Source organism: Bidens hawaiensis, unplaced genomic scaffold, assembly GCF_021521415.1.
Source record: "Bidens hawaiensis isolate Kalapana, Puna unplaced genomic scaffold, B.hawaiensis_p1.1 tig00021404_1, whole genome shotgun sequence".
Taxonomy (NCBI): domain Eukaryota; kingdom Viridiplantae; phylum Streptophyta; class Magnoliopsida; order Asterales; family Asteraceae; genus Bidens; species Bidens hawaiensis.
Window position 1 is genome coordinate 274655 of NW_027493325.1, and position 72089 is coordinate 346743.

Below are 72089 nucleotides of genomic sequence, written 5' to 3' on the forward strand. Positions count from 1 at the left end.
GTTTTGTAAATTATGAAAATATGGTTGTTAATAATACAGTCAAAGTTTAAATGTATAAAACGTATTTTTGTATAATTATTATTACTCAATTATTTTTGTAAAGTTTAATATTAATATAAAAGGAATTACCATAATTAAAATGGTAGTAAGAAAGTACTATAAATATGTAAATGTTATTTAATATTTAAAACGATTTACCTTAATGAATGGTCAAAAACGATTTAATATAAATGGTCAAATAGTAAACGAGGTCGGAAATGTAGTTAATTTTTTCAATCGGTTTTATTTATAAAATAAGGAAAGTCAAAGTATATAAAATGTAATAATGGAATAATTAAACTATATAAATTACAATATATATGTAAATGTAATTTAAATTTAAAAACTTTGTAACATCCTGCTTTTAAAAATAATTAATCGTTTATTTTATAGTGTGTCATTTATCGGTTTAGATAAATAAACTAATAGAATGTGAGCTTGGACTTTAAAACATGGGATAAGAGATGGAATGAGCCTTAGGTCCATGGGCTTAAGGGAGTATAAATCTAAACCAATCCATTTTTATCCATCTCTACACCATAGCCTACACATTCCAAAACACACACACGAACACCATCCTATATCCCGAGCCAAGTTCCGAAGGTGAAAACCCGAACCCGTTGGTGCTAGAGCATCATGTTTAGCTTAATTGATAAAAATGAAGTTCCTGTGAGATGGTTAATGCATTTCGTGTGTCAAATTGTGCTCAAAATTGGTTATCTTAGTTTGGTTTAGGTTTGTGACGAAGATTAACTAAACTAACACGTTATGTACATTAAGAGATTAAATTGAACATTCAAACGATCAATTAAATTGTGCATTTGCTTCTGTTGAAACAAATATGCTAAAAACATGTAGTTATTGCTTTAATAAGTTGAAAACATTTATGATTCCTACTCAAATGATCTGTAGATATTGAGAGAGGGATTCCAAAAGGAATTTCCAACCTTACAGTTTCTGGAAGACGGATTAATATGGCTGGAAAGAAGAAAAATGTAAAGCATAATAATACCAAGATACATTTAGCATCCGAACAAGGGGATCTGGCATCTGTGAAGCATAGTCTTGAAGAAATCAGTTTACAAATGGCGGGAACGTTAAGTTGAGCTGATTTAGATGCTGAGGTGGCCAAAATCCGAGCGTCCGTGGTGAATGAAGTGAATGAATTAGGAGAAACCGCACTGTGTAAAGCTGCTGTAAAGGGACATCATGAGGTTGTAAAAGAGCTTTTGAGGTACTCGGATAAATAATCACTTACAAGAAGAAGCCATTTGGGGTGTGATACTTTGCATATAGCTGGTTGTCAAGGACATCATGGTAAATATTTTTTGTTTACTTACCTAATTTATTCTTTTAAAGTATTCCAATTTATTTTTATGACTATTATTGCATCCATAGTGTAACTACTACTTGACCATGATGTATCATTATGCCAAACAAGATCAGAAAACAATGCAACTCCACTTATATACTGCAATTTCAAAAGGACACACTGCTATTGTTAACGAGCTACTTTCAAAGGATCCTAGCTTATTAAATACTCCTAGACCCAATGACAAAAATGCATTGCATCTGGCAGCCAGACCGGGCCATAGTGAGACTGTGAAAAGTTTGCTTAAGAAGGACCCACAACTGGCTAGAAGGAGTGATAAAAAGGGTCAAACGACATTACACATGGCGATCAAAGGGGCTAGCATTGAGGTGGTTAACTTACTGCTAGAGACTGATGTTGTTGTTATGCTCCTAGATAACTACGGTCTTATTGCTTTGCATGTTGCCACAAAAAAATAAGAGAGTACAGGTACATTTTGAAACTAATAAAGATATTAGACATAACCCGCATGTTACGGCAGGGGTGTTGATATTATTTTGTGCTTTAAAAAAAATAAATAGTGAATAAAGGTATGCACGTCACAACGGCTAATTTTATAAAAATCTCGTTTTAAAAATTGTAACAGGAAAAAAACTATAAAAAAATCAAAATCTTGAAACAGCTTTGAGGGCTCGTACGTTGGTGCGTTGGTGTGTAACATCCTGATTTTGATAAGAATAATAAAATAAGTTTCGCTTATTTAATAGTGTGTCGTTTATCGGTTTAGAAATTATTAAAATATGAGTTATTATGAGTCGGGCTAATGTTGGGTTAAATAGATATGGGTTTGGACTTGGGTTAAAAAGGAAAGAAGAATAGACTATGGGCTTAATGTTAACCGATGAATATGGATGGTTTCTATTAATTTTGTATATTTATTGTTTGTACGTTTTTATCTCTTAGCTTTCCTTGTTAGGTTATATATACCTCTTGTATTCTTGTTTTTCATATATTGAAATATACAAAGTGTGTGGAGTAATCTTATCATGGTATCTAGAGCCTAGCCTTTCTCCCACCCTCCCCTCTTCCTTCGGTTTTCTTCTCCCTTCCACCCTGTCACCATGGCAGCATCCTCCTCTTCTGATTCTTCTCCTCTCTCAAATACCGTAGCCAATTTTGTTAACATCAAGTTGTCATCCACAACTTATCTACTATGGAAGAATCAAATTGAACCTCTCCTTTCCCTCCATGACCTAATCGGTCATGCTACTGGCTCCTCTCCGCCTCCAAACCCCACGGTTACCACTGGAGATAAGACCACCGATAATCCCCCTTTATTTGGCTTGGCTTGCCACTGATCTCCGCACCGTTGTTCTTATCAACGCCACTTTATCTGAAGAAGCCATGAGTGCGGTTGTTGGCCTCCAAACCGCACGTGAGATCTGGTCCACTCTTGAATCAACCTTTGGGAACACCTCTATTGAGCGTGTTCAAAGCATTAAGGACCGTCTTCAATCTCTCACCAAAGGACCCAAAACCGTTGCTAAATACGGCCGCCATATAAGGAGTTATGTGATCAATTGGCTGCTGTTGGCGATCCTTTATCTAGAACCGATCAAACACATGGTTTTCTCTACGGTCTCGGACCTACTTTCGAGAATTTTTCCACTCTGGTTCGTGGCACAAACCCTGATATTTTCGATCTCATTGCTAAATCCGATGGTCATGACCACTTTTATCGGACTCTTCATGGTTCCTCCTCTTCAACCGTTGCCTACTCGGTTACATCTGAACGTGGTCGGGACCACGGATCAAATACTCGTGGAAGGGGGTTCTACAACCGTGGCCGTGGTGGACGGTTCCGTGGAGGCCGTGGTTATAATCCCCCCCCCCCCCACACACACACACACTGTCAATTGTGGAGTCAAATGGGCCATTCAGCCTCATCATGCCCATCCTTGTCGACTTTTACTACTCGCAGTCCCCAAACCAATGAGTCAATTGCAAATGATTTCCTATTTGAGTGCAATCATTCAAACTCTAGCCCAGACTGGTTCGTTGATTCCGGAGCAACCGACCATATGACTTCCAACACCCAAAATGTCCAACATGTCTCGCCTTCCTCAGGGAAAAATCGGGTATTCATTGGAAATGGCACTTCATTACCAGTTACTCACACGGGTAATACGACCATTGCATCATCACTAAAGTTGCAAAATGTTCTTGTTGTGCCCCATTTGGCTCGTAACTTACTCTCTATTATTCGGTTAACCCAGGACAACCCGGTTGATGTTTTGTTATCTTACCCTTCATTCTATGTTTTGGATCGCAAAACAAGTCAAGTGCTAGCCCGCGGTGAATGTGCAGATGGGCTATATGTTTTGAAAGACCCGTTTCCTACGTGTTTTGTTTCATCATCTTTACCTTTGGCATCATATGAAATTTGGCACTCCCGTTTGGGACATGCCCATTTTGACTTAATAAATAAATTACGATGTCATGATTTACTCCATGTTTCCTCTATTTTACCAAAACCGTGGTTGTGTACTTCTTGTCAAATGTCCAAATGCACCCGCCTACCTTTTGACTTAAATATGGACCGTGCCATCTCACCTTTGGACATCGTCCATTGCGATCTTTGGGGACCCGCTCCCGTTTATACACATGATGACTACAGATATTATGCCATTTTTATTGATGATTATTCCTGCTTTTATTGGTTCTACCCACTACGGTTAAAATCGGATTTTTTAACCGTTTTGGACATTTTCTTGAAACTTGTTCAAAATCAATTTTCCACCAAAGTCAAAACGTTTCAAAGTGACGGAGGTGGTGAATTTGCTAATCACAAATTTAGACATATATTTGAACAATATGGCACTTACCATTGTTTTTCATGCCCCCACACTCCTCAACAAAACGATCATGCTGAACGCAAACATCGCCACGTAGTTGAAACCTGTTGGTGCATAAATGTCAGTAGTTCATAGTCTAGTGTCTGTAATCGAGTCTGTAATGATATTTATGTTTTTGTATAAGCGAAGTTGTCAGGCGAACTTGTTGAACAAGCGAAGTTATGGACAACTTCGCCTGAACATATCAGGCGAAGTTGTCGTGTATTTATATTGATAGGTTACGGCTGGTTTGGGTTAATCGTTGAATCAGTTAGCAGTTTTGGTTATCGAGTTTGTTCGGTAACGTGTGTTTTGTAACAGTGATATTTACATCACGTGAGTTCGGTTATAATATATAACGTGTTTCGTGTATTCGTGTGTTTGTGTTCTATACTCGTAACGATCTACGCAGGGATTCCGCACCTGAGTAGACCGCAATATCTCGTGCGATCCGTCCAGGGAACCTACAATTGGTATCAGAGCTTTTGCTCGATTGTGAGGTTCGGGATATTCACGTGGGTATAGATTTCGTCCCGTTTCGACTATTCGCGGGACGTGTTTTCGTGTTTCTAAGTCATCTTACCTACTACCACAGTATTCAAGCCTTTGCACCATCAAAAACCTTGTTAAATCCAGATTCCAGATCTTCAAAATCGTCTGTGTTCATCAGGCGAAGTTGCCGTCACTGTACGTAGGGTTTCGGCGAAGATATAAGGGTAAGCGAGGTTATCCACAACTTCGCCTACCTTTTCAAGTTCGCCTTCTCAAGCGAAGTTCTCTACAACTTCGCCTACCTCTTAAGTTCGCTTATCTCAGCGAAGTTAATCAGCGAAGTTCGTCAGCGAAGTTCTTCAGCGAAGTTCTCTACAACTTCGCCTACTTCAAGCGAAGTTATCCGTAACTTCGCCTTCGGTACTTAAAAAAAAAACTTTTAATTTTTCAGGTCTCTTACTTTTCGGGAAAGATGTCGTCGATCAATATCTCTGAGTTAGTGAAGATGGAAGTTGAGGCAGGGTCAGCTACCAAGGCCCCAAGATTGCTGAAGGGAACCGATTTCGTTGCATGGAAGGATCGGTTCATACAATACGTCAAATACCAGGATGCGAAGATGTGGGTATGCATCCAGGATGGGTATATTCCACCAATTATGGAGTATGAAGGTCGTGACCAAATCAAGAAGTATAGTAAAATGGAAGAAGAAGAGAAGAAGATGTATGAGGCTGAGAGCAAGGCTCATGCTGCTATTACCATGGCTCTTCCACAGGAGATCGTTCATACTTTTAGGAAGTACACTTCAGCAAGGGAGCTTTGGGAAGCCCTTGAGAGCAGATTTGAAGGAAATGTAGGAATCCGGGCTTCAAAAATAAAACTGCTCAAGACCCAGTTCTCAGTCTTCAAGTATTTGAATAATGAATCATTAGATGATATCATCACTCGATATTATCATCTGATGACTGAACTGAGCAACTATTCCATTTCTTACAGAGAAGAAGAGATAGTTGAGAAGCTTCTGGATGCTATCCCACCAAAATGGGAGATGTACACTGTGCTGATGAGGGAAGACAAGGACTTTCCCACTTATGATCTCGAAACGACAGTCAACAAGCTCAGGACCTTTGAGCTTAACATGGTAAGAAAGGAGACATCTATGGATCAGGTTCAAGATCCAAGTATGTATGGAGCTAAAGTCAACACTAGCTCAGGCTCAAAGACTGAATCGGCTGCTTACTACTCGAAGGGAGAGTTGGGCCCCAACTCATCACATGAGGGGCATGTGTCAGTTAACACAAATGGGGATGTTTGCTATGTAGCAGCTGGATCTAGTGGTTCTCAACCCCAGGCAAGCAAGAGTAGTTGCTCTTCAAGTGCTCCCAGCAACAACTACTCCAAGATGCCTATGAGTGTCAAGTCTGCTGAAGAGCAGTTTGGCCTCTATGCTTCTTTCATTGCTTCCTATGAGAACTATATTCAAGGGAAGATTGTTGATCCAGCTATGTTGGATGAAGATTACGATCAGATTGATGCTGACGATATGGAAGTAATGGATCTACAATGGCAGATGGCCATGATTGTAAGGAGGGTGAAGAGGTTTATGAATAAGACCGGTAGAAAGTTTGTCGGAGGAAGACCAGGGTTCGACAAGTCAAAAGTGAGATGCTACAATTGTCAACAAAACGGTCACTTTGCAAAAGAATGCAGGAATGAGCGTGTGGAACGAAGTCAGGGTAGGTCTCCACAGCAAAGTGAGGGTAGAAAAGATTACAGTGCCATGATGTCTAGAGCAGATGGAGAATACAACTGGAACCTGCTTTCTAAAGAATCTTTCGAGCAGGCAAATTTGGCAAAGGTCGAAACAGAAGAAAATGAGAAGGCTGCCGGAGAAGAAAAGGCTCTTATAGCAGACGTTAATGACAAGCTCTCAGAGGTATGCTCTAAAACTACTTGTTCAAAATGTGAGAACTTGTCTGAGCAACTAGCAACCATAACCGATCAGTATGTTAGGTTGGACGCTGAATTTAAAAGCATAAAAGAAGATCATCACTTTATTAAATCAAGAGAAAATAATTATAAAATTAAAATAAAAGCTTGTGAAAAAGATGTTAAAAGTTTAAAAACTAAACTTGCTGAAAAAATTGAAGTGATTGATTTAAGTTATGAGGTTTTGGAAGAAAAGACCAAACTAATTGCTGAGAGAGAAAAACAGATTGCTGACCACCAGGTGAAAGTGGTGGAACTAAATCGAAAACTGGAGCAGTTCAGAAATTCTTCTGCTATTCTTGATCACCTTGTTAGTGATCAAGGTTCCTCTACTAAGAGAGGAGGAATCGGATATCATGAGGTTCCACCACCGTACAATCACAATTACACTTTTAACCCTAGTGTTCAGAAATCTGTTGATTTTGAGGTTGCTCAGACAGTGCCAATTAAGGTAACTGTTAAAGAACCAAATGTTAGTAGAGGCGAAACAAGTTCGCCTGTTTCAAGTGTTGAAATTTCTGATCAAAGTCCAGTCTCGTCAGATTCGGATAAGTCATCCGAGTCTGGTAAGGCAAAAGAGGAGGTTGTGTTACCCAATAGTGGAGAAAAAGATAAAATGAATAAAAAGAGTACTCCACTAAACCCGTACGTCCCACCATATGTGAGACGAACGGGCGGTAATATAGCCTCGACATCTAAAACACCGGTTAATAAAAAGGTTGAGCATAGGTGTTGTTTTAGATGTAATCAGTTAGGACATCTTGTTGCAAATTGCCCTCTGAAGCAGCGATTCAGAGGTGTAAGGCCTACTAAAGCTGAGAATAGACCTAATAGTAATTATCATGCTCCTAAAAATGAAAACCAATTAAAATTCAAAAATGTGAATAATTCAGGTTTTCATAGAAACAAATCTCAGTTTTACACTTCTAATAACCAAACCACAAGCTATAATTCTTTCAATTCTCAAAGGTTTGGAAGGCCTTACAATCAATCTTCAATGAGATATCCTAATGGGACTTACAGGAGTTACCGAGATACTAACTTTGGAAAGCCAAAGTTTGGGATGTATAGATCCAAGACCAATTGGTCTTGGGTCCCTAAATTCTAATCTTTTGCTTTATTGTGCAGGAACAGTTGAACAGGGCTGCCAACAATCTTTGGGTTGTAGATAGCGGCTGTTCCCGGCACATGACGGGTAACAAATATTTGTTACATGATTTGAAACCTGTTCAAGGAGGGAGAGTAAGTTTTGCCGGAAAAAGTGGAGGCAATATTACTGGAAAGGGAACGGTGTCGAACGGAAAGATGACGTTGGAGAATGTCAACTTTGTAGAAGAATTGAAGCACAATCTGCTGAGTGTGTCGCAGATTTGTGATAAGGAGTATACCGTTCATTTTACAAAGAACGAGGCGATCGTGCTGAAACCGGGTTTTCAGATACCAGAGGAGTGGATTTTGATGAAGGCTCCTCGTGATAGGAATACGTACATTATGGATATGAGATCAACTGAAATGGCCACGGCAGAGTCATGCCTTTTGACAAAAGCGAGTGAAACAGAGTCCGAGTTGTGGCATAGGAGAATGGGACACATTCATCTTCGGAAGATGAACCACATTGTCAGGAATGGACTTGTGCTGGGCGTTCCCTAGAAGAATTTCAATTTTGAAGATAAATGTATTGCGTGCAAGAAGGGAAAGCAGCACAAGAAATCCCATCTCACCAAGAAAGTAAATTCAATTGCCAGTACTCTAGAATTGCTTCACATGGATCTCTTCGGTCCCGTGTATGCAAAAAGTCTAGGAGGTACTTCATACTGCTTGGTGATCACTGATGACTACTCACGATACTCATGGGTATATTTCCTGAAATCAAAAGATGAAACGGCTCAGATGGTGAAGAATTTGATTACCAAAGTTGAGAACGTTATGGATAAAAGGGTTAAGTTCATCAGAAGTGACAATGGAACAGAGTTCAAGAATTTTGAGATAGAGATCTTCTGTCTTCAGAGAGGGATTGAACACCAATACAGCGCTCCTTATACACCGCAACAGAATGGAGTGGCTGAAAGGAAGAACCGAACGTTAATTGAAGGAGCCAGAACTATGCTGGCTGATTCAAAGCTTCCTGTGGTGTTTTGGGCTGAAGCTGTTGCTACAGCCTGTTATGTTCTGAATAGAGTCTTAACTGTTAAAAGACTGGGTAAGACATGTTATGAGCTTATGCATGGAAGAAAGCCCAACTTGAGTGGTCTAGAACCATTCGGGTCCCCTTGTTCGATTTTGAAGACAAATTCTAAATTTGGTGAAGTAGCCGATGAAGGAATCTTAGTCGGTTATGTTGTTGGGACTCCCAACAGACGTGTCTTCAATACATCGACAAACAAGATTGAGGTGGTGTGTAACACAGATATCACAAGTTACCAACCGCCAAAACCAAGCAACGGACCTGCGGAGTTTTTCGACTATGTTAAACTTTTTAAGTCTTTTAACATACCGGATTTAGATATCTCTGAAGAAGAAGAAAGAGTTGCTACGAAGATGATCCTTGATGAGGAAGAAAATCTATTGCAAAGACAGCTGATTGATAATTGTCAACCTTCCTCATCAAATACTATCGATACCCCTGCTGCCTCAACTGAAGAAGAATTTATCAATCCTTTTCACTCTCAGCATGAAACAACCATTGACGAGCTCTCTTCTAACTTGGAAGACAATTTGCATGTCGGTTCTGTTCCGACCACGAAAATTCATAAAGATCACCCTTTGGAGAATGTGATTGGTGATGTGTCCTCCGGTGTACAAACAAGACGTAGCTTGGATGAGCACACCTGTGTTTACACAAGCATTAAGGAGACAGGAATTATCAACGAATGCTTGTACACCTGCTTTATCAGCCAGATTGAACCGAAGAATTATCAAATGGCTTTAAAGGACAGCTCGTGGGTCGAAGCCATGCAAGAAGAGTTGGCTCAGTTCAAGAAAATGGAAGTATGGGATTTGGTTGAAAAACCGAAAAATGTGCATGCGATAGGCACAAAATGGGTGTTTAAGTGTAAGAGAGATGAGAAAAGGATTATCATCAGAAACAAGGCGAGGCTAGTTGTGAAAGGATTCAATCAACAAGAGGGGATTGACTATAATGAAGTGTTCGCTCCTGTCACAAGGTTGGAAGCCATTAGATTGTTTTTGGGGTTCGCTGCTTATAAAAAGATGAAGGTATTTCAGTTGGATGTGAAGAGTGCGTTTCTGAATGGGAAAGTTGATGAGGTTGTGTATGTTGAGCAGCCTCCGGGTTTTCCTGACCCAGACTTTCCTGATCACGTGTACAAGTTAAGCAAGGCATTGTATGGACTACATCAGGCACCTCGTGCCTGGTATTCAACTTTATCAGATTACTTGCTTGAAAATGGTTTTGAAAGAGGGAAAATTGATAGCACGTTGTTCGTTAAGAGAGAAGGAAGCGACTTCCTGCTGGTGCAAGTCTACGTGGATGACATTATCTTTGCTGCATCTAAAGTCTCCATGTGTCAGGAGTTCGAGGACGTCATGCAGAAAAGGTTTGAAATGAGTGCTATGGGTGAACTAACTTTCTTTTTAGGATTGCAGGTTGATCAAAAGAAGGATGGGATGTTCATTCACCAGACCAAGTATGTCCATGATGTGCTCAAACGCTTCAAGATGGAGGACAGCACTCCATTCGACACTCCAATCTGCGTCAATCACAAATTGGGTGCTGAGTCAGACGGTGATGCAGATGTGGACCCAACTCAGTATCGGGCTATTATAGGTTCTTTAATGTACTTAACTGCTTCTAGGCCTGATATAATGTTTGCTGTTTGTCTTTGTGCTCGTTTTCAGGCAAACCCAAAGGAATCTCACATGAAAGGTGTGAAGAGGATCTTGCGGTATCTCAAGGGCAAACCGAAGCTGGGGTTGTGGTACCCGAGAGGAGGAGACTTGGAGCTAGTCGCCTACACAGACTCTGATTATGGTGGGTGCAATCAGAGTCGGAAGTCAACAACAGGAGGATGTCAGTTTCTTGGTAGCAGATTGGTGTCGTGGCAATGCAAGAAGCAGACTTTAGTCGCAATTTCAACCTGTGAGGCAGAATACATGGCAGCATCCAACTGCTGCTCCCAGGTTCTTTGGATTCAACAACAGTTGCGCGACTATGGTCTGAATTTCTTACTTACACCTATTTGCATTGATAACACAGCTGCTATCTCAGTAACTAACAATCCCGTGAAACATAGTAAAACTAAACATATTGACATACGTCATCATTTTATACGGGATTGTGCTGAGAAGAAACTGATTGTCCTTGAAAAGGTGGATACGCTTGATAATTTCGCTGATCTTTATACTAAAGCGTTTGATAAAACAAGATTTCAAAACCTTATCGAGCTAAATGGGATGATCAATCACGAGTAACCATGCTTTTCTAGTTATCGTAAAAAAAAAAAAAAAAAAAAACGTCACTATCGCTTAAAAGTATGTCGGTTACCTCAGTTTGAAGGACTTGTCTTCGGATATGTTTTGGTCCTCATTTTCTTCTTGTAGATTTTGAGGATAGCCATTAACCAGATGACTGAAAGTGACCGGGGAGGTTTATGATGTGTTTTCATTCTTTCGCTTAAAATTAGTCGGTCATATTAATTAGTTAGAAGGACACATACTAGTATGTGGTCGGTCCAGCTGATCCATTGGATCTTCGGGATAGCCGTTAACCTGACGACTTGAGTTGATCGGGGCGATTGAATTCAAAAATTTTTTTTATAGGGAAATGAAATTATTTTTCAAGTCTACTACTTCGTAAGAAGTACGTTTGCTATGTTTAACAGAAAATTGATCCAACCTTGGAAAATGATAGATATACTGATTCTGTGTGCTTAACTAGTGAAGTTATTAGGCTTCAAAGGCTTTAGGACAGTCATTGTATGTCATGGTAACTTTTTATGGTGCGTAAAAGTAGATGTGATACAAACTAAATCTACTTGATTTTACGTGGAAACTCCTTACGAGTTCTGCATGTCTTCATATATATCTTTCCGAATGATAGGCAGAAAAGCGATTACCCAGTCATACACGAGCCCGTAAGTGTTCTGATTCCCGTGAAGATAGCGTTTCAAGAAACTGCAGTGATCCAGATTCGGGACTTGCAATTGGTTTACTACTCTGAAGTCTATGTAAAGTTTATCATAAAAAAAAAAATAAAAAAAAAAAAAAAAAAAAAACTTATGAGTTATTGAAACATTTTAGAGTTCAACATATCAAGACTTCTTAATCATGGAGTAAGAAAGAGAACGGGAAGGAGATGAAGAGTAATTACAAACTTAATCAGACACTAAGGGTCGAAGTCAATTCGGGGTGACTTGGGGAAAGCCAAATACGCTTAGAGAATAGATAGGAGGCATCATAATCTCTGAGTTGTTGCCCACTTAATTTTTGAGGTTAATTGAACTTAACTCGTATCACAGAAACGATAAAAACCATCTTAAGTTATTTACCTGCTTACAACCTGTCTCTTTATGTCATAATACAGCTAAACATGGATCTAGGTGACAGTCACATACTTAGTATGATTCCTGTTCGGATCTTTTCTAAAACGTAGCAGTCCCTATCGAGACTGAAATTTGATCCCTTATACTTAAATTGTTTAAAGTTTTCTTTTTCTGTAGTTGTATTTGTTTATAACGGGTTACTTGGACTTGAACGTGTCATTTAGTTCTTAAAGGAAAGTTTTATAACTTGATTGAAAAAATGTTAAAATTATAAGGTTATATTTTGTAAATATAGGCGATGTTGTTGAACAGGCGAAGTTGTGGATAACTTCGCCTAGGCGAAGTTATCTGTAACTTCGCCTGTATAACTTCGCTCCTATATAAGGATTTTCAAAAGTCAAAACAGTTCATTATTTGAATATCAGCGAACTTATTCACACAGCGAATTTATCCGATTTTCATCCGATTATCTCTTTTTCCTATTTCAATCAGTTTTCGAGGTGTGTTTGGATTATATATCTTTTACTCGATGTTCGATGTTGTTAATCCTAGGTTGTTTCGACACCCGGTTAACGACCTCGGATGTTCGAAACCTATACCCGATTTCAAAACTTGTTTTACGTGTTCATGAGTAAACTAGTCGTTTAGTTATCATTAATATCATGTGTTTGAGCCTCCTCAATCGTCAAAGTTAATCGAAACACCAGTTTTCCGGATTTCGATTCACCTTACTGTCGCCGTTTCAGATTCAGGCGAAGTTAAGGTTTAGGCGAAGTTATCCGTAACTTCGCCTGGAGCTTAAATTCGCCTGAGGCGAAGTTATCCGTTCAACTTCGCCTGAAACTTAAATTCGCCTGAGGCGATGTTGTGGTGAGGCGAACTTAAAGATGAAGCGAAGTTGTTCTCAACTTCGCCCCAACTTTAACTTCGCCTGGATCCTTTTAACTTAACAACTATTAGACGAACTTAAAGATGAAGCGAAGTTGTTCTCAACTTCGCCCCAACTTTAACTTCGCCTGTACAGTTTTTATCACAACTTCGCTCATGGTAACAAGCGAACTTGTGTTATGTCTTAATGTTTATCTAACTTGGTTCGTTTGTTGCAAAGATGGCTGCTGTTGCCGGTGCTGGAGGTGCTGGAGGAGATGACGGTGATAACCAGAGGCAATTCTTTCCGGGTCACAACATGTTCATCACCTTAGACCCGGAAATGAGCGGTGTTGAAGACTACCGTGAGATCATTTCTTTCCTCCTACGCTCGAGGATATTTCACGCAATCACGACGACTCTGCCGATATCCTTACCCAATATCGAGGATTTCTGGCAGACGGTGGAGTATGATTGCCGTGTTGAGCCCCCGGTTATGAGAGCAACAGTCAATAATCAAGAAGTTCAGTTCTCATCTGAACAAATTCGGGTGGCGTTACGCTTTGGAGAGGAGACTCGGAACGACCCTACGGAGTTTGTGGCTCCGTTTCGTGATGGAGCATTTCTAAGAATGGGCTATTCTGGTCCACTGGGCGATACCCAGAGACGGAAGGGGTTCCTACTTGATCAGTGGCGCTTCCTCATGCACGTTATGATAGTATGCATGTCTGGGAGGAAGGCGGGCACTGACGGTATGGGTGCGACCATGCAGTCCGCAATGACTGCACTGACCTATAACAAACGTTATAGCTTCAGTCAAATGGTCTTCTACGAGATTGATAGACAGAGGAGGGCGATGGCTCGTGAGCGGTTCATAATGTATCCAAGATTCATCCAGATGATCTTGAACCATGTGGCTCCAGCTTTGCCTCAACGACGCCCGATGAGATACGTGGAAAGTGTGAGCAAACGTATCTTTGCTCAATGCCGTACTTCGAGTGCGAGGAGCAAGCCTGAACGTCGTCCAAGGCATACTCCACTCTTTGGGTTCTTAATAAACCCGGGGTATGTTCCTGCTGCTGGGGACGAGTTCAGAGATCCTCAACCACGACAGGAGGGAGCACCTCAAGCTGTACCTGCTGCGCCTGTTGTATCAGTTGCGGAGGATGTTGACCTTGATGCTGCATTTGGCGGTCAAGGTTTCTTCGACATGGATCGTTTTGATCCACATGAAGAAGTGCAGGTCTCTGCTGCACAGGTTAGGGAAGTGAGTGTAACTAGAGCAGCTACGACTGTGGCTGACTCAGATCTTGACGATGTGATGGATGAAGCGAGGAGGATGTTGGTGACACGTGAGAGGACGTTGGGGAAGAGAAAGAGGACGGTGGATGATAGTGAATCAGAGGAAGAAGAGGAGGACATACACAAGTTGATCAGACGTTCGAGACGTGAAAGGACAGGTGCTGGTATGGGAGCTGGAGAGACTTCACGTGTTATACGTTTTGCTCCATCCGCAGTGTCAGGTATGTCTATTGTTCCTACTTCTGTACAGGTTACAAGCGCTGCAGATGTTCCTGTGGTGGCTACATCAGCTGTTGGCATCCCATCCACTACACTACAGACGACGACCCCGGAGATTGTGTCGTTACCACCTCCAACGCTTACTCCTTCAGAGGTGGTGGCACGGTTTGTAGAGTCGACGGTCGTCGCAACTGCAGGGTTGTCGGTCACGATACCACCTGCGGTTACGTCCACAACTGCTTCTGAAGTCCCAGTTGCATTCGAAATCCCTGCTGAGTATACTCCAGATACATCTAATATGAGATTTGATTTCGATGCAACCATCTCAGACTCGGAGAGAATAGCTGCACTTGAGCGGGTCGTGGCAGAGCAATCAAGGATCAACTTTATCCAGACCCAGGCTATTCAACGCCTTGTAGCAGAAAATCAACTACAGTCGTCCCTCCTGGTTGAGCATGGGAGAATTATAGATGCTATGAAGGCGTTCTTGGCATCTCAGGGGGAGACAGGCTGTAGAGGCGACGAGTTAAGGACTAAGAAGAGAAACGACAGAGACGATGATCCCAATGCACCGAAAGGTGCAGGTGGTGAGTTGCCAAGAACTACTCAAGCTCTTGGGACTTCCACAGCTCAGGGGGAGTCTGCAGGTGCAGTTGGTGGTGATGAGGTGGTGATGGTTGATGATGAAGATGATGTGATTGATGCGTTGAGAGAGTTAGATGATGATATGCTAGATGATGATGTGTTTGATGATGATGTGCTGCCGTGTGAGGAGATTGAGAAGATTGGCGCACAGATTGTGATTGAAGATGGGATAGAAGAGGGGGAGATAGTAGAAGAAGACGTTGAACACGAGATCCCAGATGTTGAGAAAGCCGACATGGGTACTGAGATGGATGAGACTGAGTGGGAGGAGCAGCCTAGGTGGAAAGAAGGCTGTGCTCATTGGTTTATTAAGACCAAGAAGCCTGCTGTTCCAGCCATGTTCAAGAAGAGTTATAACATAAAAGGCTATGCTGAGTCGAAGAAGGCAATTATCTGTTGGATATATGATGAACAGATAAAGTTGTTTGTGGTGAAGCGTTATGATGGTATTCAATACTTCAAAAGAACCCTGAGATCTCTCAATACGTTGCCGGAATGTGAGGTGAAGGGTTTGGCCAGGTTGGGCCTGATAAATAGAAGTGACGACAACATGGCAAGAGTGATTGGGAAGATCGTGTGGAAAGAAAGCATAAAAGAGAAGAAGTTTGAATTATTAAAGCTACAGAAGGGAAAGCTCGTGGAGGATACAGAAAGGGGAATGAGAGCAGATGGCAAGCCATGGATGGTGATGAAGTACAAACCGATCCGATGCATCAAGGAGGTTCCAATGAAGACTATGCCTCAAGATGTGTTGAAGAATCTAAAATGGTGGTACGTTGATTGCCAGACTGCTGAAGCCGTGATGGAAGACGAAGACGAACAAGAAGTGCTGAGGGTGTATGATCCGATGCATCTTGTTAACTTATCGAAAGCTGATCTGCAAGTGTTGAATGAAAAGAAGATATTCTATATTCCTGCTTGGAAGGATGAAGCAAGGAAATATCAGCGAGTAGTCACGGTATGTGTTAGAGAAGGAGTGCATGCGTGAAGATACAGGATTACAAGACAAGAGCTTAAAGATCAAGATATGAAGCTACTGCCAAGGGGGAGTCTGTTGGTGCATAAATGTCAGTAGTTCATAGTCTAGTGTCTGTAATCGAGTCTGTAATGATATTTATGTTTTTGTATAAGCGAAGTTGTCAACAAGTTCGCCTAGGCGAACTTGTTGAACAAGCGAAGTTATGGACAACTTCGCCTGAACATATCAGGCGAAGTTGTCGTGTATTTATATTGATAGGTTACGGCTAGTTTGGGTTAATCGTTGAATCAGTTAGCAGTTTTGGTTATCGAGTTTGTTCGGTAACGTGTGTTTTGTAACAGTGATATTTACATCACGTGAGTTCGGTTATAATATATAACGTCTTTCGTGTATTCGTGTGTTTGTGTTCTATACTCGTAACGATCTACGCAGGGATTCCGCACCTGAGTAGACCGCAATATCTCGTGCGATCCGTCCAGGGAACCTACAATTTTTTTTTTTTTTTTTTTTTTTACACAGTGAATTCAAATTTTCGTGGAATATCATTAAAAGTCAAACATTCATTACATACATCCATAACTTGTATTTTAAAACATAACATATATTATTGTTGGTGCATAAATGTCAGTAGTTCATAGTCTACTCACGTGATGTAAATATCATGCTGAACGCAAACATCGCCACGTAGTTAAAACCGGGCTAGCCATGATGTTTAATGCTCAAATTCCCACCACCTTTTGGGTCGATGCTTTCTCCACTGCAGTTTTTATAATTAATCGTTTTCCGACCGACACTATTCGTGGTATCTCACCTTTTGAGGGTTTATTCTCAAAAACACCAAATTATAAAACCCTTCATACCTTCGGGTGTCGGTTCTTTCCCGTTCTCCGTGACTATGCTGATCACAAGCTCTCGCCACGAAGCTTTCCCTGTGTATTTATCAGCTATAGCATTATTCACAAGGGTTACAGATGTTTTGACCCTCAAACCTCTCGCATCTTCATTACCCGTCATGCTCTCTTTGACGAAACTAATTTTCCCTTCAAAAATATGCCCAATGAAGTACCCCTCAGCCATCTAGAACTCACTTCTTTTCTAGATCCTTCCCCTTCTATTCCTAAGCCACAACCCAAGCTGCCTACCGATCCTAAAACCCCTGCCCCCATTCCTTTTATTGGTGACATTCTTCCTCCAATGCCACCTACTCCACCACCTATTATTCCACCACAACCTAGCCCTCCAAATTCCCCATCTTCGGCCTCATCCGAGTCTCCCCCATCCTCACCGTCCTCAGCTTCATCCGAGTCGGACTCTAATCCACCTCCACCACATCCTGTGATTACGTTAACCTAATCTTAGATCTCAGATCTGATATATATAATTAACACCATTACGGATCTAGTTCATAATGACACTTGATTATATGTTATATGTTATACTAATTGTACGTATGTGTATGTATAATATTAGATTAAAGCTTGAGAGAGTAATTCAGCATAGGTTCGATAATGTAAACTCAAAAACTTAACTTAACAGTGGAATAACACCACTATATATAGAAGATGGACCTAGTTCGTTACACATTCTATAACAAACTAGCTTCCACTTCTTTACATTACAATAAATTAAATAAACTTAACGAATCATCCCCTGATTCGTTAAACATCCTTAACGAATCAGGAGAGACTTAACTTAAGATCTAGTTCGCTAAACAATCTTAACAAACTAGACGTTTACCTTAACGAACTAGCCTAATAACTTAATTAATATTATATTAAATAAACGATAAATACATAAACGATAAATGCAAAAACTCGAGACGCAAAACCGTGTTCTAACAGACACCCCCTCGTCTTGAGCTCTTTGTCTTTAACTTATTTGAAGCGCTTTGTTTGTCAATCTCTGCAACTGTGACTTCCATGCTCATGACATACCCGAACAACACGTTGAAACTGCATTGCACGGTCATAGTCTTCACTGCGCTCAAACAAAATCTTGTTCTTGAAAAGCACGTCGTTGTCAGTCTCTGTCAAGTTCATGAGCCACATCGGATCAATGATCTTGATTAGCTCGGTCTTTAACCCTTTGCCCAGGACAATGACGGCCTCGCCAGTTCGGTCTTCATAGTACCAGCGGTTGAACGATAAATACATGTGTTGATTCAATGTCTTCACTGGCACACGCTTCATGGTCTTTGGCGGCTTTACCTTAAGAACCAATTTTCTCCAGCCCGTCCTTGGATCAATCTCATTAATACGCTTACGAGTAGGGACCTGTGGCTTAAGAAACTTAAGCCCATGGTTGACTTCGAATAACAGATGTTGATGGAACCAATCTGCTATCCGATCACCCCCACGGTTGATAAATGGTCGACATGCGAGGGTCCGAACATCCCAACGCGGTAATGAGAGAACATCAGTTATCCTCTAATAATATTGGATCCCTTTCTCCCATTTAACAATACACACTTTTAATTCAGAATCAAATAACCAAGAGATAATGTCACCTTGAACCTTTGACACAGTCTTGAATGAAGTCATCTGATTGGCTTTGGCACGAGCAATAGCTTCAACCTTCTGCTCCTGATACACATACTGATAAGCCTCAATAATTTTACGAGACTTCTTACTTCGATAACCAAACCACCTTTCAATATCAGCATCGGTCGGGTTTTCAATTGAATCAAATCTCGTATCAACCACACTTTTACCCTTTGATAACTTATCCAAATTGTCCTCAGCTGTTTTAAACATTTCCTCATTTAATATTGGAGCACCCTGATCAACATTGGTGTGTTGAAACAGATCAGGATACTCCTTAGCTGTTACATCTTCAACCTCAACCTCCTCATCTTCATAAATAAAAATCCGTATTTATCTGAATATTTGGATCATTTAAGATCTCTTCATTGTTCTCGACCTCGACATCTCTCTCAGCTTCTAACACGGTCAATTGATCATCATTTAAGCCAAGCAGTAAAGAAATCTGCTCTGGTGTTAGGGACTTTTCCACAAACTGCCCCTCTTCAATCTCATCCCTATTCACCTGTGACACCCGGTAATTATTTCACACTCTAATCTATATACTTGATTTAAATTATGTGTTGATATGACGTATAAACCATAGTATACTTGAAATGTGAACGAGAACAGTTGTAATGCCTATAGGATTGTATAAAGTGCCGATGAGAACGACTATATGATAAAGACAGCCCAGTAATAGTCAGAGGTGACAAACATATCAAGCTAAATATATACCTATGATCCAATATAAGGGGTAATGGTAAGACCATGCCCAGTAATGTTCTAATACCCTAATTAGGACCAAAACGCCATAAACGTTTAAATAATGGAATATAGTCGCCGAACCGGCCAAATCAATGATACATTATACAGTGAGACGACCAAGATATGAAACTATGAAGGAATTAAAGGTATACTAGTCAAAATAATATGAAGTTAATAATTTAAACAATCCATAAAGGATTACAATATGGAGCATTATTTAACCAAATATAACTCCGGGCTAAATTTAAATATACATCATACCGGGAACCAAAATAAATACGGGTTCCATATCATCTATAATATACCCAAAGTTCAAACAGAAGAGTGGAAAAACTCTGCGTGACATTGGGAAACCCGTGGGAAGAATCCTTGCGAAAAACCCTAAAAACCAAAAATCCTTTTCAAAGACCCTGTGCTCAAAGACCCTGTGCTCAAAGACCTGCGGGAAGACCCTGCGGGAAGACCTGCGGGAAGACCCTGCGGGAAGACTCTGCGGGAAGACCTGCGGGAAGACCCTGCGGGAAGACCCTGCGGGAAGACTCTGCGGGAAGACCTGCGGGAAGACCTGCGGGAAGACCCTGCGGGAGGACCTGCGGGAAGACCCTGCGGGAAGACCTGCGGGAAGACCCTGCGGGAAGACCTGCGGGAAGGGAATACTTCCGCCCAAAATGAGCCAGTCTGCTTCTGGAAGATCTTATCTTTTACCTGCCAAGGTATGGGCACAATATTGAAAGTACTGCAAGATCAAGCAAAATCTTCCTAACCATTCCCTATGGCCGCCTACCCCCATTCCATCAAATAAACAACAATAAAAACCATGCTTTGACTAACTATTTCACTTTATGGTGTAAGATTTGACACCCTTAAATCAAGGGATTGTAATCTTTTGGATCCCCCAAATCAAGGGATGTGTTCCCTTGGGTTTGCCTATAAATAAGACCAATTATTTTGATGAAAAACACCACACACAAACTCATACAAACCCTTAAACACACTCCAAATTTCTCTCTTTTCATGGCTGAAGAACAGCAGCAGCGCAACACCAAGCAACCGCCTCTTTGCAACCCAATTTCTCTATAATTCTGCCCTGAACCCTCTGAACTCTATATATCGTTGGAAATCTAGAAGAAATCCTTAAACCGTAGTGGAAAGCCTTGAACGGATCTCTGCCCGGAAAACTCGGTAAGAAGCTTTGAACCTTCGAAGGTCACTGCTGGGAAACTGCATTTTCCAGCAGTACCCACCTCTCTTCTTTTGTTCATATCTCACAAACTACTTGGTATTTTTCGGTGATTCTTGTTTAGAAATCCAAGGAAACTCGTAAGGATCACGAACCATCTTTCTAATATCCATTTCCGGCTTAATTTCAGCACTTGGTAAGCCTAAAAGTCTAATTGTTCTTCATAAAATACTTGCTGGAAAATGATTCTTTTCTGTCCAGCCAACACACACTCGTTTCCTTTGATTTTAACACTTGTGTTCATGTTTAATAAACATATTCTAGAGCCTACACTACAAGACCATCATCCAAGAGCCTAAACACGCTCAAGAACGTCTCGAAAAACCGACATTTCCAAGGTAATAAAATCATATTATGTTTAATAGAAAAACATGGATTAAGCCTAAGATACATATATTTAATGAGGTGATAAATCATGAATATAAACTTGAAGTGTGACATATAAGTAAGGATAAATCATGTTAAGTAAAAGATATAAAGGATTTAAAGGGGTGTTTAAGGAAGGTTAAGGTAAAAATGATCTTCAGTAGTAAAACCCATTTATAAATAAACAAGATGATCTAAATGTAAAAATGGAATTTTGGTTATGTTAAACTTTACAAAGGATATAACTAACGTATTAAAAACCGTATCGGGTTTGTCATAAAAGTAAAAATAATAATAGTAATAATAATAGTAATAATAATAATAATAATGATAAAATATGAGTACTAGTAAGATATATATAATATATGCTTATAAGATTTAAAAAGGATATTAATAATACTTATAATATATACATAACAAAATAAGTATACAAGTCATACACATATATTCCTATATATGTGCAATAAATATAAAATACGGGTTTTTGTGATAGACATTGTGAGTAACTGGAAGGGTGGAGGTGCCGGTAGTCGGGACGTCCTGTCTAGGCTGGTAGATGAATATATCATAGATGGGCCCGTTACCTACCTGGGGACTAACGATGAGAGCACCAAAACCTATTAGGCCAAAGCATGTCACGAACGTCATGATTACCGACTAATAATTTGTATCGAGCATTCCCTAATGCTCGGAGGATATATATAAAAGGAGAATATAACGGGCATATATATAACAAGTATAAGACGTTGTCTAACGTCCATATCGCTAAGGTATAAAAAAATACATATATACCGTCACCTCATAAGTATGTATCGGGCTAAGTATTAATAGTAGTATAAGTATTATGTACTGAAGAATGTACGTATACGATATAATACAGGAAACTCACCAAGTATAACGGATCATTATTCCTCGATTTAAGGTGAGTCTCACAGCCCCTATTTTCACTATTTTCACTATGTTTTAAACTGTTTTCGGGGCGAGGGACACGTGTTTAAATATGTTTTATCATGGTGTATATCTTGATTTACAATGTGCGTGTACATGAGATATTTGGCGCGCTCATGGTACATAAAGTCCCCGGTATATATTGTAACCATAAACTATAGGCAACTATAGCCGAGGAACTCTACGGGTAGTACTACTGGTCTGACCAACCCACTCGTAAGTGGTCGCGCCACTTTATAAGACGGGTGCTTAGTTTTCCGATTTATTTATTCCCTCGTGGACTCGTGGGATGTTATGTGGGGCTTTATGGTGTATATATATAGTCAAGGAATGGTTACGAACTCATGTATTCACGTTACACTGCAAGTCATGGATACTGCATTCATGACGTTATGAGAATTATATTAGAAAGCATTTTATCGAGTCACAAAACTTGTGAACTCACTCAGTTTATACTGATTAACTTATTTTACGTGTCTTTCAGGTATTTAGCCACGTGGAGAGGTCACGGTGTCTCACTACGATTTTATGTTTAACTATGGAAATTTCATGTATGAGGATCTTATATTTTGGAGTTTTCATGGTTATATTCCCCCTTCGGCGGGACATAACTGTGAAATCTCAATATGTTACATGTAAACTTTATTATTGGTATTTTGTAAAACTTATATCATGAATGAAATCCTCATGTATTTTTATCATATAGTTGTTTGCTTAACCGCGCTCTCGAAAAACCTTTCATGAGTCGCACACCGGTTGTTTCCGCCTATGGACCGGGTGTGACATCACCACACTTCTAACCAATCCCGATCCATTCACAAAGATGATAGTGTTAGCTTCAATTATCTCAATTGGTTTGGCAGTTGTATAGTCGTGATACACAATAATTTGCTTGTCAGAGTTATCAACAGCACTTGTACCTGCACCTGAGGATGAACCATGATATTGTTTAGGCTCACCACCTGCACCAGACTCATCCGGATCTTCTTCATCATTCTTGATCTTTTTAAGTGCAACATCCTTGCATGTTAACTGCAAGATGAGATCCTCCAGTTCTTTGATCTTCACCCCCTGAGACTTAACAATCTCACAAAGATCCTTTGTTTCCTTCTGACAATAAGATATATATCCCATCAGCCTTCGTTGATTATCCATCATGCGTTCTTGAGTCATACGGTCAGCATACATTTGATTTTCATATAAATGAAGTAGACTCAGGACCATATTCATTTGTTGATCATGCGTAATGGCAAGAAACAAAGCTGGAATAGGTTGAACGGGACCTTGAGGTCGGTTAAGCCTCAGAAAAGAGAAGTCAATCGGTTGTGGAGGCAACATAGTCGGTGTAGGAGTAACCACCGATGTAGCAGTTGTAGGCCTTGGTATATGAGATAAAACGGTTTGAGGAATCATACCAAGTAGACGTAAGAGTGGTCATCAAAGTGAGTTCTGGGGTGCTAGTAGTAATCGGCACGACCGGTCTTTGAGAAGCGGACAACCTTGGAGACTGAACTCCAAAAGAAACGCCAGCACCAGCCGACACTCTTCGCTTAGACGATCCTTCAGTAGCCAACTCTTTACCCTTTCTCTTGTGTTGAGCGGCAATTGTAGCAGCTAAAGTCGCGTCAACCGCGGCTTATTGTTCAAGGATAGCAGCATCTCCATCACCACCATTACCACCATTACCACCATCATTCCTACATGGTCCTTCCTCATGCTCAGAATCCGAGTCATCATGGATCCAGCAATCATTTTCAGGACATACATAATCTGGATTCACCAGATGACCAATCAAACGTTTAGTCCTAGGTTTATCCTTTCGATAGATCTTCATTTTTCGTACAGTATCAGCCGTCATGTGATCTAGTGGTAACACATCTTCCACCAATGATTGATCAATCGCCAGATTCAGGATCAAATCGTGAATAATTAATTGTAGGAACCTAGGATACATGAGAAATTTATTGCGTTGAACTGTTTGTAGACACTGTTCCTTAAGAATATAAAAGATCATCTCTGAGAAGTTAACGGCTTGTTAAGTACCGATGCAACGAAATCCGACTGTAACATGATCCGGCATTCATCAAAGCCGCCTTTACGACCTCCCAAGCAATGGATCAACACATGCAGTAGATACTTGTAAGTTGGACACAATCCATTCTTGTTGTACATAGAATCTCCGATGTCACCATCGTAAAATACATGAAGAAATAGACCCTTGATCAACTCATTATCAAATTCACAAGGATTGTCAATGTTATCTCCAAATTGAAGCACTCGTCGGATCACATCAGTATCTACAATGATAGGAGTTTGGTTGATTGTGGCCTTGATGTGGTTCTCAACTTCAACATATATTGCCGTATTCCAGAATTGACGAACGATGCTTAGATAAACCTTAGGCCGAGCAGTCACAGCAAAATTTATAACTAATCGTCTAATGAAATCCAGTATGTCCCCAAATACAGCTTCATCGCCAAAGTTTGTACCTACAAACGCACAAACATCATTCCTTGTGTCATACGGAAGTAGTGGTAACTCCTGTTGTTGTTGTTGTTGTTATTGTTGTTGCTGTTGATCAGCAACTGGGGGATCTTGTTCCATGTTATCAGCCATATTTCTAAATAAATAACGTCGAGAATCAGTAATACTTAATATATATGTATATAAAGTTGTAAAATATAAACAAAATTAAAGACTAAAATAAACTTAATAAACATTAAATGTCATTCGTTAAAAAAACAGGTTGATTCGTTAAAATGTAATAACGAATCATCTATTTCGCTATTAAGTAAATAAGTAACAAATGAGAAGTAGCGAATTACTATTAAAAGGTAACGAACTAACCATCTAGTTCGTTGTAATTAACGAATACAAATCTGATTCGTTAAGAAAATTGATTCGTTATTCTAATTCGTTTGAATTGCTTAACGAATTGGACACGAATTTCAATTCGCTAAGCATAACGAATGGCCTAAATCAGCTTAATCTTTGACTTTAATTAGTCAAGGTTAAAATTAACCAAGAACTTCAAAGGTAAAAGTTACAATCGGAGCTCAATACACTTATAATCAACAATACAACTCTAAACCAGTGATCGCAAAGGATCTCGGAAATGTATTGCGATTACAATGATCCAATATGGTGATCCAAAATATGATAACAAAGGGTTAAATTAAGGTTTACTTAAACCTTCAAAACCCGGTAATAAAATTACAGAATTATCATACCAAACAAGCATTAAACTTGACGAAAATCATTACGGTGTGATCATCTATACCTTAGGAACTCAAAAGTATAATCAAACAGAGGTATATTGAAGGTTGAGTTTTCTGGAAAAAATTTGCCAGAGTAACAGTACACAAGGCAAGAAGAAGACAATGAATAGTATAACAATTCGTATGCACGTTGTCCTATATAGTCTGACCAAACACGCTTTTCGATGTAACGAATCAGCCGTTTGTTTGAATTTTGAATTAACGAATCAGATGATTCATTATCTAAATTTAACATGTGGCAGAGCGAATTAGATTCTATTCTTGTCTAGTTCGTTAAATATGCATAACGAATTGAGTGCCATTCGTTACACAGTGGCGGAAGCGAATTAGGGTAACGAATTAGAATGTAATTCGTTAGAATGATCTGATACGTTATTCATAATTAACGAAGTACCTTGTATTTAATTTTAAATGGATAAACAAATTAATAAATGAATTAAATATTTGCATAAATTAATGAATTTAAATCTTTACACAATATAATTTTAAACTTAAATGAATTACCGATGTCCTTTATCTCGATAATCGAATACCTTAATGTGTTTCACGTTTTGAAACATATAACTTAAAAGATGATCACACCGTTTTGTTGTCCGTAGCAATCGAATAAGTTAAAGATAATTTTCTTATTAAAATGTAAAATATTTACAAACGAAATATATTTGTATTTTTGTTAAGTTTGAGCAGAGAATCATATTGATTGAATTGCCCTTCCATCTAAGTTTTATATTTCAGCGATATTATGACCGGCGTTAAGTCGGTCATTGATATTGTTGTCCACCTAAATCTTATAACAAGCCTTCAAGCATTTTTGTGATATGATTAATGGTTCACTTAGCACACAGAATATCAGAAACTATCAGTCTCTAATCCCGGTTCAAGCTTAATTTGATTTTTGCCAAATCACCCCAACTTGACTTAAACCATTATAGTGTTGATCAAAATTTTGAAGATTTTAGAACTTTTGAGCAATGCATCAAGTTTCCTTACTGTGAGTGAGTATGCACGAGTCCAACTATCAGCTTACATACATTGTGTCCCCTGGGGTCCGTTTCTTATTGGTAATGAGACGCGCGCAAGGGAGGAACAAATGTATGACTAACAGCGGATTTTTATCAAGTCAGTAATTTAGATTGTACGAAGTACAGCAGTGATCAAGTTTAATGAATTTGGGTTTGCTCTAAAAGCGAGTGAAATATTCATAATTATTAATACCCAGATGATTAAGCCGCATAAAGACTCACAGTATCCAGAATCATAACGCTTGTTATTTGCTTTATTATATTTTTGGGTGATCAACAGCTATAAGGCTTGAGTATGATATGTTATTACATTTCTGTCATCCTCACCGAGATTTTTTCTAGAGACTAACACCTCTTTCAATTTGGCTTTTCTTTATGTTTATATCACATATTTTACTCTAATAGCTTGTTTAAGACCTATCAATGCACCAATGATTAAGCACTCAGTCTGTTTAAGCTTATTTCTTGCTGGATTTGGGGTCAAACAGTCAATGTACTATCATTTTCTCTTTTTGCTTCAAAAACTCAAAATTTTGAGGAGCATAAAACAAAATGAATTTAATCGCCCCAGTTACTTTCAGTCTATAGATTAATGGCTATCCTATCAATCTACAAGTAAATAACAGGACCAAAACATGCAAGCATACTCCATAAACTTAAATAACCGACATAATTTTTAGCGAGAAAGTAACATAAAAAGCATAACGAACATCCTCAATTACTTTCCAGTGCCAGGTAAATGGCTATCCCGAATATTTACAAGAAATTATCAGGACCAAACATATACAAATACATGTCCTTCAAATAGGAGTAATTGACATATTTTTCAGCGAACGTAAGCAAAAATCTTTTTGGTTTTTCTCTTTACATACTTAAAACACAATCTTTTTGCCTTTTTCGGATTTTTCTGTATAAACAAAAATTCACAATCTTTTTGATTTTTCAAATTTTCTTATAAATAAAATTTAAAATTTCACAATCTTTTTGTATTTTCAATTTTTAAGATGTTTTTGGATTTTCATATTTTGAAACATAAAGACATGAAAACACACTATTTTTGAATTTTTAAAATTTTTCAATGTTTTTGGATTTTATCTATACACACGAAAAGCACAATCTTTTTGTGTTTTCTATTTTCACCCCCTAAAATTCAAAACCAAAATAAAATTTAAAGTAAAAATAAAAGGAAAATAAAGATAGTTATCCTAGTTTCAGGATATCAGCAATACTCCTTAAGCCATTTAAACCAAGCAAAAATTGAAAACGCGTTTTGTCATATGCTTTGGTAAATAAATCAGCTTTTTGAAAATCGGTATGTACTTTCTCAAGATCAATTAATTTCTTTTCAAAACAATCCTGTATGAAATGATATCGAATTTCGATATGTTTCGTTTTACAGTGTTGTATGGGATTTTTGGTGATACTAATGGCAGCAGAATTATCAATTAGAATGGGAGTAGTAAGAAACTTCAAACCGTAGTCGCAAAGATGTTGTTGTATCCACAAAACCTGGGAACAGCAACTCGAGGCTGCAACATACTCAGCTTTGGCGGTTGAAGTGGAGACCGTTGTCTACTTCTTACACTGCCAGGAAACAAGCTGGCTTCCTAAGAATTGACATCCTTCTGTGGTAGATTTGAAATTAATCTTGCAACCTCCATAGACTGAGTCAGAATAAGCGGTAAGATCAAATGTATCTTCCTTGGGGTACCATAACCCGGTGTCAGGATTGCCCCTCAGATATTGAAGAATACGCTTGACTGCTGCCAGGTGAGTCACTCGGGGACTAGCTTGGTACCTAGCATATAAACAAACAGCAAAAATTATATCAGGTCGAGAAGCAGTAAGATACATCAAAGAACCAATCATAGCTCGATATAGGGTAGGATCGACGGTATCCTCCAATTCATCCGGTGATAAATTGTGACCCACGGGAAGAGAAGTAAAAGGGGTTTTTCCGACAGTAATCTTGAATCGGCTCAAGACGTCATTCACGTATTTAGTCTGGTGAATGAAGATTCCTTTCGCAGACTGATGAACCTGCAACCCAAAAAAAGAAGTTCATCTCTCCCATCGAACTCATCTCAAATTTGGTTTGCATTAACTTCTCGAATTCCTTACACTACACGTCGTTTGTTGACCCAAAGATTATGTCATCAACGTAAATCTGAACGAGGAGAAGATCATCACCAATGTTTTGTAAAATAAAGTGCAGTCAACAGTCCCACATTTGAAACCATTATCCATCAGATGGTCGGCGAGCGTGCCATACCAAGCTCTCGGGGCCTGATGTAGAACATATAATGCCTTGTTTAAACGATAAACACGGTCAGGATAATCAGGGTCTTCAAAACCTGGAGGCTGTAACACAAACACTTCCTCGTGTAGTTCACAATTGAGAAAAGCACTTTTAACATCCATTTGATAGACTTTTATGTTCTTGAAAGCTGCATAGGCCAGAAAGATTCGTATAAACTCCAATCTCGCAACCGGAGCATATACTTTAGTGTAGTCAATACCCTCTTGCTGATGAAAACCTTGCACCACTAACCATGCCTTGTTACTCACTACCACCCCACGCTCGTCTTTCTTAGACTTATATACCCACTTAGTCGGAATCGCCTTCTTAAATCTAGCAGGTTTGTCGATAAGATCCCAAACACCCAATTGTGCAAATTGCTGTAATTCTTCTTGCATGGCTTCTACCCAAGAAGGATCTTGAAGTGCCATACGAGGAGTTGTTGGCTCAACTTGGGATAGAAAGCAAGTTAATTTAGCAAGATTTACAATTCCAGACGAATGTAAATCTGCATAAGCACACAATACATTATTTTCACACGAAGAAGCAACTTGATGACATGTTTGAACTCCCACATCAAGTTCTCCAATAATGTTTTCTTTCGGATGATAATTATGAATCCTAAGAGTGGGATTATCAGGAACCTCAACATTTTCAAATAAATTTGTGTAATGTTCTCCCAGCTCGTGAGATGAAACATCACTATCAAGTTCGATAATTGATCAACAACTGGAGTATCATCAGAAGAAGTAGATGCATTATCAAAGAGAACTGCAGAATCATTATCAAGATCTTCAGTTGGAGCATCGGTTGGAACTTCAACATCATTAGAACTTGAAAATCTTGGAATTACCAGTTGTTCTTCAAAGTAAGCACGAACCAAGTCTTCATCAGGTTGATCAGTTGTTGGAGTAAATGAATTAAACAAACCATCATAGTCAAACATCTAGTCAGGACCTTTCCCTTGAGGAGGTGTGGTGTACTTTTGACAATCCACATAGTACCATTCCTCAACACAACCAGACGTGAAGTTAAATACCCATTTCTTAGGAGAAACATATCCTAAGAAATACCCTTCAATGGCTTTTTCATCAAACTTAACCACATCCTTCTTCAACATCGTACATGGACACCCAAACGGTTTCAAGTACTTTAAGTTAGGCTTACGATTATTCAACAACTCATAACATGTCTTCTTGAGTCTCTTAACAGTTAGAACTCGATTGAGTGTATAATATGCAGTATTCACCGCTTCATTCCAAAATTGGACAGGAAGCTTTAAATCAGCAAGCATAGTTCTAGTAGCTTCAATCAACGTTCTGTTCTTTCGTTCAGCAACACCGTTTTGTTGATGTACATATGGGGCACTGTATTCTCGATGAATTCCCTTTAGTAAACAAAAGAAATCCAATATAGTATTTTTAAATTCAGTATCATTGTCACTTCGAATTCTCCTCACTTTCTGTTTGTATAGTGATTCGATCTTAGTGATTAAATTCTGAACCAGAACAAGTGTTTGATATTTTGAACTCATAAATAAAATCCATGAGTATCTTGAATAATCATCAGTAACTATCAGGCAATACCAATCTCCAGAAATACTTGCACGGTTCACTGGACCGAAAAGATCCATATGAAGTCGCTCAAGAGGAGTATCAATGGAATTTAATAACTTAGAGGTATCCGACTTTTTCTTCTGTTTGCCCTTTTTGCAAGAAATACAGTGATCGGATAACTTAAAGTTCTTGAAAGACACACCTTCAACTAGGTCATTTTCCATTAGATAGTTCATCTTACGAACATGAATGTGACCCATTCTACGATGCCATAGAATAGAGTCTTTCTCGGTTGCTTTCGAGACAAAACATGTTTCGATAGATGTTGATACTTTAGAACTCATATTTAAGACATAAATATCATTTGATCGAGGTGATCACATGAGGACCATGTCCTCGGGAATCACATAACCCAGTTTCAAAATCAGACATTCTTTATCAGTAAATATTGTAGTGTATTGTTTGTCACATATTTGCGACACACTCAATAAATTATGGTCTGCCTTGTCACAATAATTGACTTTTTCAAAAGTAAATTGCACATTCGAAACATCACCTTCTTGTGTGATCATACCCACAGAATTCCCAGCAAACGCCACATAACCCCCTTGAATATTTCTCACATTTGTTAAGAGGTCAAGATTTCCAGTAATATGACGAGAACATCCGCTATCCATAATCCAATTTTCACCAGAAATGGTCTTGGATGTACCCTACACACAAAAGAAAAATGATTAGTTCATAAAGGTAGCCCAGGCCTCAGTCTTGGGCACCTTTTGGTTTTCTTTAGAAACATTAAACTTCGCCGCATTCAACTGTTGTTCAGCAACTTGAGAATAAGTTACAGGCTTCTTAGAATTTCTTCTTAGATAAGCAGCTTGAACTACATTTGAGTTCACGTTCTTGCATAACGGTTCAGTTGGAACAAACTTTGGTTTAACGTGACCGTAAGTTTCATTCACATGAACGACCTTTCGAGGATTTACGTTAGAAAACATGATGTGAGTATCATCATCATACGACACAGGTCGTTTCAGAATCTCTTTTATCAAAGGAACGGGTTTTGATTGATCTTTGACAAAAGGATGAAGATTCTGAGAACTGTTCTGTCCACAGTTTCTAACAACATGACCTTGTTGACCGCAAAGGAAACAGCTTCGCATGTCCACATGATTGTGTTGAGATTTAGCATAAACATATGACACAGAAGGATGATGATTACTCACGTTCTTACTAAAACTCTTAGCTAAATCATCAGATGACCCCGATTTCTTTTTCAAATAAAAATCTAGGTTAGAACAGTTTGAAAAGCTTTGCAAAGTATCTGTTCCAGTTGATTTTACAAACTGAACTTTCTTAGCATGTTTTAAAACTTGCTTAGCTTTAGTCAAGGGGTCAGATGAAACTAATGTTTTAGCTTGAGCATACTGACGTTCAAGATCTTGAATTTTGGAGGTTTAATTATGAAACACACTTTCAATCAGTTTTGGTTTAATGATACTAATTGAAATGTCTTTCTCAGTGAACATCGTGTCTATGCCTTTTAATTTAAACACACGACCAGTTGATGGCTTGGAAACATTCGGATTGATGAAACGCAACAAATCCTCATTAGAAATTTTGGGCTTTTCTTGTTTCTTAGCTTTCACTGGTTTAACCTTAACATGATTTTCTTGATTCACCCGAGTTGTGTGTGAACCATACATAGCCTCCTCAAATTCATGAGGTTCACAAAGTATGTGATTGGAACTTGGAATGTCCTTGTTCTTGTGTATTGTTTCAGGTTCGAACACATCCTCAATGATGACTTTATCAACATTTTCAACAAAGGCGTTGTTGCTTTGAACCTAAGGTTTTTGAATTGTTGATTGGGCTTTAACATTTTCAGGTTTAACTGGTTTAGCTTTTTCTGAAATTACAGGTTCTTTCACAAGTACTTCCTATTTGTTTCTAGCAAAAGGATTTGGTTTGTAATTATTCTGAAAATGTGGTGGAATTTCAACAAAACCTATACATTTCTTTGAATCTTTTTGCTTACCAGATACTTCTATTATTTCGTTTAGCAAAAACGAAGAGTTTCTAAATTTGCCCAGTTAGTTCTTTAACTCAAGAACTTCATTCTCAAGCTCGGTTATCTTTGACCTATGTTTCAAAATTTCTTGAAACTTTTGATCATTGATAGTCATTTTAACATATAACTCAGCTTTGAGATCATGATTACTTGTCAACAAAGCATCAACCTTCTCTCGAGATTTCTTTTGAGAGTCTAGAGATTGTCGATAAGTATCCTTTAGTGAAGCAATTTCTTTCACTAAACTATCATTATGGTTTTTCAAGAAATCTAGCTTAGGTTTGCATTTCTCACATTCAACACAAAAAACAGAAGAACTAACCATGGATTTTGGCCATGCAAGCAAAAGTAGTTGGAAGCTTTTCACATGAATCATCAGAATCAGACTCAGTATCAGCATCAGAAGATAGCTCACTCCCACTTGCAGTTGATCCAAACATCACCAAATTAGCTTGACTGTCATGGCACAACACTTGTGATCGGTCATCTCCATCAAAATTAGATAACATTGCTTGGGATTCAGAAGACGACGGTGTAGTTCCAGAAGACTTTCCCGCATCACTTCCACTTTTACAAGATGTATTCTGATCTTTCTTTCTTGGACCAGTGTACTCTTTCTTTGGCTCATCACATTCTTTAGCAAAATGCCCAAACTCTTGATAGTTATAGCATTTGACTTTTAATTTATCAAATACCAACTTCTTGTTCAAAGATGGAAGATCTTTACCCGTTCTCTGCATAAACTTTTTCACTTTCCTGACTATCATACCCATATTCCACTTCAAGTCCGTCAGTTCTAAATCATCAGGATCAATTTGATCATAGTCTTCATCAGTCAAATCACTTGTTGCAATCTTACTACTAACCAGATTCTCGTAGGAAGTCATGAAGGCAGACAAGAAAGAAAAGTTTTGTTCGGCCTCTCTCATGTTTACATTTGTTTGTGATGAGAATTGATTTGTAGATGATGAATTTCCAGATCCTCCAGATAAACCAGAACCACCAGATGAACCAGAATTTCCAGCCGTGTAGAAACACGCACGTGGATCATTATAAATAGTTGTAGCATTATCACTTACATTTTGAGTAAGAAATGCAGTGATAGGAGAAATGGTTGAACTCAACGGCATACTTCCACCATTAAAGGCAGGATCTTGATTATCCTTTGAAGACTTTTGACATTTAAGATCGTATTCCCGTGCTTCAATCTTTTGCATGAATTCAGATGCCATCTAATCTTCATTTCTAAAATAGTTATTTTCTTTCAAAACCCTCAAGAAAGTTGAATAAGAACTTGGTAAATCACTTTTAATAGTGTCAATCTTATCAACTTCGGACGTCTCCAACTTCATTTTGTCCATGTCTGCTATCAAATGATTAAACCTTGTAGTCATCTCTTCAACAGTCTCACCCTTAAGTAGATTAAATTTTCTACACTGAAACTTAAGCATAACCTTCTTACTTTCAGCGGTATTGCCCATACTCCTCATACGAATATGTTGGAATAATTAAGCATAAATTTTGATGCTACCAACTTGATGCAAAATATTTTCTGGTAAAGCCATGGTAAGAGTAGAATAAGCTTTTTGTTGGTGCATAATGTCAGTAGTTCATAGTCTAGTGTCTGTAATCGAGTCTGTAATGTTTAATTATGTTTTGTATTTGTCTTAAGCGAAGTTGTTAACAAGTTCGCCTAGGCGAACTTGTTAGACAAGCGAAGTTATGGACAACTTCGCCTGAACATGCCAGGCGAAGTTGTCGTGTATAAATAGTCCTAGGTTACGGCTTGGTTTGTAATCGTCGTTTAAGTTCGTGTCAGTAGTTCGAGTTCATTGTAACGTGAGGACGAGAGTCTGTAACAGTGATATTACATCACATGTTTGAGTTATAATATATAACGTGTGTTCGTTTCGTGTGTTCGTGTGATTCGTGTTCTATACTCGTAACGATCTACGCAGGGATTCCGCACCTGAGTAGACCGAGATATCTCGTGCGATCCATCCAGGGAACCTACAATTGGTATCAGAGCATTTGCTCGATTGTGTGGTTCGGGATATTCACGCGGGTGTAGAAATCGTCCCGTTTCGACTATTCGCGGGACATGTTTTCTGTGTTTTTGAGTCAATCTTACCTCCTACTATCGTATTCAAGCTTTTGCACTGTCAAAAACCTCGTAAAATCCATATTTCAGATCTGCAAAAACGTCCGTGTTCATCAGGCGAAGTTGCCGTCAGGATACGTAGGGTTTCGGCGAAGATATAAGGTTAAGCGAAGTTATCCACAACTTCGCCTACCTTCTCAAGTTCGCCTAACTCAGCGAAGTTCTCTACAACTCCGCCTACCTCCTAAGTTCGCTTACCTTAAGCGAAGTTAATCATCTGCGAAGTTCTTCAGCGAAGTTAATCAGCGGCGAAGTTAAGGCTTAAGCGAAGTTATCCGTAACTTCGCCTACAGTACTTTTCAGAAAATTTTTTGATTTTTTTTTTCGGGTTTCTTACTTTTCGGGAAAGATGTCGTCGATTAACATCTCTGAGTTAGTGAAGATGGAAGTTGAAGCAGGGTCAGCTACTAAGGCCCCAAGATTGCTGAAGGGAACCGATTTTGTTGCATGGAAGGATCGGTTCATACAATACGTCAAATACCAGGATGCGAAGATGTGGGTATGCATTCAGGATGGTTATATTCCACCGGTTATGGAGTATGAAGGTCGTGATCAAATCAAAAAGTATAGCAAAATGGAAGAAGAAGAGAAAAAGATGTATGAGGCCGAGAGCAAGGCTCATGCTGCTATTACTATGGCTCTTCCATAAGAGATCCTTCATACGTTTAGAAAGTACACGTCAGCAAGAGAGCTTTGGGAAGCTCTTGAGAACAGATTTGAAGGGAATGTAGGAATCCGTGCTTCAAAGATAAAATTGCTCAAAACCCAGTTCTCAGTCTTCAAGTATTTGAAGAATGAATCTTTAGATGATATTATCACTCGATATTACCATCTGATGACTGAATTGAGCAACTATTCAATTTCCTACCGAGAAGAAGAAATAGTTGAGAAGCTTCTAGATGCTCTCCCACCAAAATGGGAGATGTACACTGTGCTGATGAGGGAAGACAAAGACTTTCCCACATATGATCTAGAAACAGCAGTCAACAAGCTCAGAACCTTTGAGCTTAACATGGTCAGAAAGGAGACACCTATGGATCAGGTTCAAGATCCAGGTATGTATGGAGCTAAAGTCAACACTAGCTCAGGATCGAAGACTGAATCTGCTGCCTACCACTCGAAAGGAGAGTCGGGCGCAAACTCATCACATGAGGGTCATGTGTCAGTCAACACAAATGGTGATGTTTGCTATGTAGCAGGTGGATCGAGTGGTTCTCAACCCCAGGTAAGCAAGAGTAGTTGCTCTCCAAGTATTCCCAGCAACAACTACTCCAAGATGCCTATGAGTGTCAAGTCTTCTGAAGAGCAGTTTGGTCTCTATGCTTCTTTTATTGCTTCCTATGAGAACTACATTCAAGGGAAGGTTGTTGATCCAGCTATGTTGGATGAAGACTATGACCAGATTGATGCTGATGATTTGGAGGAAATGGATCTGCAATGGCAGATGGCTATGATCATAAGAAGAGTGAAGCGGTTTATGAGAAAGACCGGGAGAAAGTTTGTCGGTGGAAAGCCAGGGTTTGACAAGACGAAGGTGAGATGCTACAATTGTCAGCAAAACGGTCACTTTGCAAAGGAATGCAGGAATGAGCGTGTGGAACGAAGTCAGGGCAGGTCTCCACAGCAAAGTGGGGGTTCTAAAGATTATAGTGCAATGATGTCCAGAGAAGATGGTGAATACAACTGGAACCTGCATTCTAAAGAAACTTTTGAGCAGGCAAATTTGGCGAAGGTTAAACTGAAGAAAATGAGAAGGTTACCGGAGAAGAAAAAGCTCTTATGGCAGACGTTAATGACCAGCTCTCCGAGGTATGTTCTAAACCTACATGCTCTAAATGTGAAAACTTGTCTGAGCAATTAGCAACTATAACCGATCAGTATGTTAGGTTGGATGCTGAATTTAAAACCCTAAAAGAAGATCATCATTTTACAAAAGCAAGAGAAAATAGCTATAAAGTCAAAATAAAAGCTTGTGAAAAAGATGTTAAAAGTCTAAAAACAAAACTTGCTGAAAAAATTGAAGTGATTGATTTAAGCTATGAAGTTTTGGAGGAAAAAACCAAACTAATTGCTGATAGAGAAAAACAGATTGCTGATCACCAGGTAAAAGTGGTGGAATTGAATAGAAAACTAGAGCAGTTCAGAAATTCCTCTGCTATTCTTAATCACCTTGTTAGTGATCAAGGTTCCTCTGCTAAGAGAGGAGGAATCGGTTATCATGAGGTTCCACCACCTTATAATCACAATTACACTTTTAACCCTAGTGTTCAGAAATCTGTTGACTTTGAGGTTGCTCAGATAGTACCAGTTAAAATAACTTGTAAAGAACCAAATGTTAGTGGAGGCGAAACAAGTTCGCCTGTTTCTAGTGTTAAAATTTCTGATCCAAGTCCAGTCTCATCGGATTCGGATAAGTCATCCGAGTCTGGTAAGGCAAAAGAGGAGGTGGTATTACCCAATGGTGGAGAGAAAGATAAGACGAATAAAAAGAGTACTCCACTAAACCCGTACGTCCCACCATATGTGAGACGAACGGGCGGTAATAAAGCCTCGACATCTAAAACACCGGTTGATAAAAGGGTTGAGCATAGGTGTTGTTTTAGGTGTAATCAATTAGGGCACCTAGTTGCAGATTGCCCTCTGAAGCAGCGATTCAGAGGTGTAAGGCCTACTAAAACTGAGAATAAGCCTAATAGTAATTATCATGCTGCTAAAAATGAAAACCATTTAAAATTCAAAAATGTGACTAATTCAGGTTTTCATAGAAACAAATCTCAGTTTTACACTGCTAATAACCAAACCACAAGCTATAATTCTTTCAATTCACAAAGGTTTGGAAGGCCTCACAAACAATCTTCAAGGAGGTATCCTAATAGGACTTACAGGAATTATCAAGATACTAACTTTGGAAAGCAAAAGTTTGGGATGTATAGATCCAAGACCAATTGGTCTTGGGTCCCTAAATTCTAATCTTTTGCTTTATTGTGCAGGAACAGTTGAACAGGGCTGCCAACAATCTTTGGGTTGTAGATAGCGGCTGTTTCCGGCACATGACAGGTAACAAATACTTGTTACACGATTTGAAACCTGTTCAAGGAGGGAGAGTGAGCTTTGCCGGTGAAAGTGGTGGCAAGATTACAGGAATGGGAACGGTGTCGAACGGAAAGATGACATTGGAGAAAGTTAACTTTGTGGAAGAATTGAAGCACAATCTGCTGAGTGTGTCGCAGATCTGTGATAAGGAGTACACCGTTCATTTTACAAAGAATGAGGCGATTGTGTTGCAACCTGGTTTTCAGATACCAGAGGAGTGGATTGTGATGAAGGCTCCACGTGAAAGGAATACATATATTATGGATATGAGGTCGACTGAAATGGCCACGGAAGAATCATGCCTTATGACAAAAGCGAGCGAATCGGAGTCCGAATTGTGGCATAGGAGAATGGGGCACATTCATCTTCGAAAGATGAACAACATTGTCAGGAATGGACTTGTGCTGGGCGTTCCCTTGAAGAATTTCAATTTTGAAGATAAATGTATAGCGTGCAAGAAGGGAAAGCAGCACAAGAAATCCCATCTCACCAAGAAAGTCAATTCAATTGCCAGTACTCTAGAATTGCTTCACATGGATCTCTTCGGTCCCGTGAATGCAAAAAGTCTAGGAGGTACTTCTTATTGCTTGGTGATCACTGATGACTACTCACGATATTCGTGGGTATATTTCCTGAAATCAAAAGATGAAACGGCTCAGATGGTGAAGAATTTGATTACCAAAGTTGAGAACGTTATGGATAAAAGGGTTAAGTTCATCAGGAGTGACAATGGAACGGAGTTCAAGAATTTTGAGATGGAGATCTTCTGCCTTCAGAAAGGGATTGAACACCAATACAGCGCTCCGTATACACCGCAACAGAATGGAGTGGCTGAAAGGAAGAACAGAACATTAATTGAAGTAGCCAGAACAATGCTGGCTGATTCGAAGCTTCCTGTGGTGTTTTGGGCTGAAGCTGTTGCTACAGCCTGTTATGTTCTGAATAGAGTCTTAACTGTTAAAAGACTTGGTAAAACGTGTTATGAGCTTATGCATGGGAGAAAGCCCAACTTGAGTGGTCTTGAACCATTCGGGTCCCCTTGTTCGATTTTAAAGACAAATTCTAAATTTGGTGAAGTAGCCGATGAAGGAATCTTAGTCGGTTATGTTGTTGGGACTCCCAACAGACGTGTCTTTAATACATCGACCAACAAGGTTGAGGTGGTGTGTAACACCGATATCACAAGTTACCAACCGCCAAAACCAAGCAACGGACCTGCTGAGTTTTTCGACTATGTTAAACTTTTTAAGTCATTTAACATACCGTATTTGGATATTGCTGAAGAAGAAAAGAGAGTTGCTACGAAGATGATCCTTGATGAGGAAGAAAACCTATCGCAAAGACAGCTGATCGATAAATGTCAACCTTCCTCATCAAATGCTATCGATACCCCTGCAGCCTCGACTGAAGAAGAATTTTTCAATCCATTTCACTCTCAGCATGAAACAACCATTGACGAGCTCTATTCTAACTTGGAAGACAATTTGCATGTTGGTTCTGTTCCGACCACGAGAATTCATAAAGATCACCCTTTGGAGAATGTGATTGGTGATGTGTCCTCCGGTGTACAAACAAGACGTAGCTTGAATGAGCACACCTGTGTTTACACAAGCATTAAGGAGACAGGGATAATCAACGAATGCTTGTACACCTGCTTTATCAGCCAGATTGAACCGAAGAATTATCAAATGGCTCTCAAGGACAACTCGTGGGTCGAAGCTATGCAAGAAGAGTTGGCTCAATTCAAGAAAATGGAAGTTTGGACTTTGGTTGAAAAACCGAAGCATGTGCATGCGATAGGCACAAAATGGGTGTTTAAGTGCAAGAGAGATGAGAAAGGGATTATCATAAGAAACAAGGCGAGGCTAGTCGTTAAAGGTTTTAATCAATAAGAGGGGATTGATTATAATGAAGTGTTCGCTCCTGTCGCAAGGTTGGAAGCCATTAGATTGTTTTTGGCGTTCGCTGCTTATAAGAAGATGAAGGTATTTCAGTTGGATGTGAAGAGTGCGTTTCTGAATGGGAAAGTTGATGAGGTAGTGTATGTTGAGAAACCTCCGGGTTTTCCTGACCCAGACTTTCCTGATCACGTGTACAAGTTAAGCAAGGCATTGTATGGACTACATCAGGCACCTCGTGCCTGGTATTCAACTTTATCAGATTACTTGCTTGAAAATGGGTTTGAAAGAGGGAAGATAGATAGCACGTTGTTCTTCAAGAGAGATGGAAGTGACTTCCTGCTGGTGCAAGTCTACGTGGATGACATTATCTTTGCTGCATCAAGAGTCTCCATGTGTCAAGATTTTGAGGCCGTCATGAAAAAGAGGTTTGAAATGAGTGCTATGGGTGAACTAACTTTCTTTTTAGGATTGCAGGTTGATCAGAAGAAGGATGGGATGTTCATTCATCAGACCAAGTATGTCCATGATGTGCTCAAACGCTTCAAGATGGAGGACAGCACTCCATTCGACACTCCAATCTGCGTCAATCACAAATTGGGTGCTGAGTCAGACGGTGATGCAGATGTGGACCCAACTCAATATCAGGCTATTATAGGTTCTTTAATGTACTTAACTGCTTCTAGGCCTGATATAATGTTTGCTGTTTGTTTTTGTGCACTCTTTCAGGCAAACCCAAAAGAATCTCATCTGAAGGGTGTGAAGAGGATACTGAGGTATCTCAAGGGCAAACCGTAGCTGGGGTTGTGGTACCCGAGAGGAGGAGACTTGGAGCTAGTCGCTTACACAGATTCTGATTATGGAGGGTGCAATCAGAGTCGGAAGTCAACAACTGGAGGATGTCAGTTTCTTGGTGGCAGATTGGTGTCGTGGCAATGCAAGAAACAGACTTCGGTCGCAATTTCAACCTGTGAAGCAGAATACATGGCAGCATCCAACTGCTGCTCCCAGGTTCTTTGGATTCAACAACAGTTGCGCGACTATGGTCTGAATTTCTTACTTACTCCTATTTGCATTGATAACACAGCTGCTATCTCAGTAACTAACAATCCCGTGAAGCACAGTAAAACTAAACATATTGACATACGTCATCATTTTATACGGGATTGTGCTGAGAAGAAACTGATTGTGCTTGAAAAGGTGGATACGCTTGATAATTTCGCTGATCTTTATACTAAAGCGTTTGACAAAACAAGATTTCAAAACCTTATCGAGCTGAATGGGATGATCAATCCCGAGTAACCATGCTTTTCATGTTATATTTAAAAAAAAACAAAAAAAAAACAAAAAAAAACAAAAACGTCACTATCGCTTAAAAATATGTCGGTTGCCTCAGTTTGAAGGACTTGTCTTCGGATATGTTTTGGTCCTCATTTTCTACTTGTAGAATTTGAGGATAGCCATTAACCAAAGGATTGAAAGTGACCGGGGCGGTTTATGATGAGTTTTCATTCTTTCGCTTAAAATTAGTCGATCATACTTAGTTAGAAGGACACATACTTGTATGTGGTCGGTCCAGCTGATCCATTGGATCTTCGGGATAGCCGTTTACCTGAAGACTTTGTTTTGGTCGGGGCGATTAATGTTAAAATTTTATAGGGAAATGAAATTATTTTTCAAGTCTGCTACTTCGTAAGAAGTTCGTTTGCTATGTTTAACAGAAAATGGATCCAACCTTGGAAAATGATAGACATACTGATTCTGTGTGCTTAACTAGTGAAGTTATTAGGCTTAAAAGGCTTTAGGACAGTCATTGTATGTCATGGTAACTTTTTATGGTGCGTAAAAGTAGATGTGATACAAACTAAATTTACTCTATTTTACGTGGAAACTCGTTACGAGTTTTGCATGTCTTCATATATATCTTTCTGAATGATAGGCAGAAAAGCGATTACCCAGTCATACACGAGCCCATGTGTGTTCTGATTCCCGTGAAGATAGCGTTTCAAGAAACTGCAGTGATCCAGATTCGGGACTTGCAGTTGTTTACTACTCTGAAGTCTATGTAAATGTTTATCATAAAAAAAAAAAAAAAAATTATGAGTTATGAAAACATTCTAGAGCTGAAAATGTCAAGACTTCTCAATCATGGAGTAAGAAAGAGAACGGGAAGCAGATGAAGAGTAATTACAAACTTAATCAGACACTAAGGGTCGAAGTCAATTCGGGGTGACTTGGGGAAAGCCAAATATGCTTTGAGAATAGATAGGAGGCATCATAATCTCTGAGTTGTTGCCCACTTAAATTTTGAGGCATAATTGAACCTAACTCGTATCACAGAAACGATGAAAACCATCTTAAGTTATTTACCTGCTTACAACCTGTCTCTTTATGTCATAATACAGCTAAACACGGATCTATGTGACAGTCACGTAATTAGTATGATTCCTGTTCGGATCTTTTCTAAAATGTTGTAGTCCCTATCGAGACTGAAATTTGATCCCTTATACTTTAATTGTTAAAAGTTTTCTTTTTATGTAGTTGTATGCTTTTATAACTGGTTACTTAGACTTGATCGTGTTATTTAATTCTTAAAGGGAAGTTTTAAAAGTTAATTGCAAAATGTTCAAATTATAAGGGTTGATTTTGTAAATATAGGCGATGTTGTTAAACAGGCGAACTTGTGAATAACTTCGCCTAGGCGAAGTTAACCGTAACTTCGCCTGTATAACTCCGCCCCTATATAAGGATTTTCAAAGGTCATTCGTTCATTATTTTATATATCAGCGAACTTATTCTCGAATATCACAGCGAACTTAATTCGATTATCATCTGATTATCTTTTTTCCGATTTCAATCAGTATTCAAGGTGTGTTTGGGTTCTATATCTTATAATCGATGTTCAATGTTGTTAACCCTAGGTTGTTTCGACACCCGGTTAGCGACCTCGGACGTTCGAACCTTATACCCGATTTCAAAGCTTGTTTTTACGTGTTCATGAGCAAACTGATCGTCCGGATTGCCTTAATATCATGTGTTTTAGTCTCCTAAATCGTCAAAATTGACCGACACACCAGATTATCGATGATTGAATCAACCTTACTGTCGCCGTTTCAGATTCAGGCGAACTTAAGGTTTAGGCGAAGTTATCCGTAACTTCGCCTGAGGCTCAACTTCGCCTGAGGCGATGTTGTGGTGAGGCGAAGTTATCATTAACTTCGCCTGGACCTTTTAATTTTTTAATTATTAGACGAACTTAAAGATGAAGCGAAGTTGTTCCCAACTTCGGCCCAACTTTAACTTCGCCTATACAGATTTTATCACAACTTCGCACATGGTAACAAGCGAACTTGTGGTACGCCTTAACGTTTATCTAACTTGGTTCGTTTGTTGCAGATATGGCTGCAGTAGCAGGTGCTGGAGGTGCTGGGGGTGACGATGGAGATAATCAGAGGCAATTCTTCCCGGGTCATAACATGTATATCACCTTAGACCCGGAAGCGAGCGGTGTTGAGGATTACCGCGAGATAATCACATTCCTCATTCGCTCGAGGATATTCCACGCTATCACTACGACTCTGCCGATATCCTTACCCAATATCGAGGATTTCTGGCAGACTGTGGAATACGATTGCCGCGTTGAGCCCCCGGTTATGCGAGCAACCGTCAACAATCAAGAGGTTCAGTTCTCATCTGAACAAATACGAGTGGCTTTACGGTTCAGTGAGGAGACTAGGGATGACCCTACAGAGTTTGTGGCTCCGTTCCGTGATGGAGCGTTTCTCCGAATGGGCTATTCTGGTCCATTAGGTGATACTCAGAGGAGGAAGGGTTTCCTACTCGATCAGTGGCGCTTCCTCATGCACGTAATGATTGTCTGCATGTCAGGGAGGAAGGCGGGCACTGACGGGATGGGTGCGACCATGCAGTCCGCAATGACTGCTCTGACTTATAACAAACGTTATAGCTTCAGTCAGATGGTCTTTTATGAGATCGATAGACAGAGGAGAGCGATGGCTCGTGAAAGGTTCATCATGTATCCAAGATTCATTCAGATGATCTTGAATCATGTTGCTCCGACGTTGCCTCAACGACGTCCAATACGATACGTGGAGAATGTGAGCAAACGTATCTTCGCTCAATGCCGAACATCCAGTGCGAGGAGCAAGCCTGAACTGCGTCCAAGGCATACTCCACTCTTTGGGTACTTAATAAACCCGCGGTATGTGCCAGCTCGTGGGGATGAGTTCAGAGACCCTCAACCACGACAGGTAGGAGCACCTCGAGATGTACCTGCTGTGCCTGTTGTGTCGGCTGAGGAGGATGTAGACCTTGATGCTGCATTTGGCGGCCAAGGATTCTTCGACATGGACCGGTTTGATCCGCAAGAAGAGGTGCAGGTCTTTGCTGCACAGGTTCGGGAAGTGAATGTTACTAGAGTAGCTACGACGGTGGCTGACTCAGATCTTGATGATGTTATGGATGAGGCGAGAAGGATGTTGGTGACACGAGAAAGGACGTTAGGGAAGAGAAAGATGACAGTTGATGATACTGAGTCAGAAGAAGAAGAAGAGGATATTCACAAGTTGATTAGACGTTCAAGACGGGAAAGGACAGGTGCAGGTATGGGAGCTGGAGAGACTTCAAGAGTTGTACGTTTCGCTCCATCCGCACTGTCAGGTATGTCGATTGTTCCTACATCACTACAGGTCACAGGTTTAAGCGCCGCGGATGTTCCCGTGGTGGCTACATCATCAGCTTTTGGCATCCCAATCACTACTATCCAGCTGCCGACTCCGGAGATTGTGTCTTTACCACCTCCAACGCTTACTCCTTCAGAGGTGGTGGCACAATTTGTAGAGTCGATAGTCGTTGCAACTGCAGGGTTGTCGGTCACGATACCACCTGCGGTTACGTCCACAACTGCTTCTGATGTCCCGGTTACATTCGAGATCCCTGCTGAGTATACTCAAGACACATCTAACATGAGGTTTGATTTCGATGCAACCCTCTCAGACTCGGAGAGAATAGCTGCACTTGAGCGGGTCGTGGCTGAACAATCAAGGGTGAATCTTGTCCAGACCCAGGCTATTCAACGCCTTGTAGCAGAGAATCAACTACAGTCGTCCCTCCTGGTTGAACATAGGCGAATTATAGATGCTATGAAGGAGTTCTTGGCATCTCAGGGGGAGACAAGCTGTAGAGGCGACGAGTTAAGGACAAAGAAGAGAAATGATAGAGACGATGATCCCAATGCATCGAAAGGTGCAGGTGGTGAGTTGCCAAGAACTACTCAAGCTCTTGGGACTTCCACAGCTCAGGGGGAGTCTGCAGGTGCAGTTGGTGGTGATGAGGTGGTGATGAGGTGGTGATGGTTGATGATGAAGATGATGTGATTGATGCTTTGAAAGAATTAGATGATGATATGCTAGATGATGATGTGATGTTTGATGATGATGTGCTGCCAATTGAGGAGATTGAGAAGATTGGAGCTCAGATTGTGATTGAAGAAGATGTTGAAGAAGGTGAAATAGTTGAAGAGAATGTGGAGCATGACATTCCAGGTGTGGAGAAAGCAGATATGGGTGATGAGACAGTAATCGATGAGACTGAATGGGAAGAGCAGCCTAGGTGGAAGGAAGGCTATGCTCAGTGGTTCGTCAAAACGAAGAAACCAGCGGTCCCTACAATGTTTAAGAAGAGTTACAATATTAAAGGCTATGCTGAAGCGAAGAAAGGGATTATTTGCTGGATCTATGATGAGCAGTTGAAGCTCTTTGTGATTAAACGGTATGACGGCGTTCAGTATTTTAAAAGAATGTTAAGGTCGTTGAATACACTGCCGGAATGTGAAGTGAAAGACTTAGCCAGATTGGGGTTAATCAATCGAAATGACTATAATATGGCTAGAGTCATTGAGAAAATTGTATGGAGAGAGAGTATAAAAGAGAAAAAGTTTGAGTTGTTGAAACCGCAGAAGGGAAAACTTGTTGAAGACAAGGATAGAGGTTTGAGAGCTGATGGAAAACCTTGGATGGTCATGAAGTATAAACCGATCCGGTGCCTTAAAGAAGTACCGATGAAGCTAATACCCAAGGATGTGCTTAAAGACCTAAAGTGGTGGTATGTGGATTGTGAGACAGCAGAGGCGGTGATGGAAGACGAGGATGAACAAGAGCTCCTAAGAGTTTACGATCCGATGCATTTGGTAAACTTATCGCAAGCTGATCTGAAGGTGCTTAATGAGAAGAAAATCTTTTATATTCCTGCTTGGAAGGACGAAGCGAGGAAGTATCAAAGAGTTGTGTCAGTTTGTGTTAGAGAAGGAGTGCATGCGTGAAGATACAAGATTGAAGATTACAAGACAAGTGCTTAAAGATCAAGATATGAAGCTACTGCCAAGGGGGAGTCTGTTGGTGCATAATGTTAGTAGTTCATAGTCTAGTGTCTGTAATCGAGTCTGTAATATTTAATTATGTTTTGTATTTGTCTTAAGCGAAGTTGTTAACAAGTTCGCCTAGGCGAACTTGTTAGACAAGCGAAGTTATGGACAACTTCGCCTGAACATGCCAGGCGAAGTTGTCGTGTATAAATAGTCCTAGGTTACGGCTTGGTTTGTAATCGTCGTTTAAGTTCGTGTCAGTAGTTCGAGTTCATTGTAAGGTGAGGACGAGAGTCTGTAACAGTGATATTACATCACGTGTTTGAGTTATAATATATAACGTGTGTTCGTTTCGTGTGTTCGTGTGATTCGTGTTCTATACTCGTAACGATCTACGCAGGGATTCCGCACCTGAGTAGACCGAGATATCTCGTGCGATCCATCCAGGGAACCTACACTTTTGTTTCAATCTCTAATGCTTTCTTTTCTTCTTGCGAATATTGAGAAATAGCCTTAGGTGTAAACCCGATAGTTTCATCCGCAATCATTGGAACGGTGTAAACCTCATCCAAACAATACGAACAATCAGGATGAACTGACCCTAGATGAGCACGGAAACGGGGTTCCCATTTAGCAAAATCGCAAACTTGGACATTTCGAATGTGAATCTATCTCGGTATCCAGTTGCAACATTTGTTGCATAAGAATATTTTGGGAAGCTAGTGCATACATACCAGCCATATTTGCTATATGACAATTTTCTCAAACTCCAAGGATTATAATTGAAAATTATATTAACGAACTGTGAACAGTAGAAGTAACGAACTGTGAACAGTGGTTAACGAATCACAACTTAAGGAAGTCAAGATTGTTCAAGTAACGAATTAGGATTGATTTTAACAAATCTGAAACAGTAACTTTGACGAATCCGAAATAGATTATAACGAATTGGTCCACGAATTAAGTAATGAAACAGATGGTTTCCTTTAACGAATCACTAAGTGTAATCTTAGCGACTTAAGTAGCGAATTAGCTACAGTTGATAACGAATCAACTTATAGCGAATCAGGTTGTTACAACGGTTGTAACAAACTTCTGACAACAATTGCCACGTGGCAAAAGTTGTTATAATAACAGTTAACGAGGTGAGACACGTGTCACACGAAATGATTGACACGAATTAGAATGTGTAACGAATTGATTCACGAATTAGCTAATAACCGTAACGAATCAGCTTAAGACATAAACAAATTAGCCAGAAATGTTAATGAATTAGCTTGAATCTTCAAATCTTCAAACAAAAATTACCAGTTTTCTGGAAACTTATGAACACTCAACCAGGTATCAAATTCGTAATACTCACTCGATACACAACCAAATCGTTCAATTAAACTACCAATACACTCGGAAACACACGCGACTCCAAATCGCACCATCTCGTAAATCAATTTACCATATGACGCAACCAATATAACCAAAACTCTTACTCTGTTTTCGGCCAAAACCAAATCCAAACCAATTCAGTCCAAAATCAAACCAAATTCCAATTCCTTCCAACCAAACCTTACCAATACATTAACAATCTCAAATCCAATCCAATCAATTCGTATCCAAGTCCGAATCAACTCAATTCAATCCAAATTCAAACCGAATATAAACTATACCAAACTACCAATTAACAGTTCACTAATAACAATTTAACACACGAATCAAGAGCAATCGAACACCGAAAGCTCTGATACCACTTGTGATTATGTTAACCTAATCTCAGATCTCATATCTGATATATATATATAATTAACACCATTACGGATCTAGTTCATGATGACACTTGATTATATGTTATATGTTTATACTAATTGTATGTATGTGTATGTATAATATTAGATTGAAGCTTGAGAGAATAATTCAGCAGAGGCGATAATGTAAACCCAAAAACTTAACTTAACAGTGGAATAATACCAGTATATATAGAAGATGGACCTAGTTCGTTACACATTCCGTAACGAACTAGCTTCCACTTTGTTACATTACAATAAATGAAATAAACTTAACGAATCACCCCCTGATTCGTTTAACATCCTTAACGAATCAGGAGAGACTTATTTTAAGATCTAGTTCGTTAAACATCCTTAACGAACTAGACGTTTACCTTAACGAACTAGCAAAATAACTTAATTAATATTACATTAAATAAACGATAAATACAAAGACTCGAGACGCAAAACCGTGTACTAACACATCCTTCTCAACCATCGCACCCTATGATAACCCGTTCAAAAGCAGGAATTTTCAAACCAAGACACTTAGCAAATTACTCTCAACTCCAAATGGACCCGCTTCACATTGCTTTACATAATACTCATGACCCGAAGTCCTATCTTTCTGCTATTAAACAGCCACACTGGCTTGCGGCTATGACCAAAGAACTACAAGCTCTTCATCACAACCATACATGGTCTCTTGTCCCGCGTCCTCCTGATCGTCATGTTGTGGGCTGTAAATGGATTTTTTGCACCAAGTTTCTATCTGATGGGTCATTTGATCGTTATAAAGCTCGCCAGTTGCTCAGGGTTACTCTCAGTATCTTGGTATTGATTACTCCCACACGTTCAGTCCAGTTGTCAAAGCAACCACAGTTCGGATTATTTTATATCTTGCAGTTTTAAATAAATGGAAGTTACACCAACTAGATGTCAGCAATGCATTTTTACATGGTCGTTTGGATGATTATGTTCTTATGGAACAACCGCCTGGTTTTCATGATCCTCGGTTTCCTAATCATGTATGTCGTTTAAATAAAGCCTTGTATAGGTTAAAACAGGCTCCACGTGCATGGTTTCAATGGTTAAGTGAATTCTTGATCAAAAATGGTTTTGTTTGCTCTCGTGCTAACACATCCTTGTTTACGTTTCATAAGGGTGCATGTGTTATGTTTTTGCTAGTATATGTAGATGACTTAATACTAACAGGTAATCAGTAAACTGTCATGCAAGCATTCATCCACACGCTAAATAAAGAATTTGCTATCAAGGATCTGGGTAAGTTAAATTATTTTTTAGGCCTAGAAGTTGTGCACCACTCAAATGGGTTGTTCCTTCATCAATCTAAATATGCTACTGAAATATTGGAACGCACAAAAATTTTGGATTGTAAACCGGCATATACTCCCTTATCGGCAAACATTTCTTTGGTAGCAAATGGCACTCCATTTAATGATTCGTCACTTTATCGGTCGATTGTTGGTGCTCTACAATATCTCACCATCACCCGCCCGGATCTCTCTTATGCAGTCAATCAGGTCAGCCAGTTTATGCATTCTCCAACAACAAATCATTTCAAACAGGTTAAGAGAATCCTACGATATGTAAAAGGCACTCATTTCTGAGTCCCGACTCGAAATACTTTAGTTGGTTTCTCAGACGCATACTGGGCACATTGTCTCGAAACAAGGCGTTCTACCTATGGTTATTCCATTTTCCTTGGTGGTAATCTCGTCTCATGGTGTGCAAAGAAACAACCACAGTCTCACGCTCAAGTTGTGAATCTGAATATCGGGCCATGGCAAACACTGCTGCTAAAATCATATGGGTCACCCAACTCCTACATGAACTCGGCTCACTTCCATCCGGGTCTCCAACTCTTTTATGTGACAACCAAAGTGCATTATTTTTAACCCAGAATTCTGTTGTCACAAACGTATTAAACATTTGGAACTGGATGTTAATTTTATTCAAGAGCGCGCTCATTTCTTCTGGAAAGCTAATAACTAAGTTTGTTCCATCCAAGCTTCAGGTGGCTGATATATTCACCAAGAGCTTATCCCGTCCTCAGTTTGAGATCTTTCGTGATATGCTTAGTCTTGGCCCGCCACCGTTTCTCTTGAGGGGGGTGTTAACCGATGAATATGGATGGTTTCTATTAATTTTGTATATTTATTGTTTGTAGGTTTTTATCTCTTAGCTTTCCTTGTTTGGTTATATATACCTCTTGTACTCTTGTTTTTCATATATAGAAATATACAAAGTGTGTGGAGTAATCTTATCACTTAAGCCCATGACTCCAAAATATATAAACCATAATCACCATTTAATCCTTCATTTCACATATTCCATACACCACCCAAAACACACACTTAAGATCTCTCTCTAGTTTTCTCCTTTCTCTAGCCGAACCAAGAAGAAAGAATCGATCCCGACCCAAGGTAATGATAATTTGATATCGTATAAACCCAAACCCGTAAGATTTAGTCGCAAAACGACGAGCCGACACCCTAAACCGTTAAAGTTACGAGGTCCGGATGGAATCGGGTATTAACCGAGCAAAAGATGGACTTAGGGGTCACCCTAGCTCAGATCTGGATCGAACGGGACGAAAAATGGTGAAAGACGGTGGAAAAATGAGTGAGATCTCGCTTTTCCGGCGTGATCGCGGTTTTCCGGCACGGCGGCGCCGGAAAGGCGGCGGTACGAGTTTAACATGTCAAAGAATGTTTATGACATTCTCTGACCTAACCCTAGTTCGTTAGCGGGGAAATGACGAACTAGTGGTAATTCGTTAACGGGAACTTAACAAACTAGCCTTAGTTCGTATTCAAATTCGTAAAAGAAAAGATAACGAATTAGCCCCAATTCGTTATGACCATTCGTTAAAAGGAGATAAAGAACTAGAAGGTTCAATTTGTTAAAGACGGGTCATTCGTTATAAGGTCCAATTCGTTACAAGGGCCAGTTCATTATATTAGTCAATTCGTTATAAAGTAACGAATGGGTCATTCGTTATGAACCCAATTCGTTAAGAACCAAGTAATGAACTAGGAGTTTGATAAATGACAGAACAGTCCCTAGGCTTAGAAAAGGAATGATTTAATTACAAAATAGCCCTAGAACTTTATTAATTTATAGAAGATACCTTAAAGGATTAAGAGGTTAACAATAAAATATTATTATGAAATCCTAATGGAAAATGTATTAAGACAGTTAATGAAAATGGGTTAACAGCTTAACCCCAGCCAGGGGCTCTGCCCCTTGGACCCCGCTAGGTGCTGCCGCCCCTAGAACCCGGCTGCCAGGGGCGCTTCCCCCGGACCCCCGTTCGTTGAGGGTAATAATTAAACTAGAAACGAGATATGGGTAGTAATAGTTAAATTGATACGTGTAATTGCTATACAGTCGTGCACAGCTCAAGAAAGGAATAACCATAAACTGTGAACGTAACCGCATTCAGGTGAGTTCTTAGCCCCATTCCTTGTTATGTTTTCGGGGCTATGTGCATACTCGATGTGATTTGTTAACACACTTATCCTAAGTGATAAGTGTATGCCTTATGTGAATTATGTGAAAGGTATGATTTATTGGTTGTCGATACGTTAACGATCTTCGGATATTGCGCGTATTGTCAAGTTATGATTATGGATATAATGTTGTGTATAATGTATGAATGATATGTACGTATATGAATGAATGTAAGAGATAGCCAGGTACAGAAGAAAGGGACTGAGCCCTAATGATACTCAAGGCAAAAAAGGGACCGAGCCCTTTATAATCTCGAGACAGAAAAGGGACTGAGCCCTAATAATACTCAAGGCAGAAAAATGGACCGGACCCTAATAATATCCGAGGCAGAATAGAACAATGTAAAGTAGAAATTTGAATAAAGTATGAAGGTAAGTGTATATATATATATATATACTGTAAATGAAGTATGGGAATATGAAGTATGTAAGAAAGTATGTAGTAATGAATGTATTGTATGTTGTACGATTAACTAGAACTCACTCAGCGTAGCTGACTTTTAGTATGCACGCAGGTGAGTAGAATGAAGCAGGTCGCTTGAGGGGAACACGTGGCAACGAATAAGAGACTGGCATCTGAAGACTCAAGACGTTTATTAAATTATGTTTTAAATTTTGAAAGACAATATGTTGTTAAGACAAAGTTATGGATTAATATGTAATGTTTATGAAAGTTTTTATGTTCCGCATAATGTTTTTATTAACTCTGATGTTTAGAACTATGTTAATGAGTAAATCCAACGTCCAACGTAAGGCACTGGTAATGGGCCTTACATGGTGACGTGTACACTATTATGCACATCTTCATTTTGGACGAAATTTACATCAAAATGTTAAAATAAACACATTGAAATTGTTTTGTTCAAAGATTTATATAACATCATATTGATCCAAAAGGTGTTAAAAGAAACAAAAAAGTTAATTAAACTTGAGGGGTTATATTGTAACTTTAATACTATATGGCTGTTCAAATCACTTGTTGATCGGTGCTTAAAAGTTAAAATAGAGGGACCTAATTAATTTGCAAACCGCAAGTATATATAATTAGGTATATATAATTAGGTCTGGGTTATTTTATAAAGGGTAATAAAAATGAGAATGATGAGAAGTCATAATTAATTGCTATGTGTTGTGTGAAGAACAAAAAAGGAAGAACATAAAAGAGAAAACACACAATTCTTTAGTCACATGCTAAACACATGTCAATTCTCCCGTCATTTTGAAAGGTCCATAGTTTTTTTTACGGCATTCTTTTTTATAAATATAGTTCACCACAATAACAAATGTTTTTTTATCTTTAATATGAGTATGACTTTGTTTTATCAAATAAAAAAAATTACGTCATTGTGTCTTTCTATTTATCATTGTGTCTTATGTTCATATTTGTTGCTCTGTATTTATTATTGTGTCTTTATGCTTATCATTGGGTGTTTTTTTTCTACAAGAGTAGATGAAATATGAATACTATAATAGTAAAATAACTTTGTTGTGTAATTTTAATATGTAAATATAATGATAATTTAACAACAATATCTAATACATAGAACACAATGATTAATGCATATTACATAATAACATAAAACGTAAAAGACAACGATGAATACATAGTATTACAAAATTATACAATGGTGTACCATAATACACAATGACCTTAACATAATACACAATGACTAAAACACAATGATGAGTATAGAGACACAATAGCGAATAATAGACAAAATGATAAGTAAAAAACACAATGGTGTACCTTTTGCTTTGAATTTAATCTTTAATATGTGTAACGATTGTAAAACACAATAACCATAACCTATAACACAATGTAGAAAACATAATTAAAAAAAAAACACAATGGCAAGCCAATAACACAATGTATAAAAACCCACTATTTATTTTTTGTTTTCAACAATATGGTACTCATATTAAAGATAAAAAAACGCTTGTTATTATGATGAGTTTTTTTAAAAAACAATTGTCGTGTGAAAAAGTTACGAGCGTTTAAAAATGATGTGTGAATTGAGATGTGCATTGCATGTGGAGAGAGAAAGCCAACAAATATGGACTATTACATGTATGCCCTTTCTATCATTTTTTTGATTCTCAAATTAATCATAACCATTCAAATCAAAAATCAATAGACTATATTATTTCTCATAGTTCTCATTTTTTGTTTACTTTGTATTTTAACCTAAACCTATATAATACTAGTTTGACCTAATTTTAAAAGTGATCCGTTTTAGACCAGATCCTTAATCTCGCAGATAGTAAACGAGCTACTTTGTCACCCTGATACGAATGTGAATGCACTAACTAGAGACCACAAAACCGCACTTGACATAGCCAGAGGTCTTTCTTATTAGAAGAGTCAGCAGACATACGAGCATGCCTGGCTCGCTAGGGTGCTATCCGAGACAACAAACTGAATCAATCACAAGATGAATTGGTTTACTCTGTGACCCAGATACAAGCTGAAGAAACACGGATTTGATCCCCTTAACGAGTCCTAGATCCAATGAGTCCACAGGGTATGGTACGAACAACTACTAACCACGATACGAGTCTAGTTTCCCAAGTCTGATGGCAGAATCCTGCAAAACAGACACCGTGAGCTCGTTACGGGAAGGAAAAGAGGGGGGTCTTCCTGTAACCACCCTCCGGCGTGAGAATAAGTACAATTCCGGTAAAGATAAAGTACTTAGAGTATTTAGAGTAGATAATTGGGAGTGAATGAATACCTCATGAAGACTGTGTAGGTATTTATAGCCGAAGGATGTGGGAATATAATTGGCCCAGCTGTCCCTTTCTAGAATATGATCTCATAACCGTCTGGACACGTGTCCCTAAATAATAGGTTAGGCTATACGGCCCATGTGCATGGTTATAGCAACTTGGACACGTGTCTCCTTGAAATAGGACGGGATAAACCTGACCATGTGCATGGTTATAACAACCTGGCCGCGTGTCTCTCTCCTATTGGCTGGAGTATCACGTGCTCTCCAAAAAAGGATCTTGGTAAATCTTCTAGAAGGAAATTGCTTAGTTACAGCTGTCTTATGATAAATCTGAGGGCATCTGGATGCTTCCGCACATAGTCTCTAGGATGCATCATTGTTCTTCCTTTATTGAGTCATGCGGGTGATCCATATGTCCCGCAGGTGGCCTATGAGGAGTTTCCCTCTAACCCGCGGGTAGTACTTAAGGGTATTTGAGTCTTTTTGGTACCCTGCCTCTATACAAGCAGATGTTCAAGGAATTGCTAATGAGTTCAAAAAACTCAGACGTAGAAGATTCAACAATGACACCAACTTTGTTACCGTGGCAGTGCTTTTCGCAGTGTAAGACGCCGTTACCGGTGCCTCACATTTGGACGTTGGATTTACTCATCAACATAGTTCTATTCATCAGAGTTAATAAAACATACACGGAATATTAAAACTTTCATAAAACATTACTTAAATCCATAATATTAAATCAAAACAAACATCTTGTCTTTCAAAATACAAATCATTAAACATGAACGTCATGAGTCTTCTGATGCCAGCCTCTTATTCAATGCCACGTGTTCCCCTTAAGCGAGTTGTCTCATCCTACTCACCTGCGTGCATACTAAAAGTCAGCTACGCTGAGTGAGTTCTAGTTAATCATACAACATACAATCTGTTCACATACTTGCACACATGCCTGAAGGGGTGTACATTATTCATACTTACTTTTCATACATAACTATCCATCCTATTTAAAGAGCCTTTAGCCCTATAACCTCACAGATATTATAAGGGTCTAGTCCCTAACATCACAGATATTATAAACGGTCTGGTCCCCAACATCACATATATTATTAGGGTCTGGTCCCTACCATGACAGATATTATAAAGGGTCTGGTCCCCAACATCACAAATATTATTAGGGTCTGGTCCCTCTTCTACCTTTCTATCTCTTACATTCATTCATAACGTACATACATATCATTCATACATTATACATAGCATTCATATTCATAATTATAACTTGACAGTACGCGCAATATCCGAAGACCGTTCACGTGCCGTCAAGCAATCATTCATACCGTTCACATATATCACATAGGGCATACACTTATTACTTAGGATAAGTGTATTAACAAATCACATCGAGTATGCACACAGCCCCGAAAACATAACAAGGAAGTGGGGCTAGAAACTCATCTGGATCCTGTTGCGTTCACTGTTAATCATTATCCCCTTCTTTAATTGTGCATGGCTAACTGTATAACAATTACACGTATCAATCTAACTATCACTACCCATATCACGTTTCTAGTTTAATCATTGCCCTCAACGAACGGGGGTCCGGGGGCAGCACCCCTGGCAGCGGGGTTCTAGGGGCGGCAGCCCCTAGCGGGGTCCAAGGGGCAGAGCCCCTGGCTGGGTCGAGCTGTCAGGTCAGCTTGGAAAAAATTTATTTTCATTAACTGTCTTATCACATTTTCCATTAGGATTTTAAATTATTTTCTAAGTTGGGCTTATTTAAATCAGGCCCAATTATCCCCTAGCTGGCCCAATTGGGTTTAGGCCCAAGGCCAAACGGAAACATATCCTGACTGAGAACCTGTTCTGGCCGAGAACTCTGGTCTGACAGAGAACCCTGTCCTTGACCGTGAACCTATGTTTTCGGCCGAGAACACATGGTCACCGAGATCTCTAACTGACAGAGAACCCGTTTTGACCGAGAACCCAAGGCACGCTCAGGTCATCGAGAACCCATGTCTGATGCTTTCAACCCCTGTTTTCTATCCTTAAACCCATTCTAGGCTCATTTAATCGGTTAACGATCCATAATCACCCTTTTAACCACCTATTTCCCATTTTCCCTAACTGTTTAACACCCGCTATCATTCCATCATCAAAAGATCTATTCCGTTTCTAGCATAAAGCTCGGACCTTTAGCCATAAAACGTCCTTTACTAGATCTAGGGTTTTCTTGGTGAACCGTATATATTCATTAGTTCATTATGTTCATTTAAACATCAAGTTTGCATTTTTATGAAGCACTTAGGCCCGATCTACTCTAGGGCTAAGTTTCATGGCAAACCGTTCATAAAAATGTAACCTTTAATCGTAAAGAACATACCTTTGACGTTTCTAAGGTCACGGCTAGCTTGATACGTGAACTTGTAGCCTGTATATAACGTGTATACCAAAGATCTATCAATAAAAGGCTTGATTTGATCTCGGATCTTCTTTTCCTCTCACGGCCGTAAATGGCAAGGTGTGTGTGTGTTTTGGAGGTGTGTAGTGGGTAATATGGATAAGATGGATGGAAATGAAAAGATTTAGGGTTTAAGGGGGTATTTATACGCCCTTAAGCCCATAGACCTAAGGCTCATCTTTTCTTTTTAGTCCATAATTAACTCCATCTATTTAGCCTACTTATCTCTCTCTCTTTATTATTTTATTATTCTCGCAATAACTCAAGTAAACATTTTCGTCATGACAATTAAATATAAAATATTATTATTCGAAAGTTTGGGATGTTACGCAGCGATCGCCTTTGCTGTTATTTTTACTGTTCCTTGTGGGGACAAGGATGATGGGATGGCAGCAGTGGCCTACAAGACTTCTTTTAAAATCTTCTTTATTTTCAATGCGCTTTCTCTTTATGTGGCTTTAGCGGTGGTGACACTTCATCTGTCGATTAGACCTAGAGGTGGGGTTAATTAGTTAATATGGTTATGTTCTGTGTGCACTGTAGTGGCTTTTATGGCGGCTTCTTATATAGTGGTCGGTCATAAGTAAAAGTGGGTGGCGGTTTTAATTACATTCCTTGGTGTGAGTATGTTAATGACGGTATTTGGATTTATGGCGCACTACTTGATTGCATGGAGGATCAAGAATGTTACGCCCCGTTTTGCTTCAAAGAAAGACATATATTTGATGCATTCTTGGACTAGATAATTTGGTTTATGCAACTAGGTTCAATGCCACTGTTACTGTTTGCTTTTCTTTTTAGACTTCGTTGTTTCTTCTTGATTATTTACTATGTTAACATATTTTGTGTCCTTTGACATTATAGTTGTGGTTTTTGACCCCTATATGTTTGTGGTGCTGTTATCCAACCGTACATACACGGCCAAGCAAGAAGAGAATATAATGGTTTCACTTGTCCGTATTGAGAAGAAGCTAATAGTTACAATGAGTGCTATCTAGTACCGACACATCATGCGCTCACAATGGGATGTCAAATGACATCATATAACCGTCCCCACGCTTGGTGGCGTTTCAACCACATACGATTATGACATGTAGGTTTTTAAAGATCATGTTAATTTTTCGATCCTAGTGCACAACTGTAATTGATATCATATGACATGACACAAAATTGAAGAAAAGAAAAGTAAAGGAAAAAGGATGTGTTCTAAAAACAGGTGTAGTGAATGAAGCTTCCATGTGGCGTAACGTTATCATAGGGTAGGGGATTTATGACTAAAATTAGTGTAGTGAATTGGAGTCCCACCTAATCATTACCTTATTATTAGTATCTTATTTTTTATTTAAAATAATTCAAATAAATTTCATTAAATAAAATAAATTTGAAAAACTACATTACATATAAGATAAAAAGCAGAATGTCGGTGCCACATAATCTCTCTGGAATATCACTCAAGAGTTTAAATGAAATAATTGTTAAAATTCACAAGCCTAATCGTGTCAAAATTCACAAGCCTAATTCATTGTTCTGGGGGTGAGGTGTAGGATTTTAAACGTTTGGCATGCTCTTTTCTTCTGGTTCGAATCATGTTGTGTTTTTTCTATTCTTTTTTTAACCATTTGTTTAGATGTTTTTAAATATACTAGTGGATCTATGAACTCGCTCATTTGCAAATCTGAGTTTCCAAGGATGTGCACAAGCATCTTAACAAAGGTTTCGCGTCGATCAGCTGCCGTAACGCTCAGTTTTCACCAATGTTCGGGTTTACCGACCGAATAAACGTTCTTATATATATATGTGTGTGTGTGTGTGTGTGTGTTTGTGTGTGTGTGTGCATTTTAATATGATGAATTTATTTTTATTATTTAATTTTGGTACCAAAATGAACGTAACTGATACGCACCTTTTTTTTGGTTTGTCGCGAGTTTTGTTGCTGATATTTTTGTTTAGTTTCTGTGCCATAAACCAATACCAATGTATGTTTGAGAAACATTTATATATAAGCGGTAAACATTTTGTTTCATAGTTGCAACAATAGTAATTCTTGATAATTTCCTTATTCACTTTACAATAATAAGTAAAATATATGACTAGCTAGCATGTTTATGTTTAAAATCCCCAAAACATGGTGGGATATCCCCTACCAACTTCTAGGGAAAGAGCCTAACTATAGGCTAAGTTTACATATAGTCACGGGATTAGTTTTTGTAGACCCATTGTGAAAATAGATGGTTTTCCTATATGGTAATAATTTTATCACATGTGACATCTTATTCAGTAAACTATTTATTACGTCAATGCCTCGATCCCCAAACAATAAAGTATTATAATTTTTATACTTAAGATCTATTTATTATGTCAATGCCTCGATATCCATACAATAAAGTATTATAATTTTTATACTTATGCTTGAAGTCATAGGATAATTAGAATCATCCACTGCAAATCAATTAAAATCAAACTTTTAATATATCCATTGGAGTTATTGTCCGTAATAATAGATAATGGATTAAAATTGCACGGGAGTTTCGGATGACATAGAGGGGAGCTGCGGTCAAGATATACCTACCGGTTTGTTAGCGTAAATCATGCTCTGATATGAGTAGTTGAAGAGCCTGAATATGGCATAGTAGTAATTGATTGTCCAACACGCATATGAGACTTAAAGCGACAAAACTGTTGTATATGACTATAACATGCAGTTTGACTTTACCTAGTCAAACTGCACAACTTTACCACTTGCTCAAACTATTTACAAATCTACAATCCATTACCCTTCAATAATAGAGAAAGTGTAAGTTACTGTATTAAATATAATGAACATTGTTTTATAATTGTAACTAAAACATTAATGACATTAGATCTATCACCTGACCCACCATCTCACAAGTCAATTGTTGATTGCATACTAGTTTTTTAACCGGAGCGTTGCTTCGGGCAAGTTGATAAAGTCGGACGGTGGTAAACCCAAGCATTACAAGTCTTAAATGTTGAGGTGGTAAGTCGACGCGAATACGATCGGTTTTGATTGTGTGTGTTATTGTACGGGAACTAAAAGTAATAAAAGTTAAGATTGATCAATGGAGTGGCATCATAAAACTCGAGGGTTGTTGATCCCTGATGTTGATGTAGTGAGTCTATGCAAATTCGGTTGATTTTTTCACGTCCGTTACGAAACCGGAAACTAATAAAAATTGGCATTCGGTTGGTTTTCGTTATTCGTTAGGGTACTGGAACTAAAACAAAACGCGATAAGTCTACACAAATTAGGTCAATTTCTATCATGTTCGTCACCACCGTATCGAAACTAAAATAAAACAAATAAAAAACATAACAAAACTGATCAGAAATATAATTATCTAACTTAGAAAAAGAAAAGCAAATTAAAAAAACCAAAAATTATATAAAAAACCTTGGCCTAATGAAGCATTGCCAAATGGACCAATTATGTATCAACATCACCAAACTTTCTTTATATATATATATATATATATATTAGTAATAGTAATTGTAATGCATAGTCATTAATATTGATGCAATGTTATTTGGGCCAGTCAAGTGATTGTGGAATTTTACCCTAAACTGTTATTTACTTTGATTGTTATAGAAGGCTACTACGTTATTGACCCGTGGACGCCACGTGTGGAAATTTTGTAACATCAACCGATAATATGAAAGTGAAAAACACAATTCATACATACATATGGCGACGATAATAGAATATACAATTGTTAATAACGTCGGTAACAAAATTAAAACTTTATTAAACATAACTTTCAAAGGAAAATAAAAGGAATTTTACAATCATTCGATAGATTAAAAATAACAACTTTATATATTACTAAACAGTTCCTTATAAACCACATTTGTAGTTTTATTTGTAACTTTACCCTCCTTATCTAAGATAAGCATTTTAACTCCAGCTCTACTCTTCACTCGGGATAAAGTCACATATAACTGACCATGTGTAAACACCGGATGTCGAAGGTATATACCAACTCTTGCTAAAATAATTATATATAAAAATCACGGCAAATATATGTAAAAGGATTGACATATTTCGATGTTATAATAAAAACATATATAAATTGATATAAAATTCGTAAAAAAATTAATAAAATGATATTATTATATGTACCTTTTAGGTAAAATATGTTAATTTAAATTAGTTTTAGTAATTAAGTATGTTGCGTTGTAAAATACACTAAAATACACGACGAACAGCAAAAATGTTACTTGCCGTATATCTCATAAAATAATAGATCTAATAAAAAAAGACGGTCATAAAATATTAACATTTTAAATCAATTGATGGTTTATAAAAAAATTATTACCGTTGGATATGATACGCAATGGTTGTCTAGACGATGACACTGCACGTTTTGCAAACAAAATTATTATTATTATAACATTGTATTTAGAGAGTAACCTTAAATTATTAAACTCACTAACCATTTGTATTATTCCTCTTATTGGAAGATGATGATTGAGAATTAGTGCGTCTCTTGGATCTTGAAGACATCTAAAATATAAAATAAAAAAAATACGATTAACATGTGAAAATTTTAGAAATCTTATATCATGCAGAGAACAATAAGTTACATAGACTGATGTATAATTATATCGATCATACAAAGTAGCGTATTTTACAAACAAATCGTACATGCCTTCAATCCTATAATATAATTCAACTTAAAATGTTATCAATACTTCCAAATTATTGAATCTCCGAGTTAATAACCCACCAAGTATTAGGAGTGACAATTTAAGAGTGACATATTTTGTAAGCTCAAGTATTTAATATATAGGCTTGAAGTTTAGGTGTGAAAGTTTATGGTAAAAGAATTTTAAGGGAAGACCAAGTTTCTATGGTTAGCATAAATTATTTTTTTCTATATAAATAATAATTCAATAAGTTATGAAAATTTTGTTTGGATTTTATTTTGCATAAATTAAGTTTTCTCTTTTGAAAGAATCATTATGATTGTTTAATTTGTTTGACCAAATCAATATACTATAATATATAGTGTATTTTATATAATATCGAGTATGTTGGAAAAGTAATTTTCAACTATATTTATTACGAATTAAAAGGAATGACCGAGATTTTTGTTTATAATGACATATGTAAAACAAAATTATTGTTCATAATAAATAACCAAATCTAATTACCATAAACTTTGACGATAATTTGAACGAAAAACTTAAATGAAATTACATTTATTGTGAATTTGGTCCAATTTTAACTAATTAGATGTCAACATTAAAAAAAAGATAACAATCTACATTTATTGATGAATTTATTCCTATTTTAAGTGATTGTTAGTTACAAATTATATGTAACTCTCAAAATAAAAAAAGTAGTTAAAATTTAAAATTATCTAATAATTTAATACAACAAACTTTGATATGTGAAACTATAAATTAAATACTAATTTTCTAAAATATACATATTGAATAAATAAAGAAATAAACGATAACTAACTATTTAATTTGAAATTGAAAACTTAAATATGGTTGAAAATATTGATATTAATGTTTAAAAGTCTAACCTAATATATAGCAACTCCATTAATAACAAAATTATACAGAAAGCAATAAATCATTCACATCTTTTGTTTACTTAACATATGTATATATACGTTAATAGTTGACAAAAATATTGAATAAGTAAATTACATACGTTCATGTTACATAATAATCTATGTCTTATTTAACATTAGTACTTTCCTAGTTAGTTATTATATATGATTTAATTAAGTTTATATGTATAAAATTGCTGAAGACAATATTAAAGTAAGATAAACATAATACCAAAAATTACATTTTGCAATCATCATCAAGATAAAGCATACAAACTGAAGCATACCATATTATCTAAACATGTTAAAAAGTCTATGACAATGTCATTACCAAAACATTGAAATCCATAAACAGAAGTGTCAATAAACGCAAAAGACAACAAAGAAACTACATAACACCCATGGATGCAAAATGATACGGATTGGCCTTACATGAATCCGTTTCATGGATGTAATCAGATCAATGATTGTTTTCAAATAATTGACTATTCTGTTTATCGTGGATTACCCTTATTTAGACGAACGACGGTGTCAATTGAATATGTCGGATCTAATCAAATCATTGTCTGATTGACATAAAATAATAGCTGATTGTATGGAGGATTTCGTTGATTAGGTTAAAAGGTTGAGTATGAAGGATAGTGTGTAATGAAGTTGAAAGAATTGAAACTTGAAAACCGGTATTATTGACTTAAATGAATACATTAAACATTTTAATTATTAGGAATATAATTTATTTTTGATTTATTTAAATGGTAAGAAAAATAGAGAAGTGAAAGATAATTTTGGAATGATAAGCAATCGTCCAATAAATAAGGGGCATGTGACATTAAACTAATTTGTTTTAATATATAGTAGGATGTGTCACTTGGCCACGTGTTAAAATTTAAATTTCCTTTAATTCTTTTTGTTTATGAAAAATGTTTCATTCAAGTCTAATATGTCACTCCACTCATATTTATTGAGTATAAATACACATGTTCTGTTGTGTGATTATACCATTAAATATACAAAATCATGAAATGTGTGTCACCTGAAAATATAAATTAATTTATGATGACTAAATTTTTGGAACGACAAACCATGCACAATAATTTGTTGTAACACGTAAAAGGCAAAATAATAAAAGAAAATAGACGTATTCTTGTGTTAGCTCTGCTTGCGGTGCGCACATATGATGTATATATGTGTGAACCCTCGGGTGGGCAAAAGTGAAATTGCACTAATTTTGACTTTATTTTACTAATCTTATGAAAATAACGTTAAAAGTGACGGACGGTTAATCAGGCATCATGTAGTGGCGTTGATAGCCGAAAGACAAGGGTACATGCACCGATCAGCCGGTGTCCCGATGATTGAGTGCTATGTGCCTTATGTCCAAGGCTTGATGCAAAACTACTATCGAGCCGGGGGTCTCACCGGAAGCAGCCTCTCTATCCTTATGGGGTAGAGGTAAGGCTGTCTACATCTTACCCTCCTCAGACCCTACTATAGCTTTGCTATTGGTGGGATATGCTGAGTACGATGATGATGATGATGATGATGATGATGATGATGATGATGATGATGAGACGTATTCTTGTGTTGTAGCGAAGACTTTTTCTTTCTCTCTTTTGTTAATGTCTTTAAATTTGAATTTATAATGTTTCTTATATTTAAAATATGAATTAAAACGGGTGGTTTGTGTAGCTTCCCTCTTAAGATATTCAACGTTTCAAACGTCCATCCCTTTTGAAAAAGATTTTAATATGTTTAAATATTTTTTATTTATGTGATTGGAGAAGCATGAATCGAATAAAAGATGGCTTTTGTACGTTCATTTTGCATGCCTAAAAGATCAAACCGGAATCACATATATATACTTTTTAATGATATATTTGATATTTTAAAGTTTGATGATACAAGCAATTCTTCCTTTTATCATATTTTTACTGGCCAATTTTGATCATATATTAACCCTGATTGTTTAAAAAAGATAACCTAAGAATAAAAATGACGTTTTAGGTTCAGTTTAAGGTGAAACGGACCAGGAATCAGTTACTAAACAACTTTATAACTTTTAGATTAATAAACGTTACACAATTACAACAAAACAAAACTATAAAAGATTAACCCGTGCACATGTCATTTTGTTCTTTATCTATGAAATATGAATCTTATGATTTGTCATTCATGTGATCAAACACTTTTTAAATTGTTAACATGCCTAAAATTGTACTACACTTGATATTATTTCATAATGTTTGTCCTTTTTAGTTTAAACCATGTGAGGACTAATTCTTAACGATGACACATTCATGTGAATTACTAAATAAAACATATGAAAGATGTTTATTAAAGGACCTATACAAGTTTTGTGATTACATCAAAGATGAACCAACTACATATTTTTATTCTTTTAGATGTTAGAACCAGCTACAATGATTATGATTATTGCAGGCTTATGACTGTACATATTAAAAATACGATAAAAATATAAAAGTTGTTGGAGTTAGAAGCATGTGTAGCCATTTTAAACACGAATTGCAATAGAAAATGACAAAATTAATTATAATTAAGTTTCGGTTAGCATATCTAAGCTGTTTAGAAAATGGGTTTTTAACCCATTTAGTTAAACATGTCGACTCCAACCACTTTATGACTTGTTTCCTATTTCTTTACAACCTGATTAACACGTAGTGATACGATTATTACCCGTCAACCCGTTTTTCACACTTAACTAACTAAACTAACTACGAGTCAGAAATTTTTTTTTAACCTATCAACTAGACACGATTATCTTATGACAACGTAAATAAAATCACCAAAATTCAACATGACCGTAAAAATCAAACATATGGGCCATGAAAATCTCATGAATAACTCACGTGACTCGATTGTGTGCGTCTCTTTCTCTTAATTAAAGCCATTACATACACCAAACTCACCTTCATTTCCATTAACTCACTCATTCATTCAATTCTAGAGAGAGAACCCAATTCAATATGGGCTCCGATTCAGAACCCGACCCGCATTATATTCCGAGACTGCCACTCTACTCCCTCACACCCCACATTCCCGACCCCTCGGGTACGGCCACACCGCCACTGCAACCCGCGGCTTCGGTCCCGTTCCAGTGGGAAGAACAACCCGGAAAACCCCGACCCTGTACCGACATAGTCGTGGCTTCGGTCCAACCGAATAAACGGTTGGATCTTCCGCCACGACTAACCATGGCGGACTCCACCAAACAGTCCTCGAGGTCGCCGACCACCGTCCTCGACGGACCCGGCGACCTCGGGGGCAAACCGTCGTCGTTTCGGGAGTCATTCAGATTCCCGAAACGCAGACGGAGGCAAAAGTCGCTTGATAGTAATTTCAGCGACCGGTGGAGTCCGTCATGGTTACCCGGTGAACAACACCTACTACAGCAGCAGCTGCTGTTACCGGGTGGCAAAATTGATTCGCCATTGATGACGTCATCAATGGATGCAGGCTTTGTTGAGAGAAAGAAGAAGATGAGGAGGAATTCGAGTATGTCAAAAGTTAGTGGGTCCCACGTTTGGGTAAGTTTATTATATGGGTACTATATTTTATCAATAATGTACAAGTATGTGTTGCAAGAGAGTCAGATAATAATTTAAGTGGGGTCAGTTTAAAGTGACAATGTCTTATATTATGTCGAGCCGACGACAATGCGCCATGCATTACACGCCGGCTATATTTACAGTTTTGGTCCCTTAGATATATTGTTTCATACATATTAGTTCTTCAAAATTAATGTATTGGCATTTTTTTTATTTATTAAATTTGTGTAGGCAAAAAATTTATGAAGGATTTAAGCGAGTGGTGGTTCCATGGAGAAAGAAGCCTAAGATGGAAAGCTTTATTATTTGACTTGGTTTCGAGGGCCCAAATAAGACTAAGAGCCAAAGGGTCGAACCTGGACCTGGTACCGAACTGATGGTTAGATTTTCTATTAATAGGAGTATTTAACTTTATGGTTTTGTTTTAGGGGCTGTTTGTTTACATCTGAATGGAACCATTCATATGTAAACATCTAATTCATTCAGACTTTAGTCTGTTTGGTTCCAAACAAAAAAACATCTGAATGATTAAAATTAGGTCTGAATCATCCAGATTTGTTGTTGCCTCTTAATGGGACAGAGGTTCATTCAGACCTGACTCATTCAAATATGAATGAACCAAACAGCCCTTAGTTTGTCCCGTAAATTGTAATGTATAGAGTAGTTGATGTGAATATTTTGATGTGGTGTATGTATTAAATGTAGTTTATGATTTTGAATATCATTATGTAGTTTATGTGCTTTGAGAATTATTAGCATTTTGAGGGTATAATTATGATTTCTCTTTTTTGGCATTTTGAGAATTATAGAAGATTTTGGGCAGCTGTTGATAGCCAACTCAATTTCTAATTAGATTTTGTTGAACTTTTTTTTTGTAAAAGGTTCAAAATTGGGCCATGCTAAGCTGGCCCTTTTAGCAAATAGACCTACATAAAGAGGCTCGTTTGAGATTATTTAAATTTTGTATCATGTAAAAGCTATATATTAAAGGGACAACTCTTTATAATAGTAAATAATTTTCAAGTTTATTTCAATTAAGTCACTCATATGTTATTTTGTCTCAATCAGATCACTCAATTTTGAATTTTGTCTCAATTAGGTCACTCAACTTTTAATTAGCTCAATTAAGTCACTCAACTTTCAATAAATGTTCTAATACTAACTTTTTTACCTACATATTATATGTTCATAAATAACTAAAACGTTAATTAAACCAACATTTTTTTATTTTTTATTAGTAAATATATCACTTACGATAATATAGTAGCTGTCCTCTCATTTTAGAACACAAATAGAAATTTAAGTGACCTAATTGAGACAAACTGAAAGTTAAGTGATCTGATGAGACAAAACAAAATAAGAGTGACTTAATTAGAACAAACTTAAAACTTTGTTACTATATATATATATATATATATATATATATATATATATATATATTGTTTTTCCATAAGTTATATAATAAGTTTGAAAATATTAGTCATTTCATTCAACTTAAATAAATCTGAATGTAAGTAAAGAAAGTTAAGACTATTCAAATATTTAAATATTTAATAAAAAGGTAGCTTGAGAAGCATATAAAATACATAAATCACACGGATATGTCATTTCTAGTTCATAATTATAGGTTAAAACGAAAAGTTTGATATTATACAAAACTAGCAAAAGTGCATGCGCTTTGCTGTGGGTTTACGCAAGTTATCTTCTTGTATTGGTTTATAGTGTTTGGTGTTGTGTGTAATGGGTTATCAGTGCGAACGAGCTGCCACTTTTGCATATGATTTGGTGGATTTTTTTCGGGAGGGTTGCGCACTAAAATATTAACATATCCATAAGCATCAGATACATCGTGTTTTGTGAAACATTTGTTAATAAAGTAGGTTTGTATCGGTTTTGTGAATTTTAATCAACATAAGGATTAAATGTGTGTTAATTGGTGAGTAATTAGAGTTGAAATTTAATCGACCGATAAAGAAATGCTCAAATTAAGACCACTAAGTTGTCGTCAACGAATTGTAAAAAGGGTAAAGTGGTGGGCATACGTGATTTTATTGTGCACATGTATACTGGCATATGCATATATATTAGATCAATGGTGTTATAAATTACCTGGTACTTAAGTTCTAGAGATAAAAACTTTTTATTTGAGGCATCACAAACTGAAAAGTAGGAATGTGAAGGGAATTAAGAAAACGATATGACATTAACAAACTTTTATAGTGGGATAGACAATGGTGTTAGTGAATATTGCCCCCTTTTCACCCGTAAACCAATTCATGTAGTAGGTCGTCCTAATAGTTTGTTGACGATCGCAATCTCATATAGTTTTGTCGTGCCAACCATAGTAAACAGTTTCTGTTTGTAATGTAATGGGTAACGAGGATCCACGAGTGCAAGGATATTGATTGTGGGGGTTGTGAATATGGGGATCCACTTATCTCGGAGTAGGGACCATAGGTTGTATGATATTTTGCGTCTTCCCAGAGTTAGGAGTATCTGAATGGAGTTGTCAATGTTTCCCAAATGGGCCATAAAAGTTGATTTTGATGGAATAGGAGGGAAGACTATCTCTTTAACTTGTTCCATTCTCGTGTTAAACTTAATAACAACATTCATAAACACAGACCAAGCCTCCGAATCGACGAAATGCAACGCATGTTGACATGGAGTTTTATTCACACAGAAGTTGTTATTACATGTTCCCTTTCTGTGATGAAGGGCATTTGTTTCCATGTTGCTGTTTGTGTTGAATAAATGTGTCTTGTAAGGAAACATGCGACACGTTTAATATGTGAAACTTTGTGTCATTTGAAGGGTCATTCTATATTCCCAAAGGGTTTGTGATGGTGTTATAAAGGCCATCAGATTCATTTGTTGGTAGACGTTTGCATGCCATGGCTGTGGGGTTCTAGAGAAGCAACTCATTGGTTTGTAGAAACATATGACATAGCAGGTCATCCAAGTGTGCAAGTATATTGGTGTTCATGGTTAGTGGTTGGATGGGGAAGCAAATTATTGATCGAGGGCTCTAATCAGTTGTTTCCATCAGTTGGATAAGAATACCATTCATTCTTGCGTACCAATGCATTGATTTAATCTCATCAATCAAAACCTTATTATGAATCTAAATGTTGTGTTGTGATGCTTCAAATGCAAATAAGTGGCTAAGTTTTTTTCAAATTTCAAACTGATATTTTAGGGTTTTTGATTAGAATAAGAATACGAGTCGACTAATGTAAAACTTACCTCAAAACGGTGGTCCAATGAAAACAAATAGTGTGAAAGTTGGGACTAGTGACACCTATTTTCAAATTTGAGATTATTATTGACCAAATGTAGTAATTTAAGATTATTAAATTATAACTTTTCATACTTTTATTATGTTATGTTAATAATTTGGATGGTTGCGTGATAGGTTTAAACTAAGCCTTGTAACATTCAAGTTGAGTCAGATTGCGTGACAGGTTAAACATCTTCATGTTAAAACACATTTTAACAAAATGAATTTAGGTTAAATTAAATCATTTTAAAAAGTTTAAATTGTGCTCATGAAGGTGGTTATTTTATTTATACATATAAAAGCACAACTAAATGCCAAGATAACATTTGTTTTATTTATTTATTTTTGTCACAAAAATTTCTAGATGTTTACATTAGCCCCACCAGAGTTTCATTGTTTTAATTTGTGCTCTCTTCATCATTGTTATATACCATTCAAACTTTTCATGGTTTAATTTAGGTTTATTGGATTTTAATAATCCCTATTGACCGCTATTGGCCGATAATAACCGTTATTCATTTTATCACTACTTGCGGTCCAATTTTAAAAAGTTGGCCCACAATGGTCCTCTGTTAAAAATGAGTTAACTATGTTATACGTTTTCCCGAATTTCAAACTAATATTTTAGGGATTTTGATTAGAATAAGGATACGAGTCGATTGGAGTAAAACTGATCTCGAAAAGGTTATCCAAACGACTTGATTTTTGTTAATTGGAAGTTTAAACACTCGAATTGAAGCATTGTTTCGTCGTTTTGGATGACCCTTTCTAAATAAGTTTTACAACAGTTAACTTGTATCATAATTCCGATCGAAAGCCCTAAAACATGAGTTTGGAATTCGGGTATAAAATGATGAGTTATTTAATTTTGACTTTAAGGCGTGAATTTAAATACATGCGAAGTTGAGAATTAAAAAACGTAAACCCTCCATTAAGAGCAAATGGAAAATAAGTGTGAATTATGTGTTATCATATTATCCATTTTTTAAATACTAAAAAGATGACACCTTTTGTATCATATCCTTTGTTTGATTCATATGATCAGAAACTCGTGGTTGTTCGTTAGCTCATTTAAAGGTGAATCTTGTGGTTGCTCGTTAGCTCGTTTAATAATTTGCATGCGAATAACTTGCATTCATATTATTAGAAGTTAAAAGTGAAGCAAGTCTACCTAAAACATATTGCATATTCATAGCATTTTGTGCAATATTGTTCTCTTGTTTGGATGACTGATATTATAAGCTTTGAGCATGTTCCCTTGTCATCTACATTTTGCGCAGCATTGTTTGCACGTATTTAACTTCAAAGCTCAAATGTTTCAAATACAAGGGTCAAGTTATTCTACAAAGGGTAACAAAAATGAGAAGTGTAAGAAGCCATAAATAATTGACATGTGTCAAGTGGGGACCAAAAGAAAAAGGTTACAGAGGTAATTGTACACATTTTCTCTCTTCACATGCAAGACACATGTTAATACTCCATTATTTTAGAATGTTTATAACTTTTTCGTATGATATTTTTTTTAAAAAAATTCATCATTATAACAAGCGTTTTTTTTATCTTTAATATGAGTATGATTTTTGTTATATAAAATTTAAAACAAAAATCACGTCATTGTGTCTTTTCGCACACCATTGTGTCTTTTTTCGTCATTGTGTCTTTTCGCACACCATCGTATCTTTCCGCACACTATTGTGTCTTTTCGCTTATTATTGTGTCATTTTCGTCATTGTGTCTTTTCGAACACCATTGTGTCTTTTCGCACACCATTATGTCTTTTTTCGTCATTGTGTCTTTTCGCACACCATTGTGTCTTTTCGCTTATCATTGTGTCTTTTTTTGTCATTGTGTCTTTTCGCACACCATTGTGTCTTTTCGCTTATCATTGTGTCTTTTTTGTCATTGTGTCTTTTCGCACACTATTGTGTTTTTTTACTTATCATTGTGTCTTTTTTCGTCATTGTGTTTTTTCGTCATTGGGTCTTTCAACTCATCATTATGTTTTTTTTAAATACTAATAACACCGTTGTGTAATACTTATATGTAAAAATAATGATAAATAACAGCATTTATATAATACATAAAACACAATGGTGAATACGTATAACACAATGACCTAAAACGTAAGACACAATGGTGAATAGGTATAACACAATGATCTAAAACGTAAGACACAATGGTGAATACGTATAACACAATGACCTAAAACGTAAGACACAATGGTGAATATATATAACACAATGACTTGAAACGTAAAACACAATGGAAACAACATATTACACAATGACTTGAACGTAATATATAATGAACGCAATACTATTTTTCTCAAATTAAATGAATTTGTCATATGTCAATCCGAATAAAAGACAATGAACGTATTACACAATGACTAAAAGTTAATGACGAACAAAACAACACAATGACGAAATCTTTGTTTGAATTTTTTTCTTTAATATAAGTACCAATTGAAAAATATAATGATCAAAATATATAATGCAATTCATATGAAAACTCAACTAAAAGACACAATGAACAACAAAAACAAACATAATTAAAAAAACCCATTAATTTTTTTTTATTTTTATATAGCAATATGATACTCATATTAAAGATAAAAAAATGCTTATTATTATGGTGAATTTTTTTTTTAAATATTGTCGTATGAAAAAGTTATGGACATTTTAAAATGATGGGGGAATTGACATGTGCCTTGCATGTGAAGAGATAAACCCATTTTAGAGTCATCAACAATTCAACCGCGATCAAGGGAAATATGGAAGTTGAATTGCCATGTTCGGGATCTCCGGATTTGAAGATTAAACTTGAAGATATTGTTTTGACTTTTGAACCAAAACCTTCGGAATTTATTAAGGGATTGCCGATTCAAAAGGATGGAGCCTTGGCTACTGAGCCGATAAATATGGAATTTCAATGTTGAAACAATATTGAAATGGAAGAATATATCTTGTGTTCTAGTGAGGATATCTTTGCTGATAAGGCTATGTGTAGTGGAGGGACTACAAAATGGGGCGTTTTGCGCCATGTGGCGCCCAGACAGCAAAGAGTGTGTTTTTGTTTAGGGGTGTAATGGTGTTGTAGCCTAATATATATATATGTATGTATATATATATATATATATCACCCACACACATACTAATATAATAATATTAAAAACCAAACATGATCAGGCGATAAACTCCTCCCGCCCCAGCCCTTGTCGCCTCCTTTGTCGCCCACGGGGGCGGTGTTGTCGACCCCTTTCACCCCTTTTCGCCTTTCTTTGCCGCGAGTACGTATAGCCTAAGAAGGTTTGTATGCATGAGGAAAGTATACATGGCCCACGAGGT